General features: G+C 41.4%; 1 protein-coding gene and 1 pseudogene across 1 annotated transcript; both read left to right on the top strand.

The window, feature by feature from the left end:
• The first annotated feature begins 28876 nt into the window (after positions 1 to 28876).
• Positions 28877 to 31538, top strand: LOC147885753 (wall-associated receptor kinase-like 6). Its single transcript, XM_087396209.1, has 3 exons — positions 28877 to 29757; positions 29871 to 30041; positions 30148 to 31538. Exons 1-3 carry the CDS (start codon positions 28884 to 28886, stop codon positions 31536 to 31538), a joined length of 2436 nt encoding a protein of 811 aa, XP_087252335.1. The 5' UTR covers positions 28877 to 28883.
• Positions 31539 to 70737: 39199 nt separating this feature from the next.
• Positions 70738 to 72089, top strand: part of LOC147885754 (uncharacterized) — a 1362-nt pseudogene continuing 10 nt past the window's right edge.

The raw sequence follows: 72089 nt of genomic DNA on the forward strand, positions 1-72089 counted from the left end.
ACAACATTGGGTACACAGAATATTGGTGGGTTACATGAGAGGTGGACATTTGAGCTAACTCTAACATGAAGTAGGGCTGACGACAAGCTCACATACTTATGCAACTCTTTGGGTTTGAAACCTATCAAGGTTAAAGACTTGAAATGGTGGTTTCAACCTTGGCTAGATGCAGGGTCAACATGGTCTAAGCTAGATGCTGAAATGGGAGAAGTTGATGAGAATGATGACTTTGTGGAGCCATGTGGTGAAGAAGAATCTATAGAAGAGAATAGCAATGAAATCAAAGAGGGTCTTGCACTTAGTGAGATTATACATGAAATTGATGACATTTTGAAGGAGAAAAGAAACACGCCCTCTAAGAAAACATTAGCCCCATTGTAGAGGTGTACGAAAAAATTATTTTCAAGTCAACTTTGGTGATCCAACTCAATGGATATCCAACCTTGTATAAATAAAGACTCACAAGGGTAAATCAAGGCGTTTAATTCAACCATGAAGCAAAAGCACAATCATCAAATAGAAATTTATTTGGCATACATTGTGACTACGATGTATACTTTCATGATGACACAAAAGGTCAAGGAAATCAACACATGAAAAGAAACAGAAAAGCTACAATCACGAGGAAGATGGATGCAACTCATGGTACATGGTACTTAGGAAAAGTTCAAAAGATGAGTAAGAAAGTTGGAGGAAGGTACGTTGTGTGGACAAAAATGTAAATATGTTTTTACTTGTTGCATGTTGCTGGGTAGGTGCATGGCTATGTATATAGCTAGTTGGTGGTGGTATTGAGTTCTGGACACTCCTAAAAGGACTCTACACTGATGTACAGATGGTAGAGGCTTCTACACGGACCTCTAGGAGATGATGAAAAGTAGTGTAGATGCACCAGGCATCCTAGAGCATGTAGAGTCCCTGTGTGAATGGTGTTGGGCTTGGGATACTTTTATCTTTAGATGTGTCCTTTCGTGGTCCTCAGTGAAGGTTTTTTCGGTCACTGAGGGAACTTCCCGTTAATGTGGAGTCTACATTTGTGAAGTATATGTGCCCTGGGTGAGTGCCTATGACAAGTATGTGGGTTTTTATGGGCTTGAGGAGGTTTGTCATCAGTGAAATTTGAAGTGGAGGTGCTAGATTTGTGCCTTGGTACTAGTATTTATTTAGTGTGTGGGTAGAGTGGTCTTAAAAAATGATGACGTGGCTATTTGTGAGAGAAAGGCAATCCATGCAAGCAAGCCTGGTTACATAAAAGGAAAGAGGAGCTTCTGGAGAAGAGGAGCACATACGTGGAGAAGGTGGCGAAAAGATGGTCTTCGAAGGGTACGTGGGCACATGAAGAGGATGAACAGAGAAGAAGGAACTACTGGAGAGTCCGAGAGGAGCAAGCTGATGGGGACGGGAGTACAAGGGAAGGCTCATGGGCGAGAGAGAGGGGAAGCTCTATGAGCAAGTTGGTGACTATGGCGAGGGGGGATCCTACTGGAAGAGTCGAATTCTCTTGCAAGGAGCTTTTGGAGTGGTCATGAGCTTTGGATGTGACTCTTTGCTGGGAGTTTCTTGATCAGGGTCAGCAATTGCTTTAGAAACTCCTGGACTGCGGAGAGCTTAGGGACTTGGCTAGGTGCACCGCTCCTATGCAGGCTTGGAGTCCGTGAGTTGTGTGCTTGATCAGCAAGAGGGTAGCTGCTGAACTCGGGTCCCTTGAAGGTGGCGTAGGTTGTCCGTGAGCTAGGGAAGTCGTAGTGTCGGGTCGCCATGCATGGAAGGACCAGAGATGACATACAACTGCTTTGAGATTAGGAGACCCTGGCATTGAGAGATCCAACCTTCGAGTGCAAGAGAAGCTGCGATCAGCTAGAAGAGGTGAGGAGTTAATCAAGCGGAAGATAACCAAATTAAGGTGCTACTATAGAGGAGGATTATGCAATTGCAGAGGTCGTGGAGCATAGAGAGTAGGTTGTGTAAGCTTGCAACCGGAAGTCACAAGGCTTGGAAGTTTTTGCCGCTGTGTTGAGAGCTATGGAAGCTAGACCTTGGGTGACAAGGAAGGTGACGCACTGTAGCGCTATCTTGATCGTATTCTAAGTCTTGAGCTGCTATCCTCGTTGGGAGCCTAAGAGCCTTGGCTTATGCGATGAGTACGGGCTGTTTGCTTTTAATGGAGAGGTGCTGTTGCTAGTCGAGAGTCACTGAATAGGAGCATGATATCTCTATTGTGGGAGATGGGATGCCTTGGATGGAAGAAAGCGTGCACAGCAAGCTGATGAGAGAAGACACAATGGGTGAGATTCAAGATACAACGTAGTTAGTCAACTGATTGCAGATGAGCAACAGGGTAGCTACTAAAGTATGAAGATGGAGATGGACAGGGGTGACTCTTGGGAAGAGGCCGTGAGCTCTAAAATGCTGAAGGAGCAGCTATGAGAAAAGACTAAGCAGTAGGTGGTAATACAGATCATGATCTTGAACCAGAGGTGCTGCAGGTAGCAAGTTATGAGCTAGCTGGTTGTCAACTGCATAGGATGCAAGCAGAGCCAGGCATAATATGAGGCTATCAGTGTGGGGTGTGTTTTGTGATCATACATGGTTGTTTAGATGATTGATAGTTAGTGAAGAGGGGACTTCAAATGATAGTTGAACAGATCTAAAAATCATCAATCTTCTGTGCATCCTAAGTTGTGGTTCTTTTGTATGTTCTTGAGCTTGATCTCAGTCAGTAGGAGCTTGCCTTGAGCTGTATAACCCAGTGGTTTTGTTTGAGGTTGTCTGGCTTCTGGAGAAAGTGTGGCCAGAGTGTTGAGTTGTATCGGAAGGTATGTGTAGAGCAATGATGTTGTATGAACGCCTTTTGCCTTGTGATTGTGTTGTTTAGGTGTTTTAAACGGGGATGAGGGTGGCTATGAAGGTGGGTTAGGCTCTATTATTTTTGTCCATCCACGTTTTGGTGCCTCCATGGAGGAAGTTCACTTCAGTTTGCAAGATTGGAGGAGCAGGTGTTCTGAGACATGTTGCAAGCAATGGGGAGAAATCCACACATGAGAGTGATACAATGTGAGTGGTGTGGAGAATGTGGTCACAGGAAGGACAGATGTATTGAAGTCCAGCTACATGTGATCCGACTCCGAGCCAGAGTGCAGAGAGCTTTGAAAGTGCTTGCCCATAGGAAAAAGAATGCTCTTCGGATGCAGAGTGAGCTTCTTCAATAGTGTGTTTGTGTTGTTGCCTTCCAGCTTTGTTGTGGTTGAGAAAGCCATGGTGTGTGACAGTTGAAAGATTGTGAGGATGGCACAGGATTTCCCAGAGTACTGGGGGATGCCGTATGAAAATGCAGTAAGATTCCTAGAAAAGATGGAATTTACAGCACTTATGAAAGATAGGGTAGCCCCTGAGATTTTGTTTCAGATCTTGAATTATTGCTTGCAGGGAGATGCAAAAGCATGGTTGTAGACTCAAGTTGCTACCTTCAGGACTGCTCATCCTCAGCAACAAAATCCAGAGTATACAGTGGTGAGAGTAGCTTTCCTTGCACGGTTTGTACAAGCCAGGAGCCCTAATGAAGTTTGGAAAGAGCTATGCTCAGTGAGACAGGCGGAGGAACAAGATGTGAACCAGTACATAATCCAATTTGGGAGATTATGGAGTTTGTGGTGCGAAGCTCTTGTTCCGAAAGTACCACCTCAAATGATCAAGCGTGATCGTTTCATAGCTGGCCTAAAGCCTACACTCAGATTGAAAGTGGAGCTGAAGAATCTGGATAGTTTTGAAGATGCTGTCAGAGTGGCCAGGGAGAAAGAATGGAAAGCCCAGAGACTGAGGCAGTTTGGCATGCAAGAAGAGCCTAGGAGTCTGATTGGAAGTCCAGAAATAATAAAGACTTATGCAGAGAGAGAGCCAGTGTCTGTTCCTATGCAGGATGACTCCCTGAAGAAGGACTTGCATGATGATGTAGAGCTTATGAAGTCACTCAGTCTAAATTGGTTGGATGGAGACTGCAGGAAGAGGAAGAGGCTGAGGTGTGCAAAATGACAAGAGATACATGTACATGCTGGGAGTGAGGGAAATATAGCTGGAACAGGTAGAGGATGGGGATACATGAGCAATGTGAAGTGCTGGAATTGTGGAGAGTGGGGACATATCAGCCCTCACTATGATAAGCCAGCAAGAGTAGGTGGAGAAGTTTATCCTGTGATGCAGAAAACAAATGATAGGTCAGGAGACTTCAATGTGGAAGTGAAGGATTTGAATCAGCCCTCTACCAGTGGAGTCAAATGGGATGATATAGGAAAAGGGAAGGCAATCAGCCTGATTAGGCCCGGAGACTATTCCGAATATCATGCCAGTAGCAAAAAGAACAAGGAGTGCAATAGGAGAGAATGGACCTTCTGCAAAAAAAGGGAAGCATGTGGAGTTTGATCTCAGCCCTCAGTCTCCTAAAAAGAAGAGTCGGAGGCCTAGGAAACATTACAAGACTTCAGATTTGCATATGGGTCAAGGACAAGAGGAATACACACTGATGAATGATTTGAAGGGGAGGACCGCTAATATAACTTTTGCACAGTTACTTGGCTTGTGTCCGAAGCTCAAAAGAGAATGGAAGAAGTTGGCTAATCCCAGGAAAAGTAATGAGCAGGAGCCTACGAGAGGAGAGATGGAGATGATGTATGTAGAAGATCTTCCAGATTTATGCCCTGCAGTGGATGCATGGTGTTGAGGTATGAGTGTTGGGGAGGCATATGTTGATGGTGGTGCAGAGATAAGTGTCATGACTCAGGCATGTATGGAGAGGTTGGGGCTAAAATTGAATGCACAATTCAGATTTTAGGCTCCGATTGGCAAACCATGTAAAGGTGAAGTGTTTGGTCTATGCACGGGAGTAGTAGTGGATGCTTTTAGAGTATCTTGTTGTATTAATTGCCACACTATGCCTGCTGGTTTGGGAGCATACCCATTGATTTTGGGCAGACCTTGGCTCAGACAGGTAGGAGCGATACAAAACTGGAAGATGGGTACAATTACAGTGCATAATAAGAAGGGAAAGGCCAAGAAATTTGATATGAGCAGCAGACGGGAAATCGAAGAAAAACCAGAAGAAACAAGCATAGAGGAGGAGTCAGACAGTGAGACTGAAGAAGAAAGTACTACATCTGAGGAGGAGGGGCAGGTATCATTTCTGTTGAAAGAGTCTGATGCATATGAGTTGCAGGTGGCAGAGATACAAGAAGCTAAGGAGGAGAGTAAGCTTGAAGATATGGATAATTTGACAGGAATGATTTGATAGGAGATATCCTCTAATGAGTAAGGAGGACTGATGGTAGTAGAGTCAGAAGGAGTGGAAGCTATGCAAGCACTTCCGGAGCGAGGAGTAGCAGTGGGAGTAGGAGAGGGCAAGGGACCTGACAGATACTGTGTCTCCAGACCAAGTGGAGACCTGTAGGGATGTGAGTGTGCTGACTCGTCTACATCTCTCGAGTCAGCACAACAGAAGCGGCCCCTCCTACTCTTCCTTCCCTTATGAGAGGCACACGCAGGTGATGACCCCTCGATCGAAGGGACACGAGGGGACAACTGGGCAGTAGGTCTAGCCATCGGTGTAGGGGAGGGAATTGCTAAGGTCCTCTGAGATAGCAGAGAGAAGAATCTCGCTGCCTCCTCATCGCTCATCTGCGTTACAAACTCGTCGGGACTCCCGACAAAGCCATGCGTGGCTAGCAAAGGAGTTCCCCGAGGGGTAGTCGCAGTGCTACGTCTGAGAGGAGTCAGGGGTAGTCACAGTGCTAGGTCCAGACAAGGGGTAGTCCCCTCAGGTGTCACATGAGAGGAATCAAAGTCCTCTAGAGCATATAGATCGTGATGTCTCCTCCTGCGAGGCTGTCCATACTCGTCAGACGTGCAACATGATCCCATCTCTAACATAGACACAAACACGAAAACAAAAAACAAAAAACAAACCTAAGCATAGGCAAAGGAAAAGAGGAAGAAGAGTTAAAGGAAAAGAGATTGGAAGAGGGGAAAGACACAAGAAGAGGGAAAGGAAAGAAGGAAAGAAGAGAAGAAGAGGGAAAGAAGAGGGAAAGAAGAGGAGAGAAGAGGGAAAAGAGAAAGAAGAGGAGAAGAGGAAGAAGAGGGAAAGGAAAGAGGAAAAGAAGAGGGAAAGAAGAGGAAGAAGAGGGAAAGAAGAGGAAGAAGAAAGGAGGAAGAAGAGGAAAAGAGGAGGGAATTAAAAGAGGAGAAGAGGAGGAAAAGAGGAGGGAAAAGAGGAGGGAAAAGAGGGGGGAAAAGAGGAGAAGAGAGAAGAAGAGGGAAAGGAAAGAGAGATTGGAAAAGGGGAAAGAGGGAAAGAAAGAGAGAAGAAGAGGGAAAGAGAGAAGAAGAGGGAAAGAGAGAAGAAGAGGGGGAAAGAGATTGAAAGAGGGAAGGAGAAGGAGAAGGAGAAGGAAAGGAGGGAAAGAAGAGGGGAAAGAGAGAAGAAGATGGGAAAGAGGGGGGAAAGGGGGAAAGAGAGGGGAAAAGAGAGGGAAAGAGGGGGAAAGAGGGAAAGAGGGAAAGAGGGTGAAAGAGGAGAGGAAAGACAAGGGAAAAGAGGGGGGGAAAGAGGAGAAGAGAGAAGAAGAGGGAAAGGAAAGAGAGATTGGAAAAGGGGAAAGAGGGAAAGAAAGAGAGAAGAATAGGGAAAGGAAAGAGGGAAAAAGAGACATATGCTCATGCTTATGCATGAGCATATGTCTCCTTCTCTTATGCTCATGCATAAGCATAAGCATGAGCATATGTCTCCTTCTCTTATGCTCATGCATAAGCATAAGCATGAGCATATGCTTATGCTTATGCATAAGAGGAGTCTTATGCATAAGCATAAGCATAAGCATAAGAGAAGGAGACATATGCTCATGCTTATGCTTATGCATGAGCATAAGAGCATGAGCATGAAAGAGGGAAAAGAGGGGGCGAAAGAGGAGAAGAGAGAAGAAGAGGGAAAGGAATGAGAGAAAGGAAAAGGGGAAAGAGGGTTTAGGGTTCATATGCTCATGCTTATGCTTATGCATGAGCATAAGAGAAGGGGGAAAGAGAGAAGAAGAGGGAAAGGAAAGAGAGATTGGAAAAGGGGAAAGAGGGAAAGAAAGAGAGAAGAAGAGGGAAAGTAAAGAGGGAAAAAGAGACATATGCTCATGCTTATGCATGAGCATATGTCTCCTTCTCTTATGCTCATGCATAAGCATAAGCATGAGCATATGTCTCCTCCTCTTATGCTCATGCTTATGCTTATGCATAAGAGGAGCATATGTCTCCTCCTCTTATGCTCATGCTTATGCTTATGCATAAGAGGAGTCTTATGCATAAGCATAAGCATGAGCATAAGAGGAGGAGACATATGCTCATGCTTATGCTTATGCATGAGCATAAGAACATGAGCATGAAAGAGGGAAAAGAAGGGGAAAAGAGAAGAAGAGAGAAGAAGAGGGAAAGGAAAGAGAGATTGGAAAAGGGGAAAGAGGGAAAGAAAGAGAGAAGAAGAGGGAAAGTAAAGAGGGAAAAAGAGACATATGCTCATGCTTATGCTTATGCATAAGAGGAGTCTTATGCATAAGCATAAGCATGAGCATAAGAGAAGGAGACATATGCTCATGCTTATGCTTATGCATGAGCATGAAAGAGGGAAAAGAGGGGGGAAAAGAGGAGAAGAGAGAAGAAGAGGGAAAGGAAAGAGAGATTGGAAAAGGGGAAGAAGAAAAGAGAAGCATGAGCATATGTCTCCTTCTCTTATGCTCATGCATAAGCATAAGCATGAGCATATGTCTCCTTCTCTTATGCTTATGCAAGAGAAGGAGACATATGCTCATGCTTATGCTTATGCATGAGCATAAGAGAAGGGGGAAAGAGAGAAGAGGGAAAGGAAAGAGGGAAAAAGAGGGAAAGAGAGAAGAAGTGGGAAAGGAAAGAGGGAAAAAGAGGGGGAAAGAGATTGAAAGATTGAAGGAGAAGAAGAAGGAAAGGAGGGAAAGAAGAGGAGAGAAGAGGGAAAGAAGAGGAAAGAGAGGGGAAGAGAGGGTTCCTACGCCCATCACTGTAGCTAGCGCTTAAGGCGCTAGCTACAGGCCAATGTAAATAACAAAAATAACAAATGGAAAAAAGAGGAAGCACTTACCTGGAATAGTACGTCCCGCTTGGTGTTTTGTGGACTAGCCCTACAAAAGAGAGGAAACATACCATTTTTCAAATAAGATGTTAGAGGAAGGAGGAGATTACAAAAGCAACTTCTCAAAAAGATTCGATTGAGGAGACAAGGAGAAAGAGAAGGAAGAGAAATACAAAAAAGACTAGAACAAGTGTCTTCTTTCTTTCTTGAAATCTCATTTTTTGTTTCAATCCTTTGAAATCAAGCATGAAAACTAGTACACAGGTTTAGCAATACAAGGAGAAGCACTCACAAAAGGAAATCTCACAAAAAACCTACCTACATTGTTGAAAGAGACTCACCTCTTGAAAAACTTCCTTTCAAGAAACCAAAGAGGGAGAAGGGTGGAGAGGGAGCACAAGAGCTAGGAGAGGGGTGAGTAGTGGTGAGGAGTGGAGAATAGAGTGGGAGGTCGTCAGAAATAGGTGGGAGGAGAGATTGCCTTGCTTACAATAGAGATTAGAGAGTGCTAAAGAAAGCGTCGCGCGTCGCATCGGGTTTCGGTTTTAACCCACAGCGTCGCTATATAGCGATGCTTTTCCATCGCTATATAGCGACATTTTTAATTAAAAGCGTCGCTATATAGTGATGCTTTAAGACACTTTATGTTCTAAGTTAAAAAAGAAGCTCATAGATGCTATTTTATAACTGTTAATATATTTTCTTGCAACTTATGTTGTGATTTTATAAGTGTAGATGGAAGGGATGAGTGGAAGCTCATCCGATGATGCACCAACACCCGGGAGCACAAAGTGGCTTACGGAGAGGTTATACTGTCATTGCACTCATTACAAGCGAGAAGTATGACATCAACGTCGTATTATCATGCACCACTTGCGAATGTATGGGGAGGAGCCCGAGAACCAGTACCCACCGTTGGTGTTGCACGTGTTGATGGATTATCGGTAAGTCAAAGCTATTTAAGTTCGCGGTTAATATTGGATACCAGGAAATACAAGATCTTATATTTACACAAAATCTTAAAATAGGATGAGGAGGCTAACGAGGGTACGCATAAACCTTCACACTTTGAGCAAGACTATAGTCTCCCGAATGATGATGAGGGTATGGTCGACATGATGGATTCTATTTTTAGGGGCACTACATCCCATGTACATGTAATGTCAGAGTCTGAGGTCAAAATGCAAGATTTGGAATCAACACAATTGTACGAGGGTGCTAGGATGTCTAAACTACGTGCTTGTCTCTCAATCTTGAATCTGCAAGTAAAGTATGGGTGGTCGGATACAAGTGTCTTGGCCTTAATGAGGTTAGCTCTTGCATTAATTTGACTCATTATTTGGATATTGTTTGTTTTGAGAATCATCATGTATGGATTAGTGTACCAATGATCATTGTTTGAAGCCTATGTATGTTTGAATTGTGATAGGTTGCTCCAGAAGATGTTGCTTGCACCAAATACCATGCCCGCATCAAGAGATGAAGCAAAAAAGATGCTAACAATGGTGGGTATGGATTATGATACCATCCATTCTTGCCGTAATGATTGTATTCTCTTTCGTCGTGAGCATGGAGATTTGGCTAGTTGTCCAAAGTGTGGGGAACAATGATATAGAGATGACTTGCAGGGTGAGTGGATACCGGTAAAGGCCTTGAGACACTTTCCCATCATTGCAAGAATACAGTACATGTTCCGATGCAAATCCATAGCGGAGTTGATGACATGGCATGCATCTCATCGGTCCACTGATGACACATTGAGGATTCCCGCAGATTGTGCAGCTTGGAAGCACATAGACAATCAGTGGCCGGACTTTGCGAGGGAGCTACGCAACTTACATCTTGGGCTCTCCATGGATGGCATGAATCCTTTCGGATTACGCTCGACATCTTGGTTGACATGGCCCATAGTCATGGTGAATTACAATATCTGACCATGGCTAACAATAAAAAAGGGACACCTCATGCTTGCACTACTTGTGCCAGGGAAGTACAAGGTAGACATACCAATGATATTTTGGTCAGGGTTATCTTGATGTGGACCATGCATGACTATCCAGGATATGGAGAGTGCGCAGGTACGTGGTTGTGTCTCTACAAGTATAATATAGGATTATGCTTTTATGATTCTCTTTCGCACGCATGTCTTATGCTTACACATTCATGCACGCATGCAGGACTTGTTACAAGTGGGTACCATGCTTGTCCTGTTTGTGGATCGGGTTTGAAATCGCTTGCACGATACTCCAAACATATGAGGAAAAATGTTTATGAAGGTCATGCTCGATACCTTCCGCTCGACCATCTCGCACGTGGAGGTCAGCTTGATCCACCACCATCATATTTGAAGGCAAGTGACTGGATTCAAGCTTGGAGGGTGAATGGAGAGGAACATCCTCCTGGTATGAAGAGGCTATCGATCTTTCACGAGCTTCCTTATTGGGGTCAGTTACAAATCAATCATCTCTTGGATCCCATGCATATCTTCAAGAATGTGGGAGCTACTATTTGGGCACACTTGGTTGGTTCCAAAGACTCGAGAGGAGTGCGAGAAGACTTGCATGCTATGAATAGGATGTCTCGTTTGTGGCCCCAAGTGCATGCTTCGGGAAAAGTTGTCCTCTCGAAAGCAACGTGGATCCTCTCTATGAGGGAGGAGGCAGTGGTCAAGGCGGACATTGCCTCTTTTCAAACACCGATAGGGTACATGCATTGCTTGAAATGAGCATTTTCAAAGGACAATAAGCTTAGTGGGCTCAAGTCCCATGATTGGCACAAGGTCTTATAGGTATTCTAAGCTGTAGAATTAGTGTACCGATAATCGTGATGCATTAGCATAATTATATTGTTGACATGACTTCTTTGTTTCTTTGATAGTTCATCCTCCCAATTACAATAAAAGGATGCTTATAAGAAGATGTTAGAAATGCTATATTCAAGATCAGTGGTATTGTGAGGTATGCTTACTATCAAATCGCATTGATTGCATTTTCTTCAATTGAAGCTGATTAATCTGTAGACTGATTATGAAAATATCTTACATGGACATGTGAAATAGGTGGATATCTCAAAAAGAGATCTCCATATCGAGCATTGAGAAGGCTAGGGTGGAATCCATCAAAGCCATATGCTTGCTTGAGAAGCACTTTCCCTCGAGCATTATGACAACTCAAGTCCACTTGCTTGTGCACATAGTTGATGAGGTGGCTATTGCAGGTACCGTTCATAGTCGATGGATGTTTTTTCTCGAGCGGTTTATGAAAACTTTGAAGGGATTTGTAAGACAAAGAGCAATACTAGAAGCAAGCATGGCAGAGGGATGGATTGTGCAAGAGTCATTAGTATATATCACGGAGTTTCTTGCATTCACGGATCCTGATATGCCGCAAGCTTGGCATAACAAGGATGATGATCACATCATTGCCGAGGTTCCCCAAGGAAAAGGGATTGAAAGAAAGATGAGCAAAGAGCAAATGGAGAAATTCAATAAGTTTTGTATCCTCAATAGCCCTGAGAGATGGAGATATGGATTGAGAGATATGAAGTGGCCAAAGCAGAAAGAATAAATGGAAGGATGAGATTTCGAGTAATGTACAGGCGATCACAACCATATCCACGGGATCTGGCTCTTCTCCCCACTCATATGTCACTTGATTGGCTACAACTGGCTCTACGTAAAGCTGAACGTGATGGAGAGACAATAAACGAGCGCGAGCGAGAGTTATCATCTGGATGTATAGTGCATGTAAATTTCTTACCTCTTGACATAATTAAGTAATTATTTGTGGCAATATACGCTATAAAATAGATGCATCTTCATTGTTTTAATGATGCTCTTTTTCAGTACAAAAAGTACAGTGCATTATGGTCATATGGATGACATTTTCACGTGGAACGCATCGATTCAAAGAGAGTCATGTATGATTGTGGAGTCATGGCTTACTTCACACAAGATAGCCGAGCAAGTGCTTCGGATACCAATATTCTCTCCTCACAGTTGGATTATTGTGGAACCATACGCAAAATCTATGAAGTTGATTTCAGACGATTTAGTATTTTCATTCTTGATGTAAAATGGTTTAGAACTATTTACAACAGTCCCCATGCGACAGTGAGAAAAGATAGTAGCGGTTTCTTTGCAATAGACTCCACCAAACATTGGACCGATGAAAGTGATACTTTTGTTCTTCCCAAGCACTATGAGCAGGTGCATACTAATGATTTAATTAATCGAAGCTTTTGCTTTTAAAGATCCATTGATACATGTACTTGAGCATAATTTCATATATATAATTGATGACATTTGGCACCCATCTTCAATATAGGTGGTTTTTCATCCGGATCGTTCTGATCCAAGATGGTGGTACGTGATCCAAGTTGCACCACGAACTAAGTAAATTTTTGAAGATAGAGATGTGGATATGGAGATGCCACTACCAATGCCGGATCCAATTGATCCCGATGAATCTAGCGAAGAAGATGAAGATCACAATATGAGCCACGAGGAAGATGCGCATAATGACATCGCATGGGAGGAAGATGGAGATCATGATATTGAGGAAGAAGACAACGATCATCAAGAATCACCACACTTTATTGAAGAAGATGATCAAGTACTTTTAGGTGAACGTACGATGCTAGAGTAGGATGATGATATAGGAGATCAACTCGGTATAGAGTTGGAGATAGACTTGTTTGGCGCCTTAGTTTTGGCTCAAGATGAAACAGTTGATGTAAATGCTCTTCGTTGATTTTTTTCATCTCAAACTTGGACATGAATATATGAGCTTCAAAGGCTTGATGTACATGCTCTCATATTTTTATTCTCTATGAGATCAAACATGTATGAAAATTTAAAAAAATTTGTCCTTGGAAAAAACTAACTTTTAAGGCCTATATGAGTAAAAAACCTCTCTGGAAAACATCGCTATAAAATAGTATATCAGTGTTGCTATATAGCGACACTTAAAAGTCGCTATATAGCGACCTTTGTAATAGTCGCTATATAGCGACGTTTGCCTAAAGTCGCTATATAGCGATGCTTTACGGGATGCACTTTTCATACCGACGATTAGCACCCCACACGCGCTAAACGTCGGTACATAAACATCACAATTGTGTAGTAGTGTTCTTCTCTCATCCCATAGAATTTGACCATGGCTCTTTGCAAATTCTCTACATCCACGTAAACATTATTGAAAGCATTCATCTCAAACGTTTGGATGCTAGATTTCTTTTTACTCTTCCAAGTCATTGTGCCACTTACACAATGGTATCCTCCAAGCTTTTCTCTAGCACATTGGTTTGTTTCTTGATGTGCAAGCCTTACAAACCATGGTGTTGGCAATGGCATTGTAGATATCTTATACTTTTCCTCCATAGCAAACTTGAAAATTTTAAAAACAGAGTTGTAAGAAGCTTCACGACTTACACCAGCAGCATTACAAACTCCAAGCACCTCCTTTGCTTGGACGAGGCCCTTGAAATCCTTGATTACCTCTATAGCAACTTGTTTACATAGCCCTTTTTGTCTAGGGTCCTTCAACACTTCCATGACATCACTTGGCTTTATTAAACTTCTTAGAACATATGAAGGATCACTATCATCCATTTCCATTGTTCCCATCACATCCTCCCTGAAATTCCTAAAGTAGAGTACAAATGAGTCTTAGTCGAAAGAATATTTTTGGAGTAACAAATTTCATTGAAAATTTGGGGAACTAACCTTGCAGCCCGTATTCTCCTCTTTCGGACACCACTATTGGTGGACAATGCATGCATAGATTGCAATTGTCTTTTCCTCTCCTTAAGTCCCAAAGGTATTCCCTTCAACTTTTGTACTCATTCTATCGACTTCTCTCGTTCCTTCTCCACAGCACGTTGAACTTGGCCATAGATAGACCTTTCCAAATCTTGTTTGCTTTCAGTGAGCTTCTGGATTGATTCTTCCAATTCATGTCACTCCAAGTCCAGTGCATGTGCTTTGTCACTGAGTTCTTTGTTTTGGAATTGGAGATCCTGCATACTATTATGCATTGCCACAATAGTAATATTTCCCAAATGTGCAAGTTCTTCTGCTTGGGCTCTCTGCACCTCGCTTGCTTGCATAGCCAATGCATGAGAATGGTTCAATCGATTGCAAAATAACCGAGCAATCGAACATGTCCCTTGCCAATAAACCAAACAACGTCATGCATTGTATGAAAAGGAGGACTCTTTTGGGTGGCAGGGTCTAAAGGATACAAGTTTCCATCCACCCAAAGGTCAAGATGCCTCTTCCCTTGCAATCAAAGACTCTGGAGCACACTTTGAGGAGTTCCACTATATCCCAAAGAGCGTGTGCTTGCATATTATGCCTCCAGTTGTAGGTTCACATGGTACTTGTTGGATATGTCCTCGAATGGTGCCATGAGTACTCAAAGACAGGTATCAGTGATGCAAGCTAAAATGTAGGGGAGAGCTGGCAAAGATGGAGCAGTGAGAGGGAGAGAGTAGCAAGGAAGAGGGAGGAGGAGAAGCAGATGAGGGCAAGAGGAAGAGGAGGAGGAGAGTAGGGCAACAGGTGTAGAAGGGAGGGAAGGAGCTGCTGTAGAAGGGAGGAGGAGGGGAAAGATGCTATAGGAGGGAGGAGGAGGGGAGATATTCTGCAGGAGGGAGGAGTACAGGAGAGGAAGCCTGGGCGGCTGGAGAAGGAGGGGAGAGGAAGGAGGGAGGAGGAGCTAGAAGGAGGAGGGGGAGGGGAGAGGGACGAGGGAGGTGGAGGAGCAAGACAGAGGAGGGGAGAGGAGGAGGGAGCGAGAGGGAGGGAAACGAAGAGGGAAGAGGAGAAGGGAGGGAGCGAGGGAGGGAGGGAGAGAGAGGGAGGGAGGGAGGGAGGGAGAGAGAGGGAGGGAGGGAGAGAGAGAGAGGGAGGGAGGGAGATTCGAAATTTGAAATTCAAATTTCAAAAAGTGGCCCCCTCCCCTCATTGATGGGGGGGAGAGGTGGGCTCAAATGTCGGCTTAACCCACCTAGTTTGGGCTGGTTAGGCCTCTTTGGGACCCTCCAAGCCCCTTGCATTAGCCCACTAAGGATTCCCTAATCCATTCCTTATGAGGCCCTTTTGAGACCCCAATTCTCCCCTAATGCATGATGGGAGCATGATGGGAGGTGGAATGTAGAGATGGAGACATCAAGGGAAGAGAGTCATGCTTTTTTTGAAAGGAAGGATGGGGGAAATCAAAGTACTAGCATGGTGGCTTTACAAGAATGAGCGTGTCACATCAAGGAATAGCTCCCTCCCAACAGAGGGGGTCTCTCCCAATAAATACATCCTCCCACATGCATGGTGTGTGTGGAGGAATCTCCCATGTGGGCTAGGTGGCTACGCATTCTCAATCATGTGCGACAACCCTTTGCCTCATTTCTCCACATAAATCAAACCCCATATCCCAAGTCTAAGATACTCCCTTGGTCTCTTATCAATTTTATAATACATTCAAACATCTAGGAGGACAAGTGGACGGTTGGCACAAGGAATCTTGCCACCTCATCCTACTTTCCCCATTATTTAACTTGCATTCTTGGACTATCTACACCCCCCCCACATGGGCCTATCCTACATGGAGGGAATAATCCAATATAATATCCATCTCCACCTATTATATATTACTTCTCCCATGGTCCTTGGGCCATGGCTCACTAAATGCAGGCACGGGACTGCCTAGGTGGAGGGGTGGCACATGGAGGAACCATGCCACCTTAACATTTTATAATACTACTACCATGGATTATGCACAACACACCTATGGGTCCTCTTACATGGAAGGGTGGCACATGGTCATGCCCTACCATCTCAACCCTCGGCCCTATGCACACCATATTTTATTATACTATTGCCACACATACAAGCACACACACATATTTATGCCTTTTACCTTGGTCAAATTTATCCATAACAGTTCCTAGCAGCAACACCATTTCTATTAACTAGAAAAGAAATCAAGGCATGAGGCTAGATGTTAGGCATGGCGATGCTCGAGGGCCATGGGGGAAAGGGAACGTGAGGGGAGAAGCATTAAGATGGGTGGGGAAAAGGGATTAATAGGGGTGGGAATGAAGAGGGAGACCATGGCACAAAGAGGAAGGGGGAGGGGGAAGAGAAGCATGTACATTATGGGAGGTGGAATGTAGAGATGGAGACATCAAGGGAAGAGAGTCATGCTTTATTTGAAAGGAAGGATGGAGGAAATCAAAGTACTAGCATGGTGGCTTTACAAGAATGAGTGTGTCACACCAAGGAATAGCCCCCTCCTTTTATAGCCAAGAGAGGGGGTCTCTTCCAATAAATGCATCCTCCCACATGCATGGTGTGTATGGAGGAATCTCCCATGTGGGCTAGGTGGGTACGCACTCTCAATTGTGTGCGACAACCCTTTGCCTTATTTTCCCACATAAATCAAACCCCATATCCCAAGTCTAAGATACTCCCTTGGTCTCTTTTGAATTTTATAATACGTTCAAACATCTAGGAGGACAAGTGGAGGCTTGGCACAAGGAATCTTGCCACCTCATCCTACTTTCCCCATTATTTAACTTGCATTCTTGGACTATCTACACCCCCCCCACATGGGCCTATCCTACATGGAGGGAATAATCCAATATAATATCCATCTCCACCTATTTTATATTACTTCTCCCATGGTCCTTGGGCCATGTCTCACTAAATGCATGCATGGGACTGCCTAGGTGGAGGGGTGGCACATGGAGGAACCATGCCACCTTAACATTTTATAATATTACTACCATGGATTATGTACAACACACCTATGGGTCCTCTTACGTGGAAGGGTGGCACATGGTCATGCCCTACTACCTCAACCCTGGGCCCTATGCACACGATATTTTATTATACTATTGCCACACATACAAGCACACACACATATTTATGCCTTTTACCTTGGTCAAATTTATCCATAGCAGTTCCCCCCCCTTAGGCAAGGAATGTAGAGCGTTTCCATGCCTGGGTCCATCGCGCACAAAGAAGGGCTTGAGATAACACTTGTTGATCACCTTCTTGCCATATGGCTCATGCAGCTCTTGAACTTGTACAGACCCATTTCTATGTTCCTTGATGACTTTGTATGGACCGGTCTACAGTGGAAGGAACTTTTTGTCCATTTGGTGGTCCAACCTGTTGTCAAAGCATAGCACAACATCCCCCTCAGCAAAGTGTCTTTCCCATCCCTTGCGAATATTAGCATCCAAGCGCGCCTTTTGTCAATTCTTTTGCATCTTTGTTTGATGTAGTGCAAGGTATCGGGTTTCATCTAACTTCTCAAGTTTTACCAACCTAGCCTCTACATGTTCATCTTCTATCATCCTCTGTTCTTGTGCCAATCTCAAGGCCGGAATATCTATCTCTAGTGGTAAAACTGCCTCAGTACCGTACACCAACTCAAAAGGAGTGTGACCTGTAGACGTTTTTTGGGTGATGTTGTAAGCCCACACGGCTTCAATGACCTTCTGATCCCACTGGCTCCTATAACCTATGGCCATTTTTCGCATGGATTTACAAAGGATGCCATTGGTCCACTCCATTTGTCCCATGGATGCTGGATAATAGATGCTAGAAGTGTGATGATCAATACCTATGTGATCCATGAGCAACTCCACTACTTCATTTAAGAATGGACTCGCATGGTTAGATACTATTTCCATGGGTGTCCCAAACCTTGTGCAGATACGTTCAAATATGAAATTTGAAACTGCCTTACCATCTTGATTTCTAATGCCCACCATCTCAAGCCCAAGATCATTCAGGGCCTTGGCAAGGTCATTGACTCCAGGTTCTTTAGCAGGAGGGGCCAGGGGTGTAGGAAGGAGGGGGGCTCATGGGCAAGGCTGGTAAAATCTTCCAAGCGGAGGGTGAGGATATACACCTTGTTGAGGGTAAGCATCTACGAGAGGGCCATACATTTCAGGTGGAGGCGGTGGATACATCCTTGATGGGGGGTGGGGATATGCCCCTGAGTTGGACCCCCCAGGTGGTTGTTGCAAGAATTGAGGGGGTTGCAGAGGGACAACCATCTTCTTTGAAGCAGGGTCACACTAAACTTTGTCAAACTTTTGAGCAATCTCTTGCACTTGCACCATGGACTCTGAATTCTCCCATTTAAGCTTGAGGCAAAATTCATCACTTGCTCCTACTACAAGGTAGCCCAGCACATGCTGAGTCATTCTAGCTCAAAATCTGGTGTTGTCCTCCTGCGTGGCAATTAAATAGTCTAGGAGCACGGCCGCTCGATCTACATATCGACACATCGTCTCACCTTTTGACTGCTTCAGGTTTGCCACTTGCACGTACACATTCTCTGGCTCCTCTTCTTTGCTGAAATACTGGATCATAGCTACTGTCAACCTCGGCCAACTTTGGCAAACGTCCTCGGCCTGCTTCTCATACCTCATAAGAGGGAATTCAAATAATTTGAGATTGATGCTAGAAGAGCAAGATATTCCCAGGTCCATACATTATCAAAAAAACAACTATGGAAGTCCTGCAAAAAGTGGGAGTCTGTTGCTTACCATGATGGAGAATTTGCTACCGGTAGGTTGGGAGGTCACCTTGTGCAGGATGGGATATTTATTTAAGGATCTCCTCAGAAAAGGCAACTCCACAAATATTATTGAAAATAAGCATTTCATGGCTTATTTCCAGCTTCAAGCAGATCTAACCACAGGCTATGAAAAAGAGATAGACCACAAGGACACCGATGACATGGATGATTACCTTGAAGATCATAATGTCCCAGTTGATGATGATGAAAAGATGGACTTACATGACCCGTTCACAGAGAGGTTGGTGGATGAAGACAAACATGATGATGCCTTCTTTGATAATTATGGTTCGCAGGGTTATGAAAAAAGGCCACTACAACAATACTTAGCGGTATGAACTCTCTATTTCTCAACTAAATACAATTTTTTAAATAAGATTTAAATTTAAAGATAATGAATCTAATCTCTCATATTTGTTTACAGGCAATAGAGGGAGAAGAAATGGATGAAGTCAATACAGAGGCACTCCCTTCTGCTTCAACAATGCAACCACCTCTAAATTTGATTGAAGAATCAAATTTAGCTACATTGGATAAAATGGAGAGCTCATTTGAAGTTAGGATCGTTTTGAAACGAGAACCTCAGTATTTAAGCTTTGGTAGAGAGGAGGTTTCAATCCTCTCCAATCCTTTAAAAGAGGTTAATGACAATGTTATCTTAGCCATTCTCAGGTAACGTTTGTTTATTTGTTGCTACTTCAATGAGCTAACATTTGTTTATTTATTCACAGTGTAGTTATATATCAGTTTCCTAGTGCAGAATGCAAATCAATTCTATGAGCTAATGTTTGTTTATTTCTTGGTGCAGTGTAGTTATTTCTCAGCTTCCTAGTGCAGTGCAGCATCGTGTCTACATGCTCGATGCTCTCCTTTCTTCTATTCTTAGCTCTCCTCAAAAGACTATAGAAGATGTTTGTACCTGGTTAAGCCCTTTGAATTTAGATGGGGTGCGAGTCATCGTAATGCCTTATCATGAGGCGTAAGTATCAACTCTAACCTTATTTTTACTATTTCTTTAGCAAGTTTGTGTAAAGTAATAATCATTTTTATTCTGGTCCTGTAGCTCACATTGGAGTCTGATCTTCTGGGACCTTGAACTCAACCGTTTATGGTTTGTGAATTCAATAGAAGGCTATCATGCCAACTCCCCAAGGTAATTATTCTCTTAATATTTTTTATACTTTCTTATTTTGTATCTTATGATCATGACATATTAATATATTTAATATGTCATGATGGACAGTGCTCCATATCGGCTAGTATCTGCTGTCAGAACAACCACAGAGCAACAAGATCAAGTAGAATTCAAAAGACGTCTACCAGTGGAGCAAAAAGATGGACACAGCTGTGGGTGGAGAGTTGCCTACAACTGCATGTTGTTTCTTAGAGAGATTTTTGATTTGGAGTTACCAGTCAAAATGGAATCATATACAGAAGCCGATCTGCTAGCATTTTGGGCTGAGAGTATTCAGCGTCTAATTACTACCATTGGGAAACAACCTGAAAATATGACTACATTGCAGCATGTATAAAACCTTATCTTTATACTTGTATGCTTGTTCAAGCCTTTAATTGGGATGTGTAAATCTCATAACTTTTTTATATTTTCCTCCAAGAGGAGAAGAGACTGAGTCTAATGAAAGCATGCTATCTTTATACTTCTATGATTATTTAAACCATTATTTTTATTTGGGATGTGTAAATCTCATAACTTTTTAAATTTTTCCTCCAAGAGGAGGAGAGACTCACTCTAATGAAAACATGTATGAAACCTTTTTAAATTTTTGCTCCAAGCGGAGAAGAGACTCACTCTAATGAAAGCATGTATGAAACCTTATCTGCTTGTTTAAGCATTTATTTGGGATGTGTACATCGCATAACTTTTTTATATTTTTATGGCAGAAGGAGGATGTGGAGGACATAGAAAGTGAAGAAGAATATGATGTAGACTACTCTCTCAATAAGATGAGTCATGAAAATATGAATCTATTGGAGCAGATTGGAAGTTCATTCACCGCTATGTTGTTAATTCGACAACAACCTCATTTTTTTGAATTTGGTGAAGAAGAGATTTCAATCCTCTTGAATCCTAAGAATGAGGTTAATGTCAAAGTCATTACAACCATCCTCAGGTTTGATGCAGCCTTTTCCTTGGCTTTATACTTTGCTTATTTTGATTAAACCCAAGAAGCTAATACTTTTTTTTTTAATATAGTAATGTTATAGCAAATTTTCTGCAAAATATACAAAGCGTTTCATATATGCTTGATCCTCGTATTTCGGAAGTGCTTAGCAACAAAGAAGAAACCATAGAGGATGTTTGCAAGTGGTTGAAGCACGTTCCTATGAATGACACACGAGTTATTTTTACAGCATATTATGAGAAGTAAGCATCAAACCCTACTTGTTTTTTCTATTGCATTGCTAGAATTGTCTCAAACATAGTAATTATTCTTTATTGATAATGCAGCTCACATTGGAGTTTGGTAGTCATGGACATCCTTGCGAAGAAGTGCTTCTTTGCCAACTCAATGACACCCGTCCATGGCAATGTGTTAGAGTAAGTATAGACTACACTTGTTGTCACTTCTTGACATGTAGATTGATATGCAATGCACATATTCACTGTTGTTATATGTTTTGATGTGCAGATCAGCTCGAAAGTTAGTAGGTACTATCGACATAGTAATGCGGCAATGTGACTTGGCACAACAAATAGAGTATATAACATGTCAGGTATCACATCAAGAGAATAGCCACATCTATAATTGTGGATGGAGGATGGGCTACAATTGCTTTTTGGTACTTGGTCAAATTTTTGAGATACAAAATGACACCACACTGTCAACATATACGGATTTGCATCTCTATGCATTTATAACATATACCATTCGAGCAATCATTGATTGCGAAATGAATGCCGTCAAAGAGTCAAAGAGGATAGAAGACCTCAACTCTACAAACATGGCTTCATTGGAAGAATTGGGAAGCTCTTTTAATGTTAGGGTTATGATTCAACATAGACCTCAATATCTTGAATTTGGGGGAGAGGAGATTTCAATTCTCTCTAGAGCTTCAAATGAGGTCAATAACAATGTTATGATGGCCATTCTCAGGTTTGATACAAACTTTTTCTCTGCTTGATAATTTGATATTTTGATTAAATCTAATAAGCTAATATTCATTTATTTGTTGGTGCAGTATAGTTATCTCACGATTTGGTAGAGTCGTACAAAACTGTGTGTATATATTGGATTCCCTCCTTTCTCCTATACTTAGTGATAGCAGAAAGACAATAGCCGATGTTTGTAAATTGTTACAGCCTTTACATTTACATGGCGTGCGAGTCCTATTTATGGCATATCATGAGATGTAAGTATCATGGCAACCTTTATTTTCATCTTATACTGGCAACATTGTGTTAAATAATAATGGTTCTTAATTATTCGTGTAGGGAACATTGGAGTCTGGTGGTTTGGGACCTTGAAGACAACTATTGTTGGTTTGTTAACTCGATTGCAGGCTTTCATGGCTCAGTGCAAATGTAAGTATTCTATTAATCTATTGTTACTTCTATATTATGTACCTTATGTAATAGACACACTAAGTTTTTTTAATATGTCACGATGAGCAGGTCGATTGAGAAGTTGGTATCTGCTATCAGAGAAACAGGACAATACAAAGACTAGATAGACTTCCAAAAGCGTTTAGTAGTAGAGCAGGAAGATGGGCATAGTTGTGGGTGGAGAGTTGCCTACAACTGCACGTTGATTTTCAAAGAAATTTTCTCACTTAAGCCACATATCTCGTCGGAAGACTCTTTGGAGCTCAAATATTCAGAGGAGGATATACAATTGTTTAGGGCTGAAATCATTAGAGACCTAATTGCTGCCATTAGAATACAACGTGCAATTGAAGCAATATCAAAGCTTGCATTTAAGGAAGAGGAGACTGAGTCTATTATGAAAGCACTGCACACTACAGAAGAAGTAAAGACCTAGTGTACACCTACAGCACCACAGCCTCCACTAGAAGCATCAGAAGAGTTGCCACAGCCTCCGCTTGCATTTAAGGAAGAGGATACTGAGTCTACTCCGAAAGCACTACATACTACAGAAGAAGTAGAGACTGAGTGTACATCTAGAGCACCACAGCCTCCATTGGAAGCATCAGAAGAGTTGCCACAGTCTCCACTAGAAGCATCACAAGAGTTGTGATGCATGTATGATGTTGTGTTTGTAGTTTTTGTTGATTATACACCAATTTGTGACTTATTACTTAAGTGGCATTTACTGATGATATTTATATAATTATTTCATGCACACAATTTTATGATATGAATGTGTGATGATGTGATTATTTGGAAATAAATCCTTGTGTGATGAGAATTTTGATGAATATGTGATGATGTAATATTTGTAATATATTTCTTCATGCACACAATTTTATGATATGAATGTGTGATGATGTGATTATTTGGAAATAAATCCTTGTGTGATGAGAATTTTGATATGAATATGTGATGATGTAATATTTGTAATATATTTCTTCATGCACACAATTTTATGATATGAATGTGTGATGATGTGATTATTTGGAAATAAATCCTTGTGTGATGAGAATTTTGATATGAATATGTGATGATGTAATATTTGTAATATATTTCTTCATGCACACAATTTTATGATATGAATGTGTGATGATGTGATTATTTGGAAATAAATCCTTGTGTGATGAGAATTTTATTTAGTTGGACAGTCTCCACTCACTTAAAGTAGAGCATTCCCAATGCTTCTCTCACTTTATTCCAACCCTTATCCTTATCATCTCCACTCACTTAAAGTAGAGCATTCACAATGCTTCTCTCAGTTTATTCCAACCCTTATCCTTATCATATCGCTCTCTCTCTCTCTCACTTGTAATATATTTCACTCGCAAGTATCAATTCCCAATGCTCCACTCACTTAAAGTATAGCATTCCCAATGCTCCGCAAAATTTTATTCAGTTGGACAATCTCCACTCACTTTATTCCAACCCTTATCCTTATCATAGTGAACACATCGTGCCTCTCACTTTATTCCAACCCTTATCCTTATCATAGTGAACACATCATGCCTTAGTGCACTTTTATTCTTCCATCCTAGTCCTTCCACAAACACTCTCTTATTTCTTACATCCTAGTCCTTCTGAGTAACTTGTATTCTTCTATCCTAGTCCTTCCACAAACACTCTCTTCTTTCATCCATTCTGATAACTTGTATTCTTCTATCCTAGTTCTTCCACAAACACTCTCTTCTTTCATCCATCCTAGTGAGCACTTCTCATTAACTTGTATTCTTCCATCCTAGTCCTTCCACAGACACTCTCTTCTTTCTTGCATCGTAGTCCATCTCCCTTTCTTTATCATCTCCCCACCCATGGATGTCCTTGGCATTGTCGAAGACGTGGAGTTCGGAATTAACAATCTCAAAGAATGGATTGCTGACCAAGGAGCACAGAGAGAGGCCAGAATTCGACAAGGTTCTCCTTTGACACACATGGAGAGAGAGGAATTTGATGCACAAAGGCACGCAGAGAGGGAGGAGACTCTCAAGCTTGGGGGGGTCACTCATCATATGTAACCCTATCACGTGAGTTCAACAGAAGGATTTTTTTTATTTCTAAAATTTACAGAAATAAATATACATAAGGGACTATTTAAAATAGTTTTGGAAAAAATTTACAGATTTGTATAGAAAAGGGGTACATTTTATTAATGAATTTTTTTACAGATAAGGGATTTTAAATATAGGCCTTGAACGCACGTGATATAGAGGGTTTATACATAGTGACCCCCCCGAGCTCTCAAGATAGCAGAGAGTGAAAGACTTTTAAGACGTATGATAAAAGCACGACAAGATCTCTTAGACTTCTTAAGTAACCTGCGTTATCGCAGCTCTCGTCATGGGCGATTTGATGCGGATGCTGAGAGAACAATAAGAGCCTCTTAGAGAAATTATAAAGAAACAATTTGTGATTGCTTAAATTTCTTCTTCGCATGTAATTATGTTGAGGATACAACTGTGGAGGCAGTGAAAGATTGGGTTGTTGAGAAGATAAGAGAGACCAATGATGAGATCTTCTAGACTTTGGGTGATTAAGAAGATAAGAGAGACTGTATTAAGGTGTTTTTTGACACCATATGGCTTTGAGTAATATGATCTACTTCTTGTACAAATGTGATGTGCTCTTTTTGAAATGTACTCTAGTTTTCATAACATGTCATGCCATTTTTTCTAATTTGATTTTTTAACATCTTACTTTTTATCTCTTTTAACAATGTGATGTCCTCTATTTTTAATGTACTCTAGTTTTAATAACATCTCACGTCATTTTTTCTAATTTGATTTTTTAAAATCTTCCTTTTTGACTCAATGTTTTGTTTTATAAGAGCCTCTTTTTTTTAAATGTTTTATCCAAAATTATCTCACAAAATGAATTTGGACAGTGCACGAGTCCAAAATTAATGAAATAGGTGTTTGTAGTCGTCCGTCGCGTCGATTGGAGAACACTACGGCCGTTTGGAGCCTTTGCTTTAGCCCGTGGAGACTGGGAGTCCGTTGAGAGGCTGCGTAGGAGCTTGTTGGAGGAGGCTACGCGCTGGCTACTGGTTCATGGCATCCTTCGTTGGAGCGATGTCGTTTGGGAAGCCGTGGCCTTTGAGTGCTTCATCAACGGCCCTTCTGTGACTAACACTGGACGACAACGCACGAGCAAGGAGCCGTCAGCTCGTTGATGGCGTTGGCGCTGGCGCTGGATGCGACTTGGTCTGGCTATTGGGAGTCTTTTGGAGCCAGTGAGGAGTCGGATGGCCTGTAGCTTGAGCGTGTTGAAGAGGCAGGTGCTAAGAGCATGGAGGAGTTACGTATGGAGCAGCCCGTGGATGGAGAAGGCTTTGCGTTGCCCTAGACGTTGAGTCAAGGGAGCTATGGTCACTGGATCAAGAGCTTGGAAGATGGGCAGCGGTCGGTTGGAGCTCTGTGAGCTTTTTTTTAAGCTTTTAGTAGCCAGCGCTGCACAAGAAGAAATATGGCGATAGGGACGGCCATCGAAGAAGCTTTGTTGGAGAGGCTTAGCTTTGGAATCAACCTTTCTTTCTCTTTCTCACAGATCTCTCAAAACCTCTCTCTCAAAGACTAAGATCTAGATCTCTCTCTCTCTCATAAACAAGAAATACTCTCTTTCTCAAGAATGAAATCTCTCAAGAACTCAAAGAAAGAATAATGGACGAAAATTTCCTCTCAATGGACGAAAATTTCTCTCAACGGAAGTGAAGGGACGGATCTCACAATCACTCAAGAGAACTCTCAATCTCACAATCTCTCTCGCACTCACAAGAAGGATGGCGCCTCAGTGGAAGGCAGAACCATGCTCTGATACCATGACAAAATATGAAGAGGGGAGAGGAGAAGAGTGGAGATGAGGAGAGAGGGCACAGCTAGAGAGCACACCACAAATGACTAACTATACACTAGATTTAGTTGAAAAAATAGAATATATACAAACCCTTTTTGGGTTAGGGTTAGGGGATCTAACCCTTTCCTTTATAGCACTCTATAAGGTTAGTGCTGTGCACATATGATCACGTGATGGTTCTATGCACACATGATCACATGATGTTGAGCGTGAACTCTCAACAACCCCTTCATTATTTGAATGAAGCGCAATCATGGGCATATATTACCCTGCTTGATTATTATAATTTATTTATTTTTAAAGGGGAGGAAGAAAGTTATAGCTTGTTTTGACAAGGGCATGGACTACCCTTCAATTGTTTGTTTACATAAAATAATGGAATAGTGGTGTGGACTACCCCCCTCCTATGATTTCAATTAAGTTTGCTTTTACACTTAGGTGTGGACTTCCCCCCTTAATAAATTCATGCCATTCAATTGTCATCACTCTTGGACATGAACTTCACCCCTTTTTAATTAATTTTGACACTTTATAATATGGAGGGATGTGTTGCTTCTTAGGTAAAGAGATAACAAGCCAGGGCGCACATGCATTACCTGTCTTTCCAAATTAAGATATATTGTTCTAACACATGGTTTATTTGGATGGTAGCAGGTAAGTGGACCCTGACCTCGAAGCTTGGACTACCTAATGGATTTGACACTTTTGTACCAATTTTATATTTATTTGATGTACACCCTTATTTGAGAGGTTTCGTTTTTTAAACACACACACAATTTCTCTTTTGCACACACATCTCTTCTCTACATGTCACATACAATGCTCACACACTGTATTATGACAAATTGGAAGGTACAACTATGTATCGTCACCCACCACCCATGTAATCCACCATACCCGCGTAGGTGTGTGTTGGTGCAGGCATCTGTGTTTGTTGCAAGTGTGTCTACTTTGTGTGTACATGTGTGTGTGCATCTATGTATATACATATATATATTATATATGTGTATGTTTGTACATATGTATAGTGGGATGTGTGTGTGTGAGTGTGTGTGTGTGTTTTGTGTGTGTGTATATGTGTGTGTGTGTGTGTGTGTGTGGGTGTGTGTGTGTGTGTGTGTGTGTGTGCTATGTAACCCTATCACATGAGTTCAGCAGAAGGATATTTTTTATTTTTTTAAAATTTACAGAAATAAAAATACTATAAGGGACTATTTAAAATAGTTTTGGGAAAAATCTATAGATTTGTATAGAAAAGGGGTACATTTTATTAATGAAAAATTTACAGATAAGGGATTTAAAAAATGGGCCTTGAACGCATGTGATATAGAGGGTTTATACATAGTGACCCCCTCGAGTGTGTGTGTGTGTGCATGTGTGTGTGTGCACGCACGTGTACACATGAGCCATCACCATAGTGAGCTTTCCTCCATAGAGAATGGTCTAGAACTTCAATGAAGGAGTCTTCCAAAAATGAAAATTTCCAAGAACAAGTTATATGCAAGGAGTATGCAAGTTGTGTGCTCTAGAGATACATCGATAACTATGATTTTTGAACAAACTAATGCCAAGGTATACGTTTTTATCAATGCGAATTCTCTTTCTCTCTCTCTCTCTCTCTCTCTCTCTCTCTCTCTCCGTGCATTACACACATACACGTGGACACACACACACACACAGATGGACTGCCGCGTGTCGTCGTGCCTCTGCCACGTGTCACTTGTACTACCACATGTGTGTTCATTGCCCATGCCACCACATGTGTGTCTGTCGTGCTTCTTTGTCTTTGTGCTCCATGTCGCCATGTGCATGTCATCCGCACTGCCACATGGCATAGAGTGCCGGTGGTGCTGCCATGTGTTTGCCATGCGCCTATCTGTCATGCATGTTCTCTGCGCTGCCGCGTGTATGTCTTCTCTCTGCCTACCTATGGTCTGCCCTCTGCCCTCTGTCCTCTGCCAAACGTCCAACCCTCCTCTCTCTCCTCGCGACACCATGTGGCACTACCACGCATCCCCAACAACACATCATCCCTCTTCTTACACACATGGCGCCCTTGAATCTCCACTCTTCTTCCCTAACCTCGAAACACTACCGAAACTCGCGTGAACCTCCATCGTATGGGTTTGGTATTTGTCTCCTTTATATATAGTAAGAAGATGTCCCTACATGGAGAATAGCAGGGGCCCATGGGCAATAGGGGAGAAAAGTAAAGGTGTAAGTGGGCAATAGGGGAGAAAAGGAAAGGTGTAAGTGAGGTACACGGTGAGTCATTTGAAAATAAAAGTAGCTAGATCATAAAGAAGGCCAAGAAAGAAGGTGCATAGGAAAAAGCCCGAGAAAGAAGGTGCATAGGAAGAAGTCCAAGAGACTAAAATGATGTCTTTTTGCCAACATTTTCAACCAAACCAATTACCACCTTAACTTCTTAATCATTTTTGTGGTCTTCTTCGTTTTTCCTTGTCTCTTTTGTGATTATACAAAGTCCTTCGTGTAATCTTTTGCTTGAAAAGTCCTTTGTCTTGGTCGTTTTTTCTTTTTTTTCCAAAATGAAGCTTTGACTTGGTCCAGTAAAGAACATGGTTTGGTAAAATGAATATAAGCTTCAACAATCTCCCTCGCCATTCCCGCGGTCCCTTAAGCAGAATATAGGACGAGTTCCCCTTTGATATTGGAAAGAAAAGAAGGGCTGTCCCGCATGGGATATCGTCCGGCGTCGCTCGGGTTGTTCCTGATCATGGTGTGCATTAGTCTAAAGTTGGTAGTTGCTACCTCCGCTTGCAATTACTCTGCACAAACATGCGGGGGCTTGAGCATTCCCTATCCGTTTGGGATGTCGAGTGAATGCGGGCTGCCGGGCTACAGGATCTTGTGCAAGCTCAATTCAACCTATGGCGAGGGCTTCTTGCCGTTCCTGCAGGTGGGCACGTCCTCCACCGCTGAGGTACAGGTGCTAAGTTTCTCCAATAACTCCATCATTGTGAACTCCACCTATCTTAAGGCCATGCCCACTGATGCTGGCTGCTACGGGATTTCGGATGGGGTTTCTTCGTTCGAGCTCCCTCCCAGCGGGCCTTTCGTCGTCGGAGTTGACAACGTGTTTGCCGTGATCGGATGCAATTCCAGCGGTTCCTGCATCGCCTCAGCCTCCGGTGGAAATTTCAGTGCCCAGTGCACCGCCGGTTGCTACAACGAGTTTTATTTTAGCTTCTGCAACCGCTACGCCTGCTGTACCAATGCCATCCCGCCTGGCTCTCGATCCCTTAAATTCACTGGAAATGGAATTGCATACGCAGAGTTCCCTCACGTATGTGGGTTCTCCACGATACTCAGCCCTTCCACATACGATGCAAAAAACCAGATCGGATTTTTCAGCGCCGGGCACTATGGCCTGTCCATATCATGGGCTCTCAGCGCTTCGGATAACTGCTCTACTGTAAAGCACAGGTCGGATTACGCTTGCTCTGAATACGCGGACTGTCTTGATGATTCGATGGTGCCCGGTTATACTTGCATTTGCAGTAAGGCCGGGTTCCGAGGGGATGGATACAAAGATGGAATCGGCTGTAATGGTAAAATCTTGACCCTACAACCCCCTTTCCAGTATTGCAGCCCTTACAGTTGTATTTGCTTTGACATTTTAGACATGTAGACAATAACCAAACCCTTTATATGCGATACTCAGATATTGACGAATGCAAGGAACGTCGCGACAACTGCGAGCCACCGCCTCTTGGGATATGCACAAACACAGTGGGTTCTTACAATTGCAGTTGTGCAAGTGGCACCACAGGCACTGGCTATCTACCTGGCAGTTGCATCCTCAAAACGGGCATAGTTGTACCGGCACTTCTTGGTAAGTTCTATATTACTATTTTTATCGGTCAATTAGAAAATTATTCAAAGTCTAAATTCACCGTGATTAAGGTTATTAACGGTTTGGCATAATTAACCTTATGTAGGAGGTCTAGCTGGAGCCTCCATCCTCACCGTATTCATTGTCATCTTGTGCGGATCAAGACGAGCTTACAGACGCAAGCAACAGAGGGAAGATAATTTCCATAATAACAGAGGCGCAGAGTTACGGTCCATGCTCTTCACAGAAGATGAGCTGAGGAAAGCCACCAAGAGCTTCTCTCGTGAACATGAGCTTGGAAGGGGAGGCTATGGTACAGTGTATTGGGGAAACCTACGCAACCACGGCAAGGTGGCCATCAAGAAGGCCAAGCACATGGACGATTCGGATAGGGAAGAAGACCAAATGAAATCCTTTGTGTCTGAGATACTATTGTTAGGGAAGACCACGCATGAAAATGTTGTCCGGCTATTGGGTTGCTGTGTAGAGACCCGAGTGCCTCTGCTTGTGTATGAATTTGTGGAGAATGGGACACTCTGGGATCACTTGCATCCAGACAAAAATGCCCAAAGAAATCTGCCAGGCTTGAGCTGGGCAAGGCGGCTTCGCATTGCAGTAGGCACTGCAAAGGCACTAAGTTATCTCCACAAGATGAGCCCACCCATTCTTCACCGTGACATAAAATCCCTCAACATCCTCATCGACAAATCCTACAACCCTAAGGTAGCTGACTTTGGGGCGTCGCGTTTCCTAACTTCAGGTGCTACTCACCTTACCTTCGCCGAAGTGGTGGGCACCCTTGGCTATCTCGATCCTCAGTACCACCTCAGCCGCCAATTCACTGACAAAAGTGATGTGTATAGTTTTGGTGTTATCTTGCTTGAGCTCATCACCGCCATGCCAGCTGACTTGGGCACAAAGCTGGGCACGCTTGCCCATCACTTCCAAACTCATTTTAGTCGAATGGGGAGCCTAACACACCTGATTGACTCTCGATTAAGCACTAATCCATATATCTTGGCATCCATCCAGGATGTTGCAGAGCTAGCAATTCATTGTTTGGCTATGGAGGGCTATCAAAGGCCTACAATAGAAGAGGTGCTTGGCAAGCTGAAGAGGATTCAAGCGAAGAGGATGCTACTTGATGAGGCTGTGGGAAGAAATACAAGTGCGTCAGCCGAACATTTGATGGGCCCCATCGCAGGGCAACAAAGTGTTCGCAACAGCGAGGAACATGAAAATATTTCAAGTCTGTCGGATCCCAGCTGGAACCAGCCCTCATATCAGTCTGCAAGTCCTACTACCACCATCACCCCCAGAGTGAATAGCTTTCGTTTTAAACTCAGACGGCTCTTGACAGAAAGTAGTAGAAGTTACAGTTCAGCGCGAGAGTGGGCTGCGAGACAAGGATTGATGTCAAGTTACAGTTCAGCACGAGAGTACACAAATAATGGGCTTCGAGACGAAGATGGATGGCCTATGATGAAGGTCATCTAATATAGAAAGCTCATCATCTGAATTTGACAGTATGTAGAAATTTTGGGCTTTTATATAATTATTTCTCCCATATTTGGATATATTCCACATGCAACTAGAGTTTAACTTCCACATAATCCAGAGTCTCTCTCTCTTTTCCCCTAAAAATCCTCCTTTACTCTCTCTCTCTCTCTCTCTCACCCCCCTCCCTCTCTCTCTCTCTTCTCTCTCTCAACTCTCCATCCTCTTTTCCATGCTCCACATCTAAGGCAAGCCTTATGAATGATTATGAGCATTCAACTTGTTTATTTAAGTATAGAATTTTATTAAGAGAATGTCTTTTCCCTCGAAAAAAAGAGTATAGATTTTGTTTGAAAGTTGAAATCTCTTTTCCAATATTATTCTTGCCTTTTAGGCATGCTGTAGGTGAGGACTTAGTCGAGTTGATCTTGGAGAAGATAAAATGAATTTTACCCATTTTTTTTGGCACTGCGAAAATACTTGTACTACGCTCATGCGGCCACGCGCAATGTTTCCATGGGCCATTGTAAGCTCGCCACTAGGCAGAAAGTTTTAGCGAAATATGGCACTTTCAAAGCCAAGGATGTCTCCTACCATATCGTTATGCAGGTAGATCTCACTGACAGCAAGTGTTGCGAGACAATCACGCTCCATGTGCCACATGCGTACGTCCCACAATATCAAGAGGCTTTGGTAGTTGACGGCTTCTACAGGATTGAGGGGCCGACAATTGCAGAGCGAGCAGCAGGGGAGGGTGGCACTTCCTACGTATCCTTGCGCGTGGACGCTACAACAATCGTTATCAAGGGCGAGCCTGTTGAAGGGTAGATCTCTTTTGTGCCAGAGAAAGCCATTCGCATTTATGCACCTTGGACAGTGAATCAAGTCGAGATCACGCGGGCTTCTTTCGTGGCTTTGATGGGCACCATTGCTTTTGTGATTGTGAAGATAGACCTAGATGGGTCACCCGCCAACCATATCATTATCACGGATGGTCCAAACGCAGAAGACCAAGCCATGGTAAGCCATTGCAAAACAACCTAAGGAAAAAAGCTATTTACTCTGGAAAAAAAACCAAACCCGCTTCAAACCACTAAAAAAACGCTTGCTTTCGGTAGTTGACATTCGTATCAGAGAGGCGCCACACACTTGCTCACCTGGTCCAGGAGTTCATAGACGAAGCAAGTGCTAGAGCACTCAAACTCAACAGCAAAAACAATTGCATCTCTCCATCAAAGCCTCCGATTAGAAGGAAATTACACGCTTCAAAGAACAATCAACAAAATCTACAAAATAAGAAAAACAGCCTTTTCTACTATTCAAGAAGAATCATCTTACATTAACCCAACATTGGTCTCAAATAAAGGCATTGTGCAAAGTAGTCAATATGAGTTGACACAAAATAATCCTTCTAAAAAGAGAAAACGAAATAATACTTCATTACAATCAAAATATGAGAAGAAGATTTTAGATACTCCTTGTTTTCCATGTGTATGTTGCGGATCGTTGAAATTTTGCAAAAGTATGAGTAAGCTCACTCCAACAATGGCTATTACACTTGAATTTTATAATATTAAAGTAAGCAACTTTTCTTCCAATGATAAACTATTATGTTCCTTGTGTTTTAAATCACTCAAAGAGAACAAAATCCCATTGATGTCTTTATTTAACATGAAAATGTCACCATTTTTGCAAAATACTGCAAAGCTAAATGCCATTGAAGAAAGACTAATTTCAATTAGAATACCCTTCTCACAAATTAGAGAACTTACATATGAAGGTCAATATGGATTACATGGAAGTGTTGTAAATGTATTCACAGATGTTGATGGACATGAGTGGAATTGTACGACCAACTTAAACAATTGTGGCACTTAACGAAATGCTCCAAACTCCTCTATACAAAATGTTCAATGTAAAACTAAATTCATTATGGGAAGCACATGTTAAGAACATTCAGCAAGAAGAGATGCAACAACATAATAAAGAGATAGAAGGACAAAATGACTTAGATGATGACAACTTCCTCACAGATACTTTAGTCCATGGGATCTACACGAGTCAACAAGTTGCAGACTTTGAAGATCCTGGACAATTGTTGTTGCGCCTTCTGAAGGTTTTTCTCCTCTAAGTATTTTCAAAGATAAATTTTGCGAAGAAATGTCATTTCCAAAATTGTTCTTTGGTAGTGCAAGGCAATACAACCTTCCGGAACGCACTTCATACCAAGACATTGTTCGATGGGAGCTTCTCAATGTTGATCATCGTTTCGCACTATGTGTTGAAAACTTGTTTTTCAAAACAATGAAAATCCTTGTACGGCAAGTCTTGTCATCAGCATGGGTTCGCATGCGCAAAGCTCAAACCAGAGGGAAACAATTGCAAGTAAAGGATGCACTGTTGGACACAAATATAGATAAAATATTACAATCCAATATAGGGTATAGAGATTTTACGCACCTTCGAACTTCGGCAGATTACAAATACCACTTGAAGAAAAACGTCTTTGCTATGTTGCGACAACTTGGACCACCCACGTTCCTTGTTACGCTTTCCTCAGCAGAAAAACTATGGCAACCACTTATGGAATGCCTCAAAAAATTAAGCAAGAAAGAAGCAAACTTGCAACATGCCAATCCCAATATTGTTGCGCGTGACCTCATTTTATCCGATCCAATAACAACAGCTCAATACTACATGCACAAGTTCCAATCTTTGAAGACACTCCTCAAAAACGATGAAACTATTCTAGGGAAAGTCAATGATTTCTTCTTCGTAATAGGATTCCAAAATCGAGGTAGCCAACACGACCATGGTCTTATATGGATAGATGGAGCTCCTACTCTAGGAACTTCTTCTAACTCTGAAATAGAATCATTCGTGGACAAGTTCATCTCTGCAGACATTTCATTGTTCCCACTACAACAAACTAAAATTCAAACTCACAAGCATCGAAAAACATGCTACAAAAAAAAAAAAAAATGTAGGTTTGGGTTCCCTAGAATGCCAATGATACGAACAATGATTTTGTCACCTCTACCACAAGAACTTAGAACAAACACTCTAAAGAAAAACATAAAGCGTATAAAGGAAACCCTTCTCGAAGAATCCATGCTGTCACTAAGCCACACTAGTTTCTTAAATGCAATCCAGCTAAGCGAGGAAGAGAAGATCGATGCTTTGAGATCAACAATAACACAACCAATGTTGTTTCTCAAAAGATCTCCCACTAACATATTTACAAATAATTACAACAATTCTCTATCAAGATTGTGGTCAGCAAACACACACATTCAGTTCATCATCAATCCTCATGGCGCTGCATCATACTGCACATCATACATTACAAAAATAGACAAAGAAACCACTGAAGCTATGAAAGCAGCATACAACCATAGCATTGCTTGCAATGCCACTGCCAATGAACGCTTGCATAGAGTTGTAAATGCAATATTGAATACACAATAGATAAGTTCACAACAAGCTGTCTACTCGACATTATCCTTGCCTCTTACATCATCAACAAGGCAATTCCAATACATCAATACAAACATAGCAAACAATCATACGCTTCTTCTGAAGAGAAGGTCACAACTAGAAAAACTCAACCCCACCAGTACAAATATTTTCTTTGAGGACATTATTACAAAATACTTGAAGTGAGACACTACATTGCACACAATTTGCTTGGCCTCCTTTACAAGTGACTACACAATTACAAGCAAAACAACCAAGAAAAGGAAAAAACAGAAGATGATTAATCCGATACAACTATAGTGAGAGCAAAGACCCTGAAACTACTACAGAGAACTTTGCACTCTATTCCTTCCCTTCAACACAAATGAACCAACTCTCGATGAAGATACCACAACATGGCATGACATGTACAATCCAATACAAATCCACCATAGACATAAACAAGAATAAATTTAACAAACTAATTCCAAAGACTCGTTCCTCTTGCTCAACTACAACTATGACATCAACAACAAGTCAAAGTAAGTCATCTTTTGCCAACATTGACAAATACGACCTATGCATTGAAATAAACAACCAACAAAGACAAAATCAATTCCACAACATGTCATTGCTCACATATAAACTAGTGCCAAATCAAGAATTTTTCAAGACACTGAGAATGCTCAACTATGAGCAACGACTACTTGTAAACGATATAATGCTGAAGAAAAGAGTGAATGCCAATGAGAGATTCCATCTTTTCTTGACAGGAAATGCCGGCACAGGCAAGACATTTACGCTTCTTACTTTGGTTCAAGCACTGCTTAGACATTACTCTCATAAACAAATGTCCAATGTTGAACTTCCACAGGTTCTTTTGATGGCCTACACAGGCAAAGCGGCATTCAACATTGGCGGTACAACTATCCATTCAGCATTGCACTTGCCACTTATGGCAAGCCACTACACAAGCTTGAGTGCAGAAAAGTTGCAAGAATTGTCTGTTCTCTACAAAAACCTTGAGCTAATTGTGTTTGATGAGGTCTCTTTAATAGGACATACTACCTTGGTAGCAGCAGACATGAGGCTCCGCGAAATCAAGCATAACCACTCCAAACCTTTTGGTGGAGTGGATGTTCTTCTATGTGGAGACGTATACCAAGCGAGTCCAACCAAAGACTCATGGATTTTCACACAAACATCTACTACGACTTCAACAATGTCATCTTATTGGCAAACCAATGTCTTGCAATATGAATTGCAACAACCAATGTGACAAAATGACCCTCAATACATCCAAGTATTGAACAAAATAAGAAATGGCGAACACACATTACAAGATATCTCATACTTGAACAATAACTTCTTTAACAAGCCTTTAGACAAAAAATCAATTCCCCATTTGTTCTACACAAATGTTGCAAAAGATCATCACAACAAAGAGGTCTTCGAATTACTAGATGGTAATGAACATGTCTTCCTTGCAATAGACAAAAAACACAAGACATGCAACAAAACAATTGCTATTCCAAACAACTCCAAGAACACATCAGGACTGCACAAAACTTTGCAATTGAAAGAAGAAATGTTGATTGAACTTTGTTCTGGAAATTTAGACATCCCAAACGGTCTAGTCAATGGAGCAGATGGCATATTCAAAGGTGCAAATCTACACCACACAACACCATACATTTGGATCCTCTTCAGCAATCCACGTACAGGAAAGCAAGCGAGACTAGAGAACAAGCATCTTTACGAAAACCACATTCCATCCAATTGCACTCCAATACATCGCATCACAAGAGAATTCCAAGTAGAACACTTATTTTATTAATTTTGGACTCATATGTCTACTTTTGGACTATTCCTTAAAATCCTTCCCAAATGAAAAGTTTACTTTATGCTCGGGGGGGTCACTCATCATATGTAACCCTATCACGTGAGTTCGATAGAAGGATATTTTTTATTCCTAAAATTTACAGAAATAAATATACATAAGGGACTATTTAAAATAATTTTGGAAAAAATTTACAGATTTGTATAGAAAAGGGGTACATTTTATTGATGAAAAAATGTACAGATAAGGGATTTTACATATAGGCCTTGAACGCACGTGATATAGAGGGTTTATATATAGTGACCCCCCCGAGACTTTATGAAACTGTCATTCGAGAATCAAAAGTTTACTTTCTGGCACTATCATTTTCACATAAGACATTTCAAAATATCTCTCTACAATGTTGTACAAATAATGCAAAAACTACTATTAAATCCTAAATTTGTATTTCTTGTTTATAAGAATCATATTCTTAAAATAAAAAATCCGTGTTATTAGTTTAAATCCATGAAAAACCATGCTATTGAGGATTCACAACATTTTAAAAATGTATACATAAGAGACCTGTAAGACTCTTTTTACTTTCAATGCAGAAAACTATAACACTCTTGAATATTCAAGAAATTAAAAGGTTTATATAGACATGAGACATGATGGAAGCCTCTTTTGTACTCCAAAAAATAGCAATAGCTATGCTTGCAATTTTACATTATCATGTCATAAGTTTTACAACAAATATTGCTCTGGATGAGTCTTTGTACAAAGGATCTCCTGTGGCCTTTTCAATAATTTAATTTTTCCTTTACAATGAGTTTAGTACAAATGGGCGATCCAAACATTTGCTTGTTTGAATGTCCTTTTCTATCATGATTACAGAAATGAGCGATCCAAACATTTGCTTGTTCAGAATGTCCTTTCTGTCGTCACTTGTTGCTTGGGTGTCATCTTCATTCACTCTCATTTGACAACCACCACCACCTTCACTCTTTCTCGATATTTGAATGGTGTTATCATGGGCATTCTTCATTTGCACTATCTCCTTCTACTTCCTCCCGAGCGAGCATCTTTGTGAACTCTGTAATGTGCGTAATAATTGGTTGCGGTAATTTTATTTTGTCTTCTACATCATACCCCATGTGCTTCTTTGTTTTCTTTGACCTTGATTTCCAGGATACTATGACTATCTCTGTGGAAAGTCTTGAAATTGCTTCATGGTTTGGGACCCATTCCTTTTTCAGACAACTACTATACAATGTACTGTTATCTTGGTTCTCCTTCCTGCCCCTTGGCTCATACCATACCACTGTAAATATTGTAGCTCTCCCCCGGTCATCCATGCTCACGTCAACTACTTTCGCAACCCAAAACTTCACGTTCTCATGTTCATCATCTGATGGTCGAACTGCAACAAAACAATGGACATCTATGTCTATTTGTGGCATAAACTCTCTCTTCTTGGGTCCACAATATGGACGTGGGAGCAACGATTCAAACTCATTTCAAAGAGACCACATGCTGGACGCAAGTCATTACCAACATTTGGCCAAAATAAAGGTCGTTCTACCTTAATATCATCTTCTCGCATTTTTGCAAGGTCCTTTATCAATTGGTAGGTCTTGCTAATTACAACAGTAGTGTGTTCCTTCCAAGAGGGCTTCCAATTAGGAAATCTCCGGAGCATTTCCTCTTTGTATGCAATAAAATCTTTTAAGCCTTCTATTTCACCTTTGGATTTCTCGCTGAATTCTTTTATAGGAGCCCATGTTGGATGCATTTCTTTGCTCAGGATTGAAGTTAAGAGAGAGTAAGGTTCTTCAGGTTCCCATTTTGTATCAAGAGAATAGTGTTGCCATTGCATCACTGGTTTTTCATCCTTTAAGAAAAATCAAAAATAGTGTGGAGCGCTATGACCAATCAGGGCATCACCACCTTTTTGTATGAAAGGTAGAATAAAGCTCTTCCAATCATACATCCTCTCAACCATTGAGCATACTGTTCCTTCCTTACGGCCACCAACTTGCCTCCCACATTTTCTTATCAAGTCATCCATTGTCTCCATGTCCTTGTGTTTTAGTTCTCTTGAAACTGTGCTAAATACCTGATCGATATCCTCATGTGTGTGCCCAACCAACAAAAACCCAACTTCAATCTCATTGAAGATTCTATGAGCGATTAGCATTGAGCAAAATGCAAAGAAGAGTACATTCTTATTCTCTAGTCCGCAATTGTCTGCTTGTACTCTCAAAGTTGCTGGTAGGCGACCTTTTTCTGCATGTACATTGTGAATTGCCTTCATAACGGATGTTACAACTTGATTGCTATCGTGTAGATGCAAGGAATCAATCCATATGTCTGCAAAAAACTTAAATCCGTGCACTAACACTCCATATAGATGTGTCTTTAAAAAGTATTTGCCTTGTAGCTTAGGTGGAGTGTTAACGAATCGAGGTAATGTTGTTGTATTTTGATCCATACCATCTACAATAATGCACATGTACTCATTTGGGTGAGAAATAGCTTGCTCCTTCCAAAATGCATATTTTATTCTAGAATGTCGAACAAGTCCATGATGAAATTCTCTCTTTCTTTTGTAAGCTTCTTTTTGTTCTGGAGATGTTGCACTCTCAAGTGCTCGCTTTAGATCATCACAGTCGTTGCACTTTGACATTTTTTGCCTCTTTGGGATTTTAACATGTCCAAAGCTTTTTTTCCAAAGAGTATACAAAGTATGAAAAGATGCCGGTGCATGCCCTCTTTGCCTTTGTGTTTCTCCAATAGAGTTAAATACTTCTTTTTTTGTCAAACCTATCGAAAGATGCATTTCTGATAGGTGGGGTTGCGGTAAAGCATTTTCATAAATGTAATCTTTCAAAATTGTTGTTGCCGCAACCGTTGAGGCTCTTGTTTAAGGCCTTCCTATGTTTCCATGAATGTTAAATTTAACTCCATACTTTGCTTTATTAGCCAAATTCCAATATGTGCCATGTGATAATCCTGTAATAATGCGATATGCATTATTGCATATACTTTTTCCATTTATAAGAGGCCTTATTTGATGTCCTGAACTTCGCCTTCTCTTATCATTTACAAGAAAGCAAGACATTCTCGTGAGTAGGTATTCATTTCTTCTGCTTCCTTTCCTTTGCCAGACATGTTCTCTACAACCCTTGATGTCATGTAAGTTAATGGATCGCATACATGTATGCTTACAGCATGTAGATCGCATTGCTTTTAGCATAACATCTTCATTCATTACTCTTATTCTCTTTGGTTGCTTTTCTGGATCTGCCTGCACTCGTTGTCTTTTCATGCATCTGTATGTCCGTTTTGGGACCTTCTGTACATTCTTATTTGGATTTGTGTAGTTCTCCTTGTAAGATTTATTTGTCACGTTGTTTTCATGAGATGTTGCATCCTTGATCTTATCACTTTGACAGTCAAATACTGAATATTCCTTTGTTGATGTCATCCTTGCTTTTGATACATTCGTCAAACCATTTGTAACATTTACAAGTTCACAATCAAAGTCAAACACCGAATAGTCCTTTGTTGATCTCATCCCTACTTTTGATACAATCGTAGAACCACTTGTCACAATGGCATTAGAGTGTCCCGAATGATCTTCAAACTCATCTAATTGATGCACTTTCTATGGATTTCATAACTCCATAGTCAGTGGTGATAGAGTGTCCAGAATGATCTTCAAACTCATCTATTCTTGAGAGAACATCGCTCATTGATGCACTTTCTATGGATTTCATAACTCCATAGTCTTGAAACTCCTCTACTCCAGAGAGAACATCACTCATTATACTATCGTGCATGATTTCCATAATTCCATAGTTACCTGCTTTGACTCCAAGAACTTTATCAGTATCCATGAAGCCATCCATGCTTGAAAATATAACACTTTTGACATCTTTGCCCAAGTTCTCAATGTGCATGAACTCATCCACCTCGGATAAGGCATCACTTGTGAAATATTTTTCTTTCTCGGTACCAATGAACTCATCGACTTCTGATAAGACGTCAATGCTATAGTTGAGTGCATTGGAATCATCCATCTCTGAAGGAATAGAGCTTGGTACATTGGCATATTCTTTCAATTCTTTGATGTTGTAGTATACATTATGTTTATCATTAAAAACCACATGCCGAGTCTTTCCAATCTTTAAAAATTGCATGCTCCATCTCAAATCCTTACCTACCTCATAGTAGGGACCATCCAATGACATTGAGTTATCATCCATACCATCATCAGTAACTTTTTGAATTCTCATCTGCGCAAATGTCCAGTGTTCAACTTGTTCAAATCCCAAGACTTGACCTTCTGCTACATACTTATTTGCAAATGATAAAATTTGTAAAATATCTCCCACTCTAAAATCCAAAGATATGCACTTTGTATTCCTGATGACATGTGTTGGATAAGTCTCATCTCTGTCCCATGCAATAAATGCTTTGTTGGAAGTATTATAGGGCATAACATCTCCAAGGATTTCCATATCCCCACACTTATGCTTTAGCTCAACATGTGCACTAAGAATCCTTGATACGATAACCGCCACCTTATCTTCGCCAAGTCTTCTAAAGTAACAAATAGAATTTGGATCACTTTCATGGATTGTAGCAAATGCAACTACTTCTCTTTTGCAACATAAAATCACCTCCATCCCCGGAATAAATTTTGTAGCCATCTCCTTTGTGAGTTTCCTTTGCAAACAAGCTGTAACAACCATTATAAAGAACAATAGTCTCTTCTCAATAATCTACTTTATTAATGATTTAAAAATCTAGAACTTGTTTGAAAATTTAATTAGATACTAACCAATAACAACTGTAAACCAATAACCACCCTAAACCCTAAACCCTAAACCCTAAACCAAAACAACCCTAAACCCTAAACCCTCAACCCTCAACCCTAACCAATAACAACCCTAAACCCTAAACCCTAACTCCCAAACCCTAAACCCTAAACCCTAACCCCCAAACCCTAAACCCTATCCCCAAACCCCAAACCCTAACTCCCAAACCCTAAACCCTAAACCCTAAACCCTAACCCCCAAACCCTAAACCCTAACCCCCAAACCCTAAACCCTAAACCCTAAACCCCAAACCCTAAACCCTAACTCCCAAACCCTAAACCCTAAACCCTAAACCCTAACTCCTAAACCCTAAACCCTAAACCCTAAACCCTTAACCCTAACCCCCAAACCCTAAACTCTAAACCCTAACCCCCAAACCCTAAACCCTAACTCCCAAACCCTAAACCCTAAACCCTAAAACCTAAACCCCAAACCCTAAACCCTAAACCTTAAACTCTAACTCCCAAACCCTAAACCCTAACCCCGAAACCCTAAACCCTAAACCCTAAATCCTAAACCCTAACCCCCAAACCCTAAACCCTAAACCCTACCCCCTAAACCCAAACCACCAAACTCTAAACCCTAACCCCCAAACCCTAACCCTCAAACCTTGAACCCTAAACCCTAACTCCCAAATCTTAAACCCTAAACCCTAAACCCTACCCCCCAAACCCTAAATCCAAACCACCAAACCCTAAACCCTAACTCACAAACCCTAAACCCTAACCCTAACTCACAAACCCTAATTCCTAACTCACAAACCCTAAACCCTAACTCACCAAACCCCAAATCCTAAACCCAAACCACGAAATCCTAAACCTTAAATCCTATGAGTGTTTTCAAGTAATATCATTTATTTAAGTAATAGTTTTAATTAGAATTCATAAGTGATAGTGGAATTGATAGTTGGGAGCGTGGTAGTGGGAGAAAGGGAGAGTGGGAAAGTGGAGAAAGGGAGTGTGGGAGGGTGGTAGTGGGAGAAAGGGAGAGTGGGAGAGGGAGTGGGAATGGGGGCAGTGGGGGTGGGGGTGGGGGTGGGAGGATGGGAGTGGGAGTGGGAGAGGGAGTGGGAATGGGGGAGGTGGGGGTGGGGGTGGGGGTGGGAGAATGGGAGTGGGAGTGGGAGAGGGAGTGGGAATGGGGGAGGTGGGGGTGGGGTGAGGGTGGGAGGATGGGAGTGGGAGTGGGAGGGGTGGAGAGTGGGAGTGGGAGGGGTGAGGTGGGAGGATGGGAGTGGGAATGGGGGAGGTGGGGGTGGAAGTGGGAGGGGTGGGGTGGGAGGATGGGGGAGGGAGTGGGAATGGGGGAGGTGGGGGGGGTGGGAAAATGGGAGTGGGAGTGGGAATGGGGGAGGTGGGGGGGTGGGAAAATGGGAGTGGGAGTGGGAGAGGGAGTGGGAGGATGGGAGTGGGAGGGGTGAGGTGGGAGGATAAGGGTGGGAGAATGGGAGTGGGAGTGGGAGTGGGAATGGGGGAGGTGGGGGTGGGGTGAGGGTGGGAGTGGGAGGGGTGGGGTGGGAGGATGGGAGTGGGAGAGGCAGTGGGAATGGGGAAGGTGAAAGAATGGGCGTGGGCGTGGGAGTGAGAATGGGGGAGGTGGGGTGGGAGGATGGGGGTGGGAGTGGGAATGGGGTGGGAGGATGGGAGTGAGAGAGAAGATAATCTAATAGAGAGGCCAATGGGAGAGGAGATAATGTTATAGAAGGACCAATGAGAGAGAAGCACTTAAAACCCTAGTTTTTCTTATATATACTCTCCTTCTCTCATTGTTTCTCTCATTTCAACAAGGAAGAGCAAGAGGAGAAGCAAAAAGAGGAGGAAGAGCAAAAGCAAGCACAAGCATAGATCTCAACTTTTTTCCAAGTACTTTTTTTTAAATTTGTATTCTTTGAAATTTTATTATAGAGAGAGAACTTAGAGAGAGAAAAGTGAAGGAAAGACTTTTAGAGAGAGATTATAAGAGAGAGAGTCTTGCTGCCTTGGCAGCAAAAGAGAGAGAGAGAAAGAGAGAGGGAGAGAGAGGAGAGAAGGGGGGGGGAAGAGAGGGGAGAGAAAGGGAGGGGGGAGAGAAGGGGGAGGGGGGGGAAGAGAGGGGAGAGAGGGGGGAAGCCGCGAGGGGGGGGGAGAGAGAGAGAGGGGGGGAGGCCGCTACCGCGGCAGCGGAGAGAGGGGAGGAGAGGGGGGGAGGGAGGGGAGGGGAGGGGAGAGAGAGAGGCGGCAGCGAGAGAGGAGGGGGGGGAGAGAGAGAAGGGGGGGCGCGGCAGCGAGAGAGAGGGGGAGGGAGAGAGGAGGGGGGGGCACGGCAGCGAGAGAGAGGGGGAGGGAGAGGGGGGGAGAGGGAGGGGGGGGGAGGGAGGGGAGGGGAGGGGAGAAAGAGAGGCGGCAGCGAGAGAGGAGGGGGGGGAGAGAGAAGGGGGGGGGCACGGCAGCGAGAGAGAGGGGGAGGGAGAGAGGAGGGGGGGCGCAGCAGCGAGAGAGAGGGGGAGGGAGAGAGAGAGAGGGGGGTCGCTACCGCGGCAGCGAGAGAGGAGGAGGGGGGGAGAGAGAGAAGGGGGGGCAGCGAGAGAAAGGGGGGGGAGGCCGCTGTCGCGACAGCGAAGAGAGGGGGGGGAGAGGGAGGCGAGGGGAGGGGAGAGAGAGAGAGGGGGGCCGCTGCCGCAGCAGCAAGAGAGGAGGGGGGGGAGAGAGAAGGGGAGGGGGTGCGGCAGCGAGAGAGAGGGGGAGGGAGAGAGAGAGAGGGGGGGCAGCTGCCGCGGCAGCGAGAGAGGAGGGGGGGGAGAGAGAGAAGGGGGGCCGCTGCCGCGGCAGCGAGAGAGGAGAGGGGGGGGAGAGAGAGAAGGGGGGGCGCGGCAGCACGAGAGAGGGGGGAAGAGAGAGGGGGGGGAGGCCGCTACCACGGCAACGGAGAGAGGGGGGGAGAGGGAGGGGGGGGAGAGGGAGAGAGAGCGGGGGCCGCTGCCGCGGCAGCAAGAGAGGAGGGGGGAGAGAGAGAGAAGGGGGGGCACGGCAGCGAGAGAGAGGGGAGGGAGAGAGAGAGAGAGGGGGGGCCGCTGCCGCGGCAACGAGAGAGGGAGGGAGAGAGAGAAGGGGGGCAGCGAGAGAGAGGGGGGGAGAGAGAGAGAGAGGGGGAAGAGGGAGGGGAGGGGAGGGGAGGGGAGGGGAGAGAGAGAGGGGGGGCCGCTGCCGCGGCAGCGAGAGAGGAGGGGGGGAGAGAGAGAAGGGGGGGGATGCGGCAGCGAGAGAGAGGGGGAGGGAGAGACAGAGAGGAGGGGGGCCGCTGCCACGGCAGCGAGAGAGGAGGGGGGGAGAGGAAGGGGGGGGAGGAGAGAGAGAGAGGGGGGGGAGGCCGCTGCCGCGGCAGTGGAGAGAGGGGGGGGAGAGGGAGGGGGGGGGAGAGAGGGAGGGGAGGGGAGGGGAGGGGAGAGAGAGAGGGGGGGCCGCTGCCACGGCAGCGAGAGAGGAGGGGGGGAGAGAGAGGGGGGGCACGGCAGCGAGAGAGAGGGGGAGGCAGAGAGAGAGAAGGGGGGGCACGGCAGCGAGAGAGAGGGGGAGGGGGAGAGAGAGAAGGGGGGGCCACTGCCACGGCAGCGAGAGAGAAGGGGGAGAAAGAGAGAGAAGGGGGGGGAGAGGAGGGGGGCAGCAGAGAGAGAAGGGGAGGGGGGACCGCTGCCGCGACAGCGAGAGAGGAGGGGGGGAGAGAGAAGGGGGCGCGTGGCAGCGAGAGAGAGGGGGAGGGAGAGAGAGAGAGGGGGGGCCGCTACCGTGGCAGCGAGAGTGAAGGGAGGGGGAGAGAGAGAAGGGGGAGAGGCGCGGCAGCGAGAGAGAGGGGGGAGAGAGAGAGAGAGAGAGAGAGGAGGGGCCGTTGTCGTGGCAGCGAAAGAGAGGGAGGGGGGAGAGAGAGAGAGAGGGGGGAGGCTGCTACCGCGGCAGCGAGAGGGAGAGAGGGGGGGAGAGAGAGAGAGGGGAGGGGAGAGAGAGAGGGGGGGGAGGCCGCGGCAAGTGAGAGAGAGAGTGGGGAGCACAAGTGAGAGAGAGAGAAAAGGTGAGGAGAGAGTGGGAGAGAGAGAGAGAGAGGGGAAATGAAGAGGAGGGGAGAGAGTAGACTAAGATGAGAGGAAACATAGACTAGAGCGGAGAGGAAAGAGAGAGAGAGAAGAGTGAGAGAGATGGAGGAGAGATGAAAATTTAGAGAGGGAGGACACAAGAGAAAGTACGATCGAGATAGAAAATCTTACCAATGAAGAGGAGAAATGAGTGGGCGACGATCGAGAATAGATAAAGGAGAGATGTTTTGATGGAAGAATTTGGGAGCTACGATCAATGAGGCATATGAGAGGAGATTGGTGTGTGATTTAGTCGAAACTTAAACAAACAAAACTATAAACCTTGGTGTTTGATGAAAATTTAGAGAGGAAGGGCACAAGAGAAAGTACGATCGAGATAGAAAATCTTACCAATGAGGAGAAAAAATGAGTGGGCGACGATCAAGAATAGATAAAGGAGAGATGTTTTGATGGAAGAATTTGGGAGCTACGATCAATGAGGCATATTAGAGGAGATTGGTGTGTGATTTAGTCTAAACTTAAACAAACAAAACTATAAACCTTGGTGTTTGAAAAGAGAAACATGTGGAAACTAGAATTTCAAATTTTCCGCCTTTTTTTAAACTATGAATCCTTGTGTTTGAAAAGATAAACATGTGAAAACTTGAAAATTGTGATAAAAGACAACCTTGTGTTTGAAAAGACAAACGCGTGGATGTGAAAAGACAAATGTATGCTAAAAGCAAAACTTGTAGAAACTTGAATTTTAAATTTTTCTTTGTTTTTTAATTTAAAATGAGTTTCACTTTCATTTTCAATTTACTAGTTTAATTTAGACTATAATGCATTTTGTTTTGGAATATAAAAAGTATAATTTTAATTTTATTACATTTTAAATTAAAATTTTAAAAGTAGTTTAACTTACATTCGTTATTATTACTTTAATTTATTTCTTTTTAGGGAGAATTAATATATTCTTCTAGGTAAATATTAAATTTTTAATTTTAAGTCTTATTTTCTTTATTTTACGTTATTTTTTCATAAACTTTAAGTTAAACTTTAAGTTAAACTACTTTATAGTTTTTATTATTTAAATTCAAATTTATTAAGATTTTAACTTCTTATTAATGTGAATGTTCAATTCTTATGAGTTGTAAGTAAATTAGTTTTTGAAAATATAAATTTTATCTTTTTTAAACTCACAACCTTAGTGTATTAAAAAGAATAATGGAAAATAGATTATTTTTTGCTTTTAATTCGCAACCTAAGGATATTAAAAAGAACAATGGAAAAGAAATTATTTCTTGCTTTTCTTCGCTTCGACGGTTGGTGTAGTCTAGATTAGCATAGATTAGTTTGTCCTTAGAGGAGAGAACTCCCAAAAAACCAATCAAAGCCATGCTCAAAATTTCCCGACTAGTTCCTAATCGGAGTCAATCCATTCGTTCACATTCGGTTTCACAGTCACAACAACCCTACCATTTAAGCAACGATTAAGGTTTTTAAACTTTCAAGATGATTGAAAGTTGTATCAGTGGACATGACAGATTACAGTTGTGGAAGTTGACAGAGCATTTTACACTTATATCAGTTGCGGGAGTTGACAGAGCATTTTGCACTTATATATGACAGACTTCAAATTTGTATTCAGAGATCATTGTAAATCCTTATTTTTTTTCACATTTATGCTCTAAGCCTTGTAAAGCCTTTTAGGCTATTCCCAAAGCATTTATGCTCTAAGCCTTGTAAATCCTTTTAGGCTATTCCCAAAGCATGAAATTGATACTTATATGATTGGGAAGAATAAAAACTTGAGGTGTATTAATGGGACTCATTGTACTTTTGATTTTTCAAAGTAATTGTAGTTTATCAAAGTACCTAAAATTTGTGTTGTGCTTGAATACAGGATGGATCTTGAGGCTACAGCATTTGTCAATGGTATGACACTGAAATACAATGGAAGAATTTATGCCCCAAAGGACTTCACAAACTGGACAGTTGTTGACACAACAAAGAAAGCATGGTTCTTGGTCTTAAGTAAAGGAAATCTCATTCTAGTGATGACAAAGAGAGAGTTGGAGAAAGATGAGTGGGCATCAAATGTATCTTTCTCAAAGAGCAATTTGATTCAAGGGGGCACCTTAGTAGGAATAAAAATTGAAAAAGACAGCAGTACAATGATGATTTACACAAAGTCAAGAATGAGCAACAGATCGTTTCTTCTTTCTAAGAAAGATGCAATGCTCTTTGTGATGCCGCCGCCAAAAGCACCTAGATTTCCTGAATTGGTTCCTGCATTGGAGATCCTTCAACATGCGTGGGAGGAATTTCCCATTAAGGAAGCAAGAAAAATGCAGTCAAAGATTATCCTTGAATACTTTCAGGGTGTCATCGAACAAGGTTCAACTTCATTGGAGGGACCTAAGGTGCAAGAATCCACACATGAGAAAGGAAGTGATGAGACACGCCATGTAGACCTGGTTCATGGTAATACAAATGAGAGAGGAAGTGGAGTGGATGAGACAGAACACATTGTAGCAATGGATGAGGGTCTTGTACACGTGGATGCTTACAAGGGATCTACATCTGAGACAGGAATTGAATTGGTGGAGACCAGACATGCACATGCATCTCAGACAAAAATTGAATTGAGTGAGACACGACATGCATCAGATAAGACAGGACATGCACACACATCTCTTGTTCATGGTATTACTCACTTAGATGGTGTAACTCATGAAGTTGATGGAATAACAGAACAAGTGAAGCCCTTAAGTATACCTGAAGTTGAGGCAATAGAAGAAGAAGTAGGGCGATCTAAAGTAGTTCACATTGAGCCCCTAAAAAATAAACCTCGATGTCAAATGCAAAAGGCAAGTACTTCACGAGCTATAGTTCCAAGTCCTATAACTGGAAAAAGAGGTCGTTCATATACAAAGAAAGGGCAAAGAAGAGAAGAGGAAGAACATGAAGAGGATGCGGAGGGTCTTGAAATGGAGTCAGATCTAGAAGCAGAAATGTTATCAATGTGAAGAACCTAAATCTTCGCTTGAATGAGGCTGTGATAGATGAGGATCCAGGATATATATGGGGCCAGAAGACTCAAGTTATACATGCTTCAACAGTGGTCAAAGCAAGTGTCTTCACCAACATCAGGACCTTAGATACAGCCTATGCTGAAAAGATTTTTCAGGCTTTGATTGATGGAAAAAAACCAGTTGTTTCTAATTTGGTCCTCCGTCCAAGAACATTTTGGCCAGTCATGGGAGATTATAGTCAATCCATCAATTTCTCTCAGCCTATAGATTTTGAGATGCAATTCACTAAGTTCCTCGGAAAACAAGTTCCCTCACTTCAAGAAGGACAGAGTTCAGTGAATGATCCAGACGACATATAAGGGATGCCAAGAGAAATTTCTTAGCTCATTCTACATTTGAGGCAATAGATGGTCAGCACTATGCCTATGCTTGTAATGAGTGCTCTAGATGGTCAGCACTATGCCTATGCTTGTAATGAGTGCTCTAGAGATGCATACAAGAAAGGAGAAATTACTTATCAAACCTTCGCGAGTGTGCCTCAATTTCACTACTATTCTGCATGCATTTGTATCTTCAAGAACGAGAAAAAATATTTGATTGAGTCGGAAAGACTTAATCATGACATTTATGCACTACGAAAAATCACCTCCACTTCAGAGATGTTGCTCAAAGCTAGGACCATATGGAAAACTTTTAATTCTCCTTTGACCACTCTCAAAAGAACTGCAACTAAAGTGGAAGCGGATAATCTTGTTGACTTCTACACATGCTTGAGTGCCATTGTACCAAGGGGAAAGCAGGAAAGAGCAGAGGTGATTACAAGCTTTAAGACAGTAAGGGATAGGTATCAAGACTACACAAGCATACTTTTCCGTAGTGATGAAGTTTTTCATCAAATCAAAGACGTGTGTCTTGCATGTGAGAAAGGAGATGTCACATATGAGGCTCCATTATTGATTAAAGAGAAGGCAAAGAAGATTGAGAAAAAAGAGATGACAGCTCGGATGTGGAGGCCTTTAAGAAACCTACCAGACAAATACACAAGTCTTGCTGCAGAGAAATTAATGTCCAAAGAATGGTTTTTTGGCAAAAAGGATAAAGATCATTGCATGGAAGATTGCATCATCCAACAGGTCAAGCGTGATGCAGTAAAGAGTGCAATTGAATATTTATTGGAAGAAAAAAATATTCCAATTAGCCAATGTAAAATTGATCATAACATTGTGAGGCAGATGGCATCAGCTTTACCGTCAGCTAAACAGAAGGCTTGGGCGCATAAATGGGTGAAGGTAGAAGATGATGGATCTGAAATTACTCCCTCTATGAGAAGTGACATTCCGGAAAATGTGTATGCATATGCACAAAAAGTCATCAATAAGCACACTCTCAGAAAAGAAAAAACTTTGAACAAGGGCTTTTTTTTCATACATGAAATCATTTCAGATTCTGGAAAGAGTGTTGAGTGCAAGGGAGTTTCATTGAATGATTTTTTGTCCGACGACACTGCTTGGGAGAGACCTCAACTTTTCTTTGTCTATGAAATATCACCGGATGACATTCGTCAACTCCTTGACAGAATATTACATACCACCATTGGTAGAGTGGGACAATGTAATATAGTCATATTTGCTGATAAAGATGACAAGGAACAAATGTCTGCTACCCTAGAAAAACAATATGGCAATGAGCTTAAGATTTACAATGGTATATACTCAAGAAAAAGGGACAAGAGAGAATGCGGTCTCAAGATACAAAGTCTAGAAACCTTTTTCTTGTGCATGAAGAGCCCTTACAATGATCACTCCTTACAAAACAATATAAGAGCGAATGCAAAGAGATTGCAACTACTGCTGGAAGAGCATGAAGCTCCAAGTCCCCTCCATCGCAATGCAAATCACTATGAAAGGCCAGCAAAAAGTGCTGATCTTTTAATTAGTATGATGGAATTTTTGCTACCGTCCGGATGGGAAGTCACATTGTGTCGAATGGGACATTTGTTTGAAGCTCTTATCAGAAAAGGACACAATGTAAATATTATTGAGAGCCCTGCTTGCTTGGAATACCGTGATACCGTGGCTTCTCTCACAATAAAGTTTGATAAGAAAGGTCCGATCTCACATGAAGAGGATGTTGACATAGAGATGATCATGTATGATGAGAGCAAGAAAGATGATGAAAATGATCAAAGCTCTGGATATAATAGTGAGGACACCAGCGATAGCAAGGAAGCAGAAGAAGATGGATATGACACTAACCTTGCCTCTGAAGGTTACATAAAAAGACCACGAAGATATGTAGAGGTATGAAAACTTATGTTTAATTTTCTTTATTCATTTAAAGGTATTTTTAAATTTATAATTAATTTAAAATTTTGAATCTCATAATTATTTTATCCTTTTATAGGAGAAGGGAGAGGAGGAGGATGAGGAGGACATAGCTGGAGTAGAGAATATAGAAAGCTCATCTCAAGAAAGCAAAGCTACTCTGGCTATCCATCGGATGACTCTAGAAAATAATCATACCTTGCAGCAAATGGAGAAGTCATTTCAAGTTAGGTTTCAAGCTCGAGAACAACCTCTTACTTTTCTATTCGATGAAGAGGACATTTCAATCCTCATAAACTTCAAGAAAGAGGTTAATGACAAGGTCATAATAGCCATCCTCAGGTTTGACACAAACTTTTTACTGACTTTATGCTTTTGTATATCCATTGGATCAAATTAACTAATATGAACTTTTCTTTTTATTGCAGTATGGTTTTACAACAGCTTCCCCTATATATACAAAGATGTGCATATATGGTCGATCCTATTGTTTCTAGTGTACTTAGCAATAAGCAGAAGACCATAGATCTGATGTTTTTAAGTGGTTGCAACCTATTGATTTGACTGCGGCGCGAGTTATCTTTACTGCATATCACGAGGAGTGAGTATCAATCCCTACCTAGCTTATCTCTTACATTGTGGAGGATTATATCAAATAATAATTATTCTTAATTGATAATGCAACTTGCATTGGAGCTTGGTAATTGTGGACATCTTAGCCAAGCAATGCTTCTTTGTCAATTCAATACCATCTATCCATGGCAGTGTGTCAGAGTAAGTATAACCTACTTGTGTCATAATTATGTCAATGAGATGCATCCTATGCAATGCGCACATTCATTTATGTTTTCTATTTTGATGTGTAGATCTGCTCGAAAGTTGGTAGGTGCTATAGATGCACTTATGCAAATGGAGGGTGACTTAGAAGATCAAATAGAGTATGTCAAATAGAGTATGTAACATGCCCTGCAGCGAAGCAGAATGATGACCACAGTTGTGGGTGGAGAGTCAGATATAACTGCTTTTTGCTCCTTGCTCAAATTTTTAATTTGAGAGGCGGTGAAACCTCATTGTCGACATATACAGACTTGCATCTATATGCATTTATGTCATCTATCATTAAGGCATTTATTGATAACGTGGTGGAGCATCCAGAGGAAACATTGGTTGCTACGCCCATAAGTTGTCCTAATGTAACCGCTGTATTGGACGAAATGGGGAGCTCTTCTGAGGTTAGGGTCATCATTAGCAAGCAACCTCGTGTTTTGACTTTTGGTAGCGAGGAAGTTACAATCCTCTCTGACCCTTTGAAAGAGGCTAATGACAAAGTCATGATGGCCATCCTCAGGTTTGATATGAACATCTCTTGGCTTGATACTTCAATCATTTGATTCAATCTGCTTCTAACATTTGTTTATTTATTGCTGCAGTACGGTTATATCTCACTTTCCTAGATCAGTACAGAATCGCGTCTGTATGCTCGATTCTCTTCTTTCAGCTGTACTTAGTGATACCAAGAAGACAGTAGATGATGTTTGTTCAATTCTACAACCTTTAGACTTGGATGGCATACTAGTTGTCTTTATGCCATACTATGAGAAGTAAGTATGGTCTCAATCTTTCTTTTACTCTCTTATTTATAATATTGTGTCAATTAATACTTAATATTGTGATAAATCTTATCGCTCTTTATTGGTGATGTAGTTCACATTGGAGCCTGATAGTATGGGATCTTGATGACAACCATTGTTGGTTTGTCAACTCATTTACAGGCTTTCACGGGGTGTTCAGGTAAGTGTTCTTTTATCATATCATTATGAACATGCATCTTACTATTTACTACATAAATTCACTTTGTCATATGTCATGATGGACAGGTCTGCAAACAAGTTAGTTTCTGCGATTATGAAAATCAGGGAGCATCAAGACCAACCAAATTTCCAGACACGCCTCGCAGTGGAGCAGAAAGACATGTTTAGTAGTGGGTGGAGAATTGCCTACAACTTCATGTTGTATCTCAATGAAATTTTTGAACATGTCTCAATAGAAGCATATACCAAGCTCGAGCTACAAGATTTTGTGGCTAAGACTGTTCACTATCTAACTGCTACCATTGGGAAACAACATGATGGACTCAATGAAGAACCTGAGGGAGCCAAAGAAAAAGAAGAGACAATTCAGTCTCCTTCTGTATCAGAGCCTCAAGTAGAAGCATTACAGTCTACACTTGAATTAGAGACTCAATGCATTCTTCCTACACAAGAAGTGGAGACTCAATGTACATCTACAACATCACATCTTGTAAAGGAGGAAGAGATTAAGTCTATCCCGATTGCACCAGAAGTAGAATCTCAATGTACACCATCCACACAAGTAGAGACTCAATGTACTCTTAGAGAATCACAGCCTCAAGAGGACTCAATGTACACCATCCACACAAGTAGAGACTCAATGTACTCTTAGAGAATCACAGCCTCAAGAAGACTCATCAGTTGTAAAACATGTAGAAAGAAAAACGAGTCCTTGAAGATTTTTATCTTGTTTGTATTGATTAATGATAGTGTTTTTTAAACTTATGTTAAATGTTGCGATACATTAGGATATTTTATGATATTTATTCATTACAATACATTAGGTTTTACTTTTTTGAAAGTCTAATTTATTATGTACAATAAATATCTTATGATGAGAATCTAATAATTATATCATTCTTATGTTCCATCACTTTATTTTATAGATTTCAATGTACTCAAAATCTATCATTTATTATGTACAATAAATATCTTATGATGAGAATCTAATAATTATATCATTCTTATGTTCCATCACTTTATTTTATAGATTTCAATGTACTCAAAATCTATCATTTATTATGTACAATAAATATCTTATGATGAGAATCTAATAATTATATCATTCTTATGTTCCATCACTTTATTTTATAGATTTCAATGTACTCAAAATCTATCATCTCACATGTCTCGCATTACAGTCTTGCATCAGCAAGTCTAACTTATATTATATTAAAAGAATATCTCATGATGAGATTCTAATAATTACTAACTTATATTATATTAAAAGAATATCTCATGATGAGATTCTATTAATTATATCATTCTTGTGTTCCATCATTTTATTTTATAGATTTCAATGTACTATCACTGTCTTACATGTCTCAAATGTCTCCCATTACGGTCTTGCATCCCATCATTTTATTTTATAATGTCTCGCATTACGGTCTTGCATCTAGTCATCTCAGCCTCTACCAATTCTTTATTCTAAATCTTTCATCCCATATTATGAGTCTGTAGTTCTATAAATCCCCTAGTAGTCGTTCATCTTCTATATCTCACCCGCAGCAAACACTTCTTCCACTTTGCTCTTCTTACCTTACTCCTCTCCTCAAGCTTGCTCCTTCCATCTTGCCCGCAGCCTTGCCTCCTCTTCTCAAGCATACTCCTTTCATCTTGCCTTACCTCCTCTAGTTACCTTCCTCACTCTCGTTACCTTCCTCACCTCGTTCGTCTTCTATATCTTTCCTCACTCTCGTTACCTTCCTCACCTCGTTCGTCTTCTATATCTCACCCGCAGCAAAAACTTCTTCCACTTTACTCTTCTTACCTTACTCCTCTCCACACTTCTTCCACTTTACTCTTCTTACCTTACTCCTCTCCTCAAGCTTGCTCCTTCCATCTTGCCCGCAGCCTTACCTCCTCTTCTCAAGCATACTCCTTTCATCTTGCAGCCATTATGGATCTTTTTAAGGTAATCGATTCTGTCGAGCAAGCCATTAGCAGCCTTAAAGAATGGATTGCCGAGAGCCAAGGAAAGAGAGAGGAGAGAAAGCAAAATCCAGCTCCATTAACCCAGTACGAGAAGGATGACTTTGCTTGTCAGAAGGGCTTAGAGAAGGAAGAGGAAAGAAAAATAAGTATGGCTACTACTGAAATAGATAAATTGCAGTCATATAGGAGAGAGTTGATAGACTTTCAAAGTGAGATATCTTCGCGTGTGGCTCGTTATGGAAGATTTTTCCCCGAGGAAGCGCAAGCCATTCGGAATAAACAAAGTGTTATGCAGGAGAAAATTCATCAATCCTTACTTCTCTTCTATAATTTTAACTACATCGATGAGGATGAGATGAGCTCAGCTCTTGAATGGGTTGAATTTAGGCTAAAGACTTGAAAATAGAAAATTCATCAAATTGAATGGCTGTAGTCTTGAAAATAAATTTGCCTTCCAGTGAGAGTCTTATTGTAACTTTTGGTGTAATTTGCCTTCCAATGAGAGTCTTATTGTAACTTTTGGTGTTTTTCAACACCTAAATTATAAATATTGTGAGAGTTTGCTACTTCCACTTGTAACTTTTGAAAGTGTTTCCTAAACACTATTATAAATATAAAGAGAGTTTACAATTATTGAACCACTCTTTTTTGTGTAACTTATCTCAGGCTTAACTTTTGAAGGTGTTTATTAACACCATTAAATATTAAGAGAGTTTACAACAACCGAATCTTATTTTTTCATGTAACTTATCTAGGCTGCGTTAAATTTTATAATTTTAGTTTCATGTCCTTAAAAAATATATTAAAAAATGCTTGTTTTTATGTTTTTATATGTGCTTTGAAGATTGGGTTTTTCTTAAATTTTATCTGAAAACTAGTCCAAAAGTATATGTAAAAATGAATTTGTACATTGACAAGTCCAAAATTAATGAAATAAGTGTTGTAGGCAAGAATAAATTAAACACAATTACAAGGAGGCAATTCCCTATACAACCAGCAGCTGCAAGAACCATTCATCGCTCCCAAGGCCTCTCCATGGAAGCACTCGCTTTTGACCCATCATCAATCAAAACACATGGCCTTACATACACAGCTCTATCATGAATTTGCAATCCCCAAAATCTTTACATTGTCAACAAATTAGAAGATCAGCACATTAAAGTCGATAAAAATGTACTAAAAGAAATAGAACGCTTGCGAACAGTATGCACATGGAATACATTGCAAATGAATTTTGCAAACCCTAAAGAAACTTCATGTACCTTGCAATCACTTAACACACGATCATTCCACTCCCACATTGATGACATTCAAGCTGATAACAGCATTCAGTGCACTATAATACTATGCCTTTAAGAACTACATTACAACTATTCCAAGCCTATTGCCTTTTCAAGATTTGTTTCATTGGAAAAGAAATCAGGAGTGGGAATACCAACTTCCTACAAAAGCTTCCTTCAACTAATTCACGAGAATTACATCTTTGAAAAAGGTTGCCAATGTCTTCTCACAACATTCAAAGACAAATCAGACAAAATCTTCACAATATTAAACGTATACAAAGCTCCACAAGCAAAAACATCAACATTACTTAACATCTTCAAACAATTACTTTAATCTATCGACAAAGACACACCAATAACTATCATAGGAGACTTCAACATCAACTATAATTCCACAGACTCAAACTTAGGCCAACTACAACATTTCATGAGAAATTTCAACATGGACCAATTAATCAAAGTCCCCACAACTACAAATGGAACCACTATTGACCATTTGGATTAACAAACAAGATTTCAACCAAAACTTTGGAACAAACTACATTTATTGGTCTGATCATTCTCTACTCTACACAACTTTGAAAACAACTATAGGGCAAGCCCTTTGAATGTAATTCACCTTGTTACTCTTCCCCGCGTAATGAATCCAATAACCAAAGTTGCTAAGTTCGATGCACCTTGGATTCCTCACACCTTGTCAGCCCCAAGTAGTGATTGTGGACCGTTTTTAGGAGTGGGAACGAGGACCATTAAAGTCGCCACTGGTAAAGGTCATTGTGTACCCTATATTTTCTAAATCTCCCATAATATGTGTCATGTGAATTGTGATGTATTATTTTTTGGGGTCCGTGTTCATAAAGGTCCTCATGCTAGAGGGCGACTTACGGCATCATTTCTTTCTTTTCTTTATATCTAATATTTATTTGTCTCATGCTAGTCCTACAATTCTCCTCATGGGATTTGTTTTATTATTTGCCCATTAGTGATGGTGTTTACCATCTAACATTTTTGCACCCCCTTTTTCCAAGGGTGGGCCTATGCCATTCGAGTTGGCTATGTCCCTTGGGGAGGCATGTGTGTGTGTGTGTGTGTGTGTGTGTGTGTTATGCCGGACAATCCTCAATCCCACATCGGGTCCGACCTTATGAAGTCGGTGTGGGCAGCCGTTTGCCCATCATCATGTATTGGGTTGGACTGCTGCCCCATTATAGGTCAATAAGTTATCAAAGGGAAGTAGAGTGTCCCTAACCATCGTATTATCGCTTGTGTGTTTATCGTACAGGCCGAGAAGTCTCTCTCTAGATATTTCAGGATGATCCCGCAACTCTATTTTGGTTTGAATCCGTTGTTTGCAAACCTCCCTATTAATTTCTTGATTTGCAAAAAGGCATTAAAGTCCTAACTCTCTGTATAGATTATAGGCATTATTTGGGATAGGATGATCTTTTCTGCAAAAGACCTTGGTAGATTCCCATCCACCCATATGTATTGGCATATGTCATAGTCTAGCTCCTCAAATTTCTCATATTTATTCGTTACCATTATTCCATTTTCTCGGTTTGCTACCATGATGGCCATGTTGAGGAATGTAGCCTTTGTTCCAATGGATTCATCATCAGAGTCCAATGCATACATCCTTGTGGTTTCCTTTATTTCCAAGAATTCCAGGGGATAAACCTAGTAGGGGTTGAGGGGGTGCCTTGGTGAGGAAGGATCTAGAAATCGTCTGTGGTTTGGTATGTTTATCAATAGGATATCATCCATGTACCTTGCCAAATGTTTGAAGTTTTCTAGGGCATGCCTTTCCCTTAATTTCCACAACCTAATGGTGAAGTTGTATTCGATCAAGAAAAGGTATAGGTTACACCACAATGGTGAACATGCAAACCCCATGGGGATACCCGATATTTGTTTGTATATGCTCCCCCCTAGTGTTAGGTGCATACTATTAAGTAACCAAGTGTTGATCCTTCCTAAATCACATTTTGACACGGAGGGGTTATTGCATCTCTTTTGATTGTGCCAGTAGGCTTCGTGATAACTTTTGATGCCAATAAATTTTTTATTTGTTTGTGAAAAGGCTAGAGTGACCACCTTTTCCATAACCTCTATCAGTCCATCTTTGCCCTTCAAGGGGATGTTTTCGAAGCATTTTCCATTGTCCGCTGTAAATACAGAGTGAATTTTTTGTGGTAGATTTATTCTTGCATTATATACTAATTTTACAATCCAAAAAGCCTTGGATGGGACTCCTAGGCCCCCGGTGACTTGGTCTTGCACCATGGCGCTGGCCACCATCAACGATTCTAAGCATACTTTGAGGCTTTAGTCAATAAAAGATGCTATCTCCAAGAAGATGCATGCATGGGCGTTTGTAATCCACCGAAAGGTATTCTTATGTGCTTTGTATGTGCACATTAAGTAGGGAAGTCTAGTATCTCCTTGGCCAGCCAGTCAAGGATGTTGCCCTCTAGGACTAGTGTGAAGTCCTTGCTGTTCAATCTTTCTTCCGCTAGAGAAAAAATCAGTCTCCTACAAATAAAGGCCGGGGTGGACGCTGATTTATCTATGGACGTGATAAGGAAATTGGTGCATAGCCATTCCACATTATTCATTGTTTCATAAAAGTAAGCAAAGGTTGAAGGGTGTGTTCCTTGTTTCAAAATTTTGAATTAATTAAGTCTTCCAAGAAAGCTTTTGTGTATTCCCTAAAAGGTATTGTAAGGTTACCAAGTTGGTTTATGTCTTGTTCTTACGTAATCATGGTTAGTTGCGACCAGGCATCCATCAAAGTATCAAGCGACCCGTCCACACTAACTTGTTCTTTAGGGATGTGGTTCAATCCTTTTCTTATCTCCCTCCTTAGTTGCTCGTTTTGGATCAAATTTGTATCCAATGTTGCTATATGATTCCAAGTAGGGTTTATAAATTGGGTAAGCCTTGATTCCGAGCAGTGACAAGGAAGATGTCCTTTATCCCTAAAGGTAAGCCAAGGTTTCATCATTAATTCCCCAATATTACTTTTGAAAACCCAACTTATAGTTATGTCATCCATTACAGAGTTTGCCTTTTGGAGATTATTTTCAAGAAGGAAGCAGCTAATAAGTTTCTTTAATGAAAAGCAATCTAGAAGGGTGTTTTAAAATTTTAGGATCATAAAATTTTTCCTTTCCAATTTCTTTTGATTCATCAAAGAAAGGGTTCCATGAGGGAGGGTCACAATATTTTTAATCATGGTTTCAGAACAAACCTGCATACAATCATTCCGTGTCATATACAATAAGTGTTTTACTAGCATCTTGCTGTTGGAACCTTGTGTAACAAAAACCATCTTTCCTCCTCTAAAAATCTTTGAGGGTCTTACCTGAGAATCACTTGGACAGTCTTACCTGAGAATCACTTGTGTCCAAATGGGCTGAGCTTTTGGAAGATGGCTACCATTCAATCCTTCTCGAGGGTGGGGATTGAGTTGGCTGGAAATTGCCGTTCCTTCCAAAACCTCCTCTTGTCTGTTGAAACCTGCCTACTCGCCTTGAAGATCCTGCCCCCCTAGAGTTGTTGAATTCAATGCCTCTGATTATCCTTTCTCCATATGAATATCCACTGGAGGATGGGTGGGGGACTAGCGACATAGAAGGAGTCTTTGCTAAATTATTTACTATTGTCAGTATAGATTCCCTCATACACATGAATGTAATTGAAGCTTTGCCAAATATCACCATGTCCGGTGTCTTCATAAATAGTAGGAAAGAGTTAAATGCAACCTTCAAAGGTCGTCCCAGGAAGAAAGATGTTAAGTTATTGACTATGTACCAGATTGCATGGTCAAACCATAGTGGTTGGTGGGCTTTATAGTCTAGTTTCTCCTCATTGCATTTGCATTTTACATAAGGTCTACCGATGTTGAAGATGTCATTGATGTACTTCGTGGTCCTTTTTTCCATCTCCGATATATTGCTCTTGCATCTTCCAAATACCCCCATCGGTGATGGGCATCTGCCTGAGGTGAATAATGACATGGGGGGGAAAGCTGCTAGGGTATGGCTGTATACAATGGGGATGTCGAATTCCTGTGATGTTTTCTTTGCTTCTGTCTTCACTATTTTAGCAGCTTGTACCATGTCCATTAGGAAGAGCCAAGTGTCTATGTGAAACGGTGCAAGGAGATTCATGTCGTGTAGCTCCCATACCGTGTTACCATGATCCATTAACTCTTCTTCTAACACCCTTGGTGGGAAGTAGGGGTTGGGGCCAGAGTTCTTTTTCATGCTACATGTGGGAGTCACCATGACGTCTGAGAACACTTTCTCCTAGTCATCCTAGGAAAGTCCTTCTAGGTTGCAGAAACTATGCTGAGGGGTTGAGGTCAAACTTTGTGGTGGGTTGAAGCACTTCAAGCCCATGTTTTCTACTGAAGCGGGGCTAACCCAAGGTGTAAGGTTGTGATTCAAAAAGGGGTTCCACATGACCCCCAGGGAGTTTCCTGCAAAGTCTAGTAGAGCTATATTGTCCTGCTCAATAATTTGGTCCAAATTCTATTGCAGTTTATTGATCAAGGTGATTGTCTCATCAATTTTCCCTTGGCCCAAGACCAATACCCTACACCAATCATTAAATGATAGATGCATAGTAAGTAGTCTGCCTAACTCCGGATGATTGTCAAATTCCTTCTAGTCCAAGTCAATTATGACCTCGTGGATCTTTCGGTTGAACATAGTCAGAATGGCCTGGCAGGCCGGTGAAGGGGCCGGTAGCGGGTCCTCATAACCAAGTTTGGTCAGGTCTTGGAACCAAGAAGTGGCCTGAAGGAGGAAATCATGCCAATTCGACAAGTTAGGGTCTTTGATATCCACATTGAACATGCAACTGTGTGTTTTGGCTTTAGGGGAAGCCGGCTGTCGGGTCGTGAGCACTGAGCATCATTAGTGAAGTTTGGGGGAAGGCATAGTCATTAATGTATACGCAAAGAATCAGGGTCGGGGGAGTAGAGAGTAGTGCATTGTAAGTGAGTCGAAGGGTGGGGAAGCTAGCACGTGGCGCGAAAGAGGGGGGGGGAGTAGATTAGTTTAAGTATGGAAAAGGGTGAGAGTAAAAAAATTAACAGTGGTATTTAAAAAATTGGTGTGGAGAATGTAAGGGGAAATTTTAATGATGGGATATTAGTATAAAATTTAAATTGTTTTCATAGTGGTTTAAAAAAAGTGAATAAAAATTTAAGTAGAGCTAATAAAGATAAGAAAATTAGGAAATTAGAAAACAAGAGATAAGAAAAGGTATGTATATTTTTGAAACATATATAAATGAAGGAAATTTTAAACAATAAAATATAAATTAGTAAGGGAAATTAGGAAACTAGTAAGAAATAAAAAGGAAGAAACTAAGGACAAAAGGAAAACATTAAGGGAAAAGACAGTAGGATAGTAAAAAAGGCAGTAGAAAAAAGGGGGGAGGGGGGAATTAATAAAAATAAAGGGACAGCTTGGAAAGAATAAGCAAATAAGGAAAGTAGAAATATTAAATACAATTGAACAGTAATATGATGGAGCAAATAAGGGGCGAGAAAAAAGAATTTATTAAAAATGAAGTAAGGGGGGGTTTTAAGGATAGTTAATAAATTAGAAAGGGGAAAATACAAAAATATAAAAGACTACAAAAAAATGAAAAAAATAAATAAATAGGGAGTGAAAGAAAGGAATAAGGGGTTAATGTGGGTTGAATGGGTTTCAACAAAAGGGAGGAAGGGGTAGGAAGCGAGTGTGTGTGTGTGTGTGTGTGTGTTTTTTGGTCGTTATGGAGGAGCCGCTTCTTGCAACTCTTCCGTTTGCCCATGTGCAATTTCTCGCTGCTTCCCGTTCTGAAGCTCTTGCCCTTGCTTGTGATACCCCTCGTGAAGCCCCGTTTCCTGTTGTGTCAGTTTCATCACTTTCTACCGCTGCTGTTCTGGACCCTCCTTTCCCTGCTCACGTTCATTTTTCACCGTCAATCCCACCGGCTTCAGTTCCTGTGTGGCTGCCCCTATTCATACGTCTATTGGTTCAAATTCTGGTCTTCCTCCTCCCTTTTCGTTTCCTGCCTCTACTCCTGCATTGACTATCCCTTTCCAAATTTCTGAATGACATAAGAGGACTGCCCCGTTTTCTGCCTCCGTTCAGCCTGAGAAGACACCAAAAGTCCATTTTGGCAATTTACCTTCCTCATCCTTGTGGTAATTTACCTTCCTCATCCTTGCAGGTTCATCTTTTTGGACGTCTCTGTGAGGAATCTGTTCTTCAAGCTCCGACTTCTGGTTTATTTTTGTGCCGCGTTCTTCCTCCGGAATCTCTCCTTCAGAGTATTCAATATGGTATCTGCCTCTACTTCATGGGTTGCATTATGAGAGTGGATACGCTTCAAGCTTGGTCATCGGTGGCGGCTGTTGAAATTAATCGCATTACTTCTTCCGTTTTCCTTGGAAAGGGGTTCCATTACGCTCGTTGTTCAGATGTGGACACAATTTATCAGTTGGTTAGCATGGTAGGGGTTCCAAGTGTTTTTGCAGCCTTTGTTATGCCTTATGATCCCTTATTTGATCTTGCATAGAATCTTTTGCATTACTGTCCTGTTTGGATTACCGTAAAGGCTTTGCCGGTTCCTCTTATTCCTCATCTTTGCTCTATTGCCCCCCTTCTCGAAAGAGTGTTGCATCTTCCGAAGCAAGATTTCCTAGTCAAGAGCAGAGATATTCGAATCTGTGTGTTATGGGATATGACCCAATCTATCCCTGCTTCTTTGGATATTGATTTTGGCTTTACTCATCCATTGCACATAAAATTGCAATTTTCTTCATTCCCTAATGCCTATTACAAGTGTAAGCAATTGGGTCATTTTGCTCGCAGCAGCTGCCCTTCTTCTATGGTTCAACCAGCTCCTAAAGAGGCGATTCTGTCTCCCCTTGCTATTTCATCACAGAAATCTAAGTTCAGGCAGGAATCGAGAAGAGTACAGCCTCCGCTTGTTAGTCCATTTTCAATGCCCAGGGGATTCAGAAGGGGAACCTTACGATACCATGTGAGTGTACACTAGGGGGGTTTTTTGCAAATGATGCATAAGCTTATACATTAGGGGTGGGGGCCCTTTTATGTTTTGGCCAATCTTAAATTTAAGTTAGGGGGGTGGGAAGAGGGGGGGGGGAACTAATCTTTACCCTAGATGTAGACCCAATGTAGAAATGACACACAAATACTCATTTGATAAGTCAGTCACTGGGGGTGTTCATGAACTAAGCCCAAAACTAACACTAGGTCTCCTTCATTGATGGTGATTCTTATTGTTAATTATGGTAATCAAAGAACTAATCGTGGCTAATTAAAGGGGCTAATGTTTAGAGAAAATAAGAGAAAAGGCTATGGAAAAAGGTGTAAGAAATGTTCCATAGTAATGCATTCCTACAAGCAAATTAAGCATAACATGGCCACATGAACACCACCACACCCACACCTATATCCTCTCACTCTTTCACTCTTTGATTTTGACCACAAGCTGGTTCTCCTAAGTTGTCCTTATTCTCTTTTGGCATTTGTAAATATTCACTCTATCTTTCTAGTACACTTTGCTTTGCACACTTTGCAAAATTGCCCAATCACCCAAAGACAAAGAGACTATCTATTAGAGGATTAAATAAAAAATGGAGTAATGGAAGGCTACATGGAGTGGGCATGGAGTCCCAATGTTGTAGATCCAAGAAATGGGTTTTAAGGGTGGTTCAAATCAAGGAACTTGATATCCAACCTTGTAAGTCATGATATAAACAGTCTTTCATAATATAAAACAAATATATCATTAAATCATTCTCTCTATGGATCAGTGGCGGTGAACGTAATAACTAAGGAAACCATGATAGATTTGGGCTTGGAAAAGATGTTATAAAGTAATTAGGTTAGCTGGCTTGCCAACAAAAGTAGAAATTAATTGCCCTCCCAAGTATGTGCACACACGATGGCCACCATCGGAAACATCTCAAAGAGTAGCGTCTAAGTATGCCAAGCTTGACAAGTTTTGAGCTAATTTGCAAAATATTATCCATGCCTACCTTTTTGAGACAATACTCAAGTGAAATTATTTCGGGGCCCCAAAATGAGCCCCAAATGTCCGTAATAGATAGGGTCCAAGCTTATAGTGTGCTTGTCCCTTATAGCTTACCTGTAACTATGAAGTAATTGTTTTGGGAAAATTACAAAGGTAGTTGATCAGTGGTCACAAAATTACAAAGGTAGTTGATCAGTAATTACAAAATTACAAAGGTAGTTGATCAGTAATTACAAAATTACAAAGCCATCATTAAGAGACAATAGTCGAGGCACCATAAAGTCTACACTTGCTTTGTAGACTTTTGTAAGGCATTTGATACGGTCCCATGTTCCCACCTAAGCAAGAGGTTATAAGAGTTGTAGCTCTCAAAGATCATGATCTGGGAGGTTATGAGTTTATATGAGCTTGTCAGAGGGAGGGTATGTGCCCCATGCAGTCTATTGAATTGTTTTCTTAACCATGGTGAAATGGAGCAAATTGGGAGAAAATTTTATCCCCAAAAATGGAGGGGGGAAATGGGGAAGCGAGGGAAAATGGGTTTCCACTTTTGCCCTATCTTATTGTCCTATCTTTTTCTTCCGCCTCTGCTTGAACGTTCCGCCGCTGCCTTTCCATCACCTGCTTGATCCCATGCATATCTTCAAGAATGTGGCATCTACCATTTGGGAGCATTTGAATGTGGCATCTACCATTTGGGAGCTTGTTTTTTAGTTCACTTGGTTCTTGGTATTTATGGTGTGTGTTTTTTGTTTTTCGTTTTCCTTTGTAATCTCGCTTTCGGTTTGGTTTTTGAGATATCTAGTCCCTTTTTTGGTGGCTGCTTCTTTGGTATGGAAAATGTATGGCCTGATGTACGTTGGTTGTCTGGCGAAGAAGCAATTCAACTTCGAGGAACGCTTGCGGCAACAACCAAGGCACTTGCCGGACATTTTTGACGGGCAAGAAGTAGCATACGTTAAAAGGCAGGGCTTCTTGAAGCAGTGGTATGTAGTGATCTACTTTGGATCAAAGCTGCGGGTAGAGGCGGTACCAACTAGCAGCATGATTACAAAGAAGATAAGCGGGGTGGAAAAGACAATGAAATTAGCATGGGTTCGGCTGCAAATTAGGGCTCCTCCGAAGCTTGCGACGACAAAACCCAACAGTAAAATTACTGAGTGGGTGAATGTTCCGATCTCGGCGCGTTTGTGTGTGCGTTAGCCGTGGTTCTATTGAAGGTACTTTGGGCTCCTGTTCATCATGCTTAGTCGTGTTATGTAACTTTCTGTTAAGTGTTTCGTGGTATACGCTAGGTGTTCTGTGTATGTTTGTAGTGTCTCTAAGGAGTCGTGCGTTAAGGTTATTATTAATGTATTATTTGACTTACGAAGTTTTATAAGGTTATTAAATTACTGCCTTTGTTAAGTTTTTGATAGGAGATTATTTCCTTCCTTCTTGTTTTGGTTTTGGTGTTTTTATATGTGGCCCTTAAAATTCACGAAAGTGGAAGGGTTCTGTTTCTTTTTGTTGGGTTCCTAGCCCATCATAAAATACATGGGGCTAGAAAAAATTGAATCCAAAATGAAGCATAAAAATTTACTTTAAAAAAGTACTAAAATCAAAGTGTCACTATGCTCATACAAATTAGCATTTTGTTCTTTGCTCTGCTTAGAAAGTACTACCGGTTCTCTCAATATGCGTGATGAGATGCTATTCCATAATTATATGAACCTTAAGCATGATGAGCCTGTACGTTTGGCATTGGCAAAATAGAAATTATACTTTGAAAGATGTCAAGAATAGGCTCATGGTGCACAAGTTTAAAGGTGGCACATGTATTCCCAATGAGTTGGATGAATGGCTGACGATGCTGGAAGATTACTTCTGCCTCTATCGCAGAGGAGGGTGTAGCTGGCTTGTTTCCCAAGCTCTCCACAATATTGGGTAACAAAATGCCATATGCAAGGTCGTCTAGGCATTTTGATGCAAAGTTAGGAGTAAAGCCTAATACTATAGCAAAAAAATCAGACATAAAATAGCATACTAGAGGCATGATGTATAGTAGAAAGAGGGCAAGTCTAAGCTTTAAGTGTGGCGAGAATTGGACTCTTGAGCACAGGGAGGTATGCAAAATGTGAGCTCTCTAATGAGGAGTTGGTGAATGCTCTCAAGATCCTTGATGTGACACACGAGGAGACAGATGGGGCACATGGGTCAAGATAAACTCCAAATGCTAGTGTAGGGTGTCATTTTGAGTTTCCCTTTGATCTACATGGTAGTACCTAGCAATATTGGGATGCTTAGCCGATATTTTACTCAATATTTGTTGATGTATGGGTCTGTACATTTTGCATTCCTGGGCTTTTATTTAGTGACATCGGTATTTCTTTTCTGGGTTTTTGGCATGCAAAGAAATGAGACGCTCGTTGTACAGATTCCACATGTGCATCTACTCAGCCTTTAGGACAGTTTGATGCCTCCCAACTAACCTTGATGGGCTGCTTTGGGACCTTTGTTAGTCAATTCATCTTGATGGGCTTCTTTTGGGACCTTTGTTAGTTGGGCCTTTGAATACCATCATGTAAACTACCACTCCTATTTCATCTACTTCCAGGGACCAGCAAGAACTCTTACTCTCGCAGAATGCTCAACAGCTCTTTCTGTCATGGCTTTCTCATGCTTCATTTTGAACATGTTAATGATGATTTTGCTGTAATTTGCTCCTCATTTCCTTTACTTTACAATAGGTTTTGTTGCTACTGCAAATAATGCATTGAGAAGGCCTATATTTCTACTTCAACTCACATGTTTTTGGTTGGAATTTGTTTACAGGTGCTGTAATTTGTTACTAGTTGCTAGAGTAGCTGTAAGCTTCAAAAGGAGATTGTTGGCTTGAAGCAGCTCTGATTCTTCCATACTTTGCTCCAGGTTTTATGTCCATTTCATCCTTCATTTTGAACATGTTAATGATGGTTTTGCTGTAATTTTCTCCTCATTTTCTTTACTTTACAATAGGTTTTTCTGTCCATTTGAGATTATCTTGTTGGGCACCTTTTTTGTTATCTAGCCCTTTTATAGGAGCATGGAGAGGCATGATATTGTGATTGTGTTAGATGAGGGTGTGGCTGAAAATCATGTGTTGGGATATGTTCATCTTAAAACCGGTGGTACCTACAAGGACTTGAGAGAAGAGATCATCCTTGATAATCTCATCATAGATGAGTTTATATTTTTGGGAGGATCTAGGAAAATTTCAATAGGGGCCAAGCAAGAGGAGAGATGGATAGTTGATGTTGCAGAAGTAACCATCCAATTGAAAAGCGAATATGATACACAAGGCAAACGCCAAAAAGTGGACTCAGTTGGAATAGCAATAAAATGCAGCCAAAGTGTACAGTGTCTCCAGATTTATGTATGCATGATCTTGTTCAAGGGTGTGAGAGGTACAATATGGTGGATGATTCGACTACGTGTGGTAGTGTTTCTAAGAATCGATTGAAGAGTCACCTTGCAACACCATCTGAGGTCAAAAAATGGCAGAGGGAGATTAAGATAGCCAAAGAAAAGTTAAGAGCAAAAGGCCGACATGATAGATTTGAGTCATGTCAAAGGACAAGGATGGTAAAGCATTGTTTCAGATTTGGTGTGAGGAGTGTGATTGCTCTTATGGTCAAGGGGGTCCTGACACTTTGTATAACTACACACACTCACACATCAACTCAGCATCCCATATGAGGATTATTGGGTTATGTGAGCAAGAGAGCCATAGAAAAGACAGCCTTGGTTCAGCCTTGGTTCATTGGATGACATTATGGAATTAGGAAAAGAAAAAGTAAATGAAGCAATGTTGGAGGTTTCAACCTTTGCAAGTGAGAGTAATGTGGTGTTTCAACTAGTAACAGAGACTATTGGAGATTATAGCACTCTATCAAAAGTCTATATAAGCTGCATGCTAGATAACAAGTGGATACCACTATTTCCAAAGACAGGATCTCTACGACAATGCATGATTGAGCATATGAAATCCAAGCTACATATCACAAAGGCTAGTGGCATTGATTCTAGTAATCAAGTGAAGAGGGCTGGTGGTCGCCCATCCAAGGTGACAATTATAGATAAGAAGCAAAGAGATCTAAGTGGTTTTTTCAAGAAATGTTATGCTAAAGGTAAAACTCACATGTTCTAGCTGTGTTTTCCATCAGCTTTGTATTTTCCAAGTGAACATTTTTTCTTATGCTCTATTGTAATGTTTTCTTATAGATAATGACACCTTGCAAACTGCCAATGCATCACGAAAGCCATCAGGTATTTCTCATATGCTTCTATTTTCAATCATTATTTCTGATTTTTTATAGAGATGTTAGGTGTAGCTAGTCATATGGCTTTTGGCCCTCTCTCCATTAGGCAAATTTTCAAGCTTCTATTTTCAATCACTATTTCTGTTTTTTTATAGAGATGTTAGGTGTAGCTAGTCATATGGCTTTTGGCTCTCTCTCCATTAGGCAAATTTTCAAGCTTCTATTTTCGATCACTATTTCTGTTTTTTTATAGAGATGTTAGGTGTAGCTAGTCATATGGCTTTTGGCTCTCTCTCCATCAAGTCAACCCTAAACTTAACAGATTCCTTCTTTGCTCACAGAGAGTAGCTTGCTTGCAACCTTGTGTTGGGGTTTTTGGCAAGGGTCATATAACTATGATGGGAATGTGGTTGACTTGAATCCCTTTTTGGATGATAGTAAGGGAGGTGGCAAATGGCACAATGAGCCAGCAACTAAGGCAACAATTATGATGGGGACAACAGAGTTCATTGAAATTAATGGCACTTTCCGTCATAAGGATTGCAAGCGGATATGTTTGGAGGGAACATACTTTGATAATTTGCAATGTGGTGCATGTGCTACTATTCCTAAAGAACGAGACTTTCGCATGCGAGTGTATCGACAAATTCGATCTTTAGACACTCGTGGATCAAGAGACACAGGAGGTGGTAGATGGTTAGATTATTTGACTCATTTAGAGTTATTGAGAGTAGCAAAAACAAAGTCCACAATGGTTCGGGTATTGAAGAAGGAGATAGCATTCACAAGAACTGAAGTTGTTGCATTGAACGTGAAGGTTAGAAGTCTTCGGGAGAGCACTATGGAAGCCATGGTGAGGAAAGATGTTAGAAAATTTTGTCAAGATATAATCAATGCTCATGAGCTAGGTCTGTTTGAGGGAAAGAAGGCATTGTGGAACTTCTTTGTTGACATTTCACAAAACATTTCAAGAGTAGGTCAAGGGAAGAGATATTCCAATACAACAAATAAATTATTTGAGACTGTCAAGATATGGGGAGGGACAAGGTTGCGTAATTTCTTATCACTTAACCTTGGAGGTCCACACATGTCCACCACAATGAGGTCCACAAGAAAAGCACTTTTCTTTCGAACTGGTTTACAAGAGGATATATTTCAACATGCAAGAGAAGTTTACACTTGTCACATGATGAAGAAAGGTATACCCTTTGGTAGTGTGCCAGCTCTTCTAGCTGAGGATGAAACAGTTGTGAAAAGAATGGTGAGATGGGTGGATAATTTGGTTGGCTTTTGTGGTAAAAAGCTGGAACACACTTGCATTCCAGACTTTGTCGTGCAAGTTGGTGATGGTCAAGATGGATATCTTAGAGTTGTGGATGCTTTTCAACATAATGTGATTGCTCATTATGCAAGGGTATTGATAGTGAATCCTCTTCTTGAATGCTTGCCAAAGCTAGTTCTATTGGTGCAATTGACATGTAATAGGTTTGATTCCATGTTTGTCAGAGAACAGTGGGAGAGCATTCAGCTTTCTTGGAACATTTTTCTAAGGGACGTGGTAGGTCCATTGATAGGACATGCTTCAGATGGGGATAGTAGGCGCAGAAAGTTGATGTTGCAAGATTACTCTTCTTGTCAAGGTCCCAGGTTGTGCATTCCTTGGAAGGGTTGGCCCTTTACAGCACACATCACATTTGATGGGAGTATCAGTGGTTTGCATGATCAAGACTATATTCATAATGGAAAGAAACTTATCAATCCTTTGGATAGTGCATCTAGGAGGTTGGTACTTGGTAGAGAGCTTGTGACTTTGAATCATGTAGCAATTGTATATCAATTATTCAAGGTTGATGAACATGGCTTGTAAGAAGGGGATATTGAGAGGAAGGATAGACAAAATTGGAGAGCTGCACAAAGGATTGCTGCAAAGAAAGTACAAAAGTTTTTGAAGTTATTACAAGAAGGCTATGGTGCTCACCAAGAGCAGACATTGGGCACACGTATGTACTTATCAATAGTAGCATCTTACATTGATATTTTCTTATCACCTACCTTAGACTTGTATGGTCATGTGAAAGCTGCAGGAAAGGTGTCTTTCTTTTTTAGGTATGTAGAAGTTGCTACCATTGCTATTAGTGATATATGAATAAAGGATTTTGAACATATTTCCAAGGTTTATGTGGCTAATACTCATGGTTCTTTCTATATGTAGGATTTGGCACATGTGGATCACTAAACATGATGCATACTCCCTAAAGCAAAACTTTATTAGTAGAGAAACATTCATTGACATTCAGTTGTCATGTCACTTTGTGGTTCTCTTGATAAAGACCTTTAGGGAAAAGCATCCTCACTTGCACGTACCCCTTTCTTGCACGGGATCGGATGCATGTGAGATTTTTTTCAGCAAGGTGGGTGGAATGGTTAGGAATGAAAGATGCTATGATGGCTTTGATTTGCTGAGTAGTACAGGAGCACTTAATAGAATAGCAGAGTTTCAAGCAGGTTCAATTCTTAAATTTCCAGCAGCTCATTCTAAATAAGAAAATATATGGGCTACTTTGGAAAAGGAGAATGACACTCCTTTGGCCAACCTGGGAGACTATGCTTATGTGAGTAGTGACAACCATATGGTATCTACATTGAAAGAGGGATTATTAGAAGCAAAGGCCATAAGTGAGACACTTGGTATGCGCGATGAAACTTTTTGGAATGACTCATGGGAGGAGGGAGATCTCTTAGAACTCTTCAACCCTAATCTTGAATATGTGGATGAAGATGAATCATTGGATGATGTTCTACTTATAGATGAAGATAATCACTTTGATAGTGGTGTTCGAGGTGATCTGGATGAGGAAATTACTAGTGAAAGTGAGCTTCGTCATGTGATTGATTGTCTAATTGATGAGGAGGAGAAGGTGGCTAGTGAAATATCGCCATTTGTTGAAGTGGATGGGAAAGCCATTTCTAAAAGCACACTTGTCAGCCAATTGAATGGAAATCCCACACTATCTAAAGATAGATTAACAAGGGTGAAAAGTGGAGTGTATTTTTCTTTGGAGAAGAAGGCAATGATTCATACAGGAACATGTCTTGGTATAGGATCTGATTGTACAGTATTGTTTGAAAGCACATCAATAAATGCAAACAAAAAGACAAGAGGAAAAGGAAAAGCTAGGAATACTAGTAAGGGTGCTGTAAACGGCATGTGGTACCTTGGAAGGGTGGTAAGCATGAGGAGAAAGGTTGGAAATTGTCTAAAAGAGACAAGAGGCCCCTTTGATCTATTGGATAGGCCTTTGAATGTTCAAATTCATTTGTCATGGTATCAACAAGCAAAGGGAACTAGGACCTACACATATGACCTTGTTGACAACCAATGTGTGGATTTGGAATCTATAATAGCCTTGGCCAATCTCAACTATGATCGACAAACAAAGAAATACCATCTTGATGAGAATGACTACAAACTTTTCAATGAATATGTTCAGGGCAGAAAAGGTACATTTTCTATTTTTTAAATTTTTGTAAAGTTTATCCATTTTGAAGTCGTCCCTTCCCTTCCCTCCTTCCT

The sequence above is a fragment of the Dipteris shenzhenensis genome, chromosome 25 (assembly GCF_047967505.1).
Source record: "Dipteris shenzhenensis isolate YYH24624 ecotype China chromosome 25, Dip_SZ_1.0, whole genome shotgun sequence".
Lineage (NCBI taxonomy): Eukaryota > Viridiplantae > Streptophyta > Polypodiopsida > Gleicheniales > Dipteridaceae > Dipteris > Dipteris shenzhenensis.

Coding starts and splice junctions, on each gene's coding strand:
- LOC147885753 (XM_087396209.1), top strand. CDS start 28,884: ATGGGATATCGTCCGGCGTCGCTCGGGTTGTTCCTGATCATGGTGTGC. Junction 29,758..29,870: donor AGATGGAATCGGCTGTAATG/GTAAAATCTTGA, acceptor TGCGATACTCAG/ATATTGACGAATGCAAGGAA. Junction 30,042..30,147: donor AGTTGTACCGGCACTTCTTG/GTAAGTTCTATA, acceptor AACCTTATGTAG/GAGGTCTAGCTGGAGCCTCC.